Raw genomic sequence first — 67,278 nt, forward strand, 5'->3', positions numbered from 1 at the left:
ACTTCACAGATAATTCAAATACTCCTAGTTACATTTTATGATTATTATATTTTTAGTTTTTAAACTTCTATACTAATACAGATATGAGTATAACAATTACATAAATTAGAGCATTTTATCATGTCTATAATGACTCATCCTCACTTTGAAAACAACAATTCTCTCTTTTAGTTTAGGATGTGTGTCTGTTATTAATTCTATACTTATATATTATATAATAGTCATATCATGTCCTATGTTTTATAAAAATTACCTTATTTTTGTCGTTGTCGTATCGTAGGTCTCTTATGTTATTATAAACTTGGGCTTAATTAAAAATATGTTATTGGGCTTGTTGTTTGACCCATTCTATTGAGGCCCATGAAGTAGTCCGAAACAAGTATTTAAAGGGCAAAATCCCCCTTCCACAATATATGTTTCTTGTCTAAACAATTGAGGGATATATGGTTTAGTGGAGGAAGAATTGGTTAGGTCTTGTACAATTTTGTGTATCTTCAACAAGGTTTTAATCTCTAGTCATGGCTTTAAGAGGTATGCATGATTTGAAATGAGCTGCTCTCTATATGTTGTTCTAGATATGTGTTATGTTTCACAGTTTATAGTGGAATGGGAGGGAAGGTAGGGAATAAAAGAGAAGTCATTTTCTCTTGTTTGAATGTTTTATGTAAGAAAGGGATGAGAGTTCTCTTTTCCTTGTTTCATAGTTAAACTAAATAAAAGGGGAGCTATTTCCCTTATTTAAGTATAACCCTTGCTCAACTTTTGCTTTTAGCAGAAGGGAAGGCAGGAAGGAGATGAAACAGTCATCTCCACCTGTTTGAGCGCTATAGTCATAGTAAGGGGAGATACTTTGAAGAGAATTAGAGCTAGAAAATTAGGCAATTTTGATAAGGCAGCCAAAGAGAAAAATACTATTGATTAGGGGTCTAAGTTCAAAATATTTCCCCACAAAAATTTCATATAGGATCTTTTTCTTGAAAACATTTGCACTGGAGGAAGCCACTCAGACCATGGCTGTTTCCCTTATTTAGTCTGGGGTAAAAGTATAGTCTATTTCTTAACTTAACAGGTTTTTCAATCATTTAAAACTCATGAAAGTTTTGTTTCAAGTAAAAATGCTACCTTTAAATTGAATGAAATAGAGTACACACTCATGACCTTGTCATTAGAAAAATAAAGGTTTAACCTTTATCACTTAATCCCACCTAAAGTTTGGTTTTAAGTATCTCAAGGTTAATTTCTACTTGATTTAACTACAGTAACATTTTCTCTTAAACTGAACTTAAGTAGGGTAAGTTGAGAAATGAATATACTTCAATGGGGTAAAATGCATATGGTTGTCTAATTTAATGCTTACTCCCCGATTTGGGGAGGACAAATTTTAGGGCTTCCCCCTTTCTTTTCTTCCTTAAAATTTCTTAAACATGAGCTTAGTAATTCTGATATAATTAACACTTTCTATCACAAACTTCTGATATTAATTGCAAATATTTATCTTTGGTCTGTGTCAAGTATATATCCAACACCGTCATATTGATTATGGTAGCAACAATCATGGTTTCCCTTGTAGGAATTGATGTACATGCTGCATTTGAAGGTCCAGTTGAGGAGGCCAGAACAGAGGCTAGAAAAGCTGAAGATTTACTGAAAAAATTGGATATTCCGGTGCACTAGTCCTACTAGCTTTATGTTTTAATTTGGAGTCTCAAAGTGAATAGTTATAGAGTAAATTCGGCATAAATCTTAGGCTGTTTATAAAGCCTATGCAAATGGCAAACATCCCATTATCTAGTTTCAGAAACTGCATTGACATTTTTCATATCATGTACATATACTCCTTGCATAACTTTTTCTGACATGCTTAATAAACAACTAAATATGATATAAAACCAGAGAGGGTGTTTTCATAGGTTTCACAAACTTGAGATTTTGATGTAATTTACTAAGAATATAATTTGAATACATAGACAGTGTAAAGGTTTTTTACACTAATGTCCAATCATGGATTTCCATATAACTGAAATTTGTTTTTTTTAATAATTATTTTAAAAGTCATGTTTAGGGTGATTTCTAATTGATTGATAGCAGAAAAATCTTTATACTAGCACTATATCAAAATTAAACTCATTTTGGATTAATTTTATATTTGGTGTGTCAGAGTTGAGGAAGTTGTATAATGATAGTGGGATTTTTTAGTAGTAAATTAATTTGTTGTGTCATTGTATTATTTGAACGTTTGCTTTTCTTCCTTTTCAATTACTGGTTAACAGTTATCTAATATTTTTATTTTCCCTCAAGATATGGACCTGTTATATATCTTTTACCACATGTTATATATCTTTTCCCTCAAGATATGGACACTGTCTCTATATTTTTACCCTCACACCCTACTCTGTTTAGATTTTGGCTTAAAAATTCATCAATGTACATTAAGTAAATAACATTTAGTGTCCTCATTCAGAGTCCTTCGTTGAGAAATTCACCTCGTGGAATATTCTGCACCCGAACGCTGAATCTAAGGTCAATTAGTGCTATTGGATATGACATGGACTATACCTTGGTGCATTATAATGTGAAGGTAATTGCTGAAATTGTAGAGATTTAAGTAGGAAAGAAAGAAAAGAGAATATAAAGACACTGAATAATATTTTCTTATATATGGATTTTGCCTTTTCCTCTCTAAACTACTTCTTTGTGGTATCAAGTTATCTGAAGTATAGTTTGCATTCTATTGGGTGGGATGCCAATTCAGCAGTTAAATTTGTTCATACTAGCCCTTGAAAATTTAAATCTCAAGGTTATGCTATTTCTATATCTCTTGTTTCCTTGGGTGATGGTTTGATCATTAAATTAGAGGACTTTTGGGTGGGTAATTTTTGTGCCTTTTCTAGACTCTTTCATTTCTTCAGTTTGCTCAATGCCCATATAATCTGATTTTATTCTTCAGTTTATTTTACTATTTTCTGGATTTTTCATTTCTTTAGAAAATGCATAATAGGGAACTCTTTGATTTAAAGTACCTTATGGTGTTGACGGAATCAATCAATCTCATTCTAATCCAGAGAAGAGAATTTGTTCTCTTTGTAACTTGTGTTTCTTTTCTTGCAAATTCTATTTTTATTTTCTAACATCATCTACCATTAATGATTCCTACATGTTAGATAAGTCCATTTGGAAATCAATTGCTTCCTTTAAGGTCAAATCCTTTACAAGGAATGCAGTTCTAAACAGGATTAATGCCAATAATTCCCTTCAATTTCAAAGACCTCTAGCTGCTTTTCTCCTGATTACTGTGTGATGTCCAAATCTAGTTCTGAAATTGGTTCTCATTTTTTTTCATTGTTCAGCACTTTCCCTTCTCTGGAATAACTTGTTTGATGTTTTTGGTGAGAATTGGATTTGCCCCAAGGATCTTCAGCTGTACTATTCTGTTAATTTTAGAGGATTTCACACCAGCAGAGATGCTAAAAGGAATTGGTGCCATTCTCAATTTGTGTTAATTAGTTGTTTCTGTTTTGAAAGAAATGCTGGAACCTTTATTGGTCATTGGTTGCCTCTTGAGTTAATTTTGGGATTGAGCAGTTCAACTATCATCTTTCTAGTGTTCTGCCAATGGTCTTTTCTGGGGTGGCTCAATAAGACAATAACAACACACTCAAGCCTAGGAAAAGACATCTAGAAGGTAGACAAATATTGGATCTAGAATACATTCTGCATGATCTTATAATTTGGGTTTATGCCAAACTCAATCCCACATAACCAACTTGTTAGGTGAAGACTGTCCAAGTCTTGTAAGGAATATATTGACCAAATTTCTAGTTAATGTGAGATCTCAAGAATGTTATATAGTTTTATCAACAACCATTATAATTTAACTACAATGCTTGCACTTATAACTTTGTGTAATCTTCACTTGTATTATATGTAATACATATAAACAAAATAAATTAGAATTTTTGTAATTTTAGAATTAGGTTTTACAGTGTTAGGTGATACAGACTCTGATTGTGGCATCACACGAGTTTTTTAATGAATGTTCTTTCTTCGGCATTTGTTCATTTTGACAATTTACCTCATGAGTAGTAGTACAAAACTACAAATTATTTTCCCCTTACTTTGCTTGAAGTTTTTTTCTTATATATGCTAAAAACCATGTGTATTCTACTTCAAACAATAAGTATGAAAGAGGTTATTTATTGGATTTTTTTTCAAACTATAAGTTATTTAGTGTATGTATCCTTGTAATTGAACTTCTTTGATATGTTCGCAAGTTTTAACAGGCTTGGGAAGGGCGTGCTTATGACTACTGTATGGAAAACCTCAAGAATATGGGTTTCCCTATTGATGGACTTGCGTTTGATCCAGACCTGGTAACATGTCATCTCTGGCAAGCTAAAGCATTTTGTGATTCATTGGATTATTATCATGTCTGATTTTTCTAAGTGGTATTTTAATTCCATTAAATTGTTCAGGTTATCAGAGGTCTTGTGATAGATAAAGAGGGAGGCAATTTGGTTAAAGCTGATCGATTTGGTTATATAAAAAGAGCCATGCATGGAACCAAAATGCTATCTACGCGTGCTGTGAGGTCAGTGCTGAGTATTGTGATTCTGAATTTTGATTATAGAAAGTCATGCAGAGTCTTCTCGTCAATTTGTTATATGAACATACCCTGCAAAAAGTAACAACTTGTTAAAATAGATATCACTTACAATAATTCTCTTTAAATAAATAAATGTTATTTCACATCTAGTTATTGATGAACTTTGGAAGTTGATACAATGCCGTCATATATTCAATTTTCTTGAAGTCAAAGTATCACCTCAGGGTTCACTGGTTCAGTGCCCCATCCTCTCAAATAAGTTAACCCTCTTATTGTACTCCTTACGTAAGCACATGGATCAGCTACTGTGATAGATAGGAAGAGGAAGATAATGACTCACCTAGAGGATTATGTTTGTTAGTATATTCTGTCAGGCTCTTAGTGCTGAGGGGCAATTCTGTGGCGCATTGTTCATCCAGCATCGAGAAGCTTCTCTTCATGCAAACAAGCCAGCCCCACCGCCTGAGCCAAAGTCAAGGGTTGCAAGGCCTGAACCTCCCGACGTATCTTCAGAGTCAAACCGGAGATGAAACACCTCAATAGGAATGGCGATGGAATACCAATAATCCGTTTGGCCAAATCCTCGAATTTAGAGAGGTAAGTGTTGACGGTACTCCTCTGGGTGAACTTGAACAGGGCACCCATAGGATCTTATACTATGAGGATGTGAAACGTGTCTACAGCTCTTCAAGAAAGACTGGCCAGGAAGTGAATTGACCATTACTGGTCATCCATTGAAATCAGGCCAGCACATGACTGTCCATGTAGAAGGAGGCAATGGTCAGACGCTCATGGTCGAGGGTCGCGTGGTACTCAAAAAACTGGTTGATCTTAAAGATCCAACCCAGTGGGTCTGTTCCATCGAAGCATGGAACATCCAACTTCATGCGATGGGAAGTGGAAGCCGTCGCAGGGGGTGATTGGTTTGTGAACAAAGGAGATGAACTAGAAGATTCTGGAGCAGGCAGCCTCTGGATCAATTCGTCAAGGTTAATGGTCATGGAATGGAGGGATTCACTCAAGGACAGTTGATGAGAAGTAAGCTTTACAATTCCGTCCTTAAGGCGGTCCGAGGAGACCTTGGAATGAGTGGACTCGGCCATTGAGTTCGACTCTCAACGGCATCAATGGCTGACTCCGCTATGGACTGCATCGAAGCAGCCATCGCGAAACTAACCTCCAGTCAACTCATACTCACCTCTTCTTGTAGCACATGGATCAGCTACTGAGATAGGAAGAGGAAGATAATGACTCACCTAGAGGATTATATTTGTTAGTGTATTCTGTTAGGCTCTTAGTGCTGAGGGGCAATTCTGTTAGAATCATAGTGCTAGGAGTAGTTACTGTTATGGCATGATAGCATTAGTGCTTTTCGTTATGGCTTTTTTATTTTGGCATGTGATGTTTGTCTAGTAGCTTCTTGTCATGTTATAAATATCCTTGTTTCCATGCAAGGAGGATATAATAAAGAAAAAGTCATTTCTTCTTCATTTCTTTCTTCTACGGAGGTAGTCCTGGTCCTCGAATTCCATGAGGTTCACTTGGTGAACCTAACATACTGTTTCTATTAGAATATGATAGAATCAACTGGTAAGAGAGAGAGAGAGAGAAAAACATGAAAAACGCTCAATGAACTAAGAACTTTTTTTCTTTGCCAAGTTACACTAACTGAACAGTTGAATTCACTTCTTGAGGTTAATTCGAGAGTACCTTAGCACCTCTCTACACTTCCTGTTAATTTCCCACCCAATGAATGACTCCCTCTTCCTATTTATATACATTATTACCTACTTGATTCACTAACAAACTAACACCACTATCTAACCAAGAATTACATATCAATACTCCGCCCCTGAAGTTTCACCTTGTCCTCAAGGTGATGACTCTATCCCTTTGAGACTTCAACTGGTAGATGTATTCACCAGGCGGCTTCCACCATAATGATTCTGAGATCTTATTTGCCAGCTGATAATGATGGACATCCATTCACCTGTTCGAGGGAGAATATTGTAAATATGTAAATGGGCATCAGTTTGGCATAGAATATCCTATATAATTTTCAGATTATATATGCAATTATTAGTTTATTAGTACAAATTTTATTTCTGTATTTCCTGGTTATGTTTAGACTATATAAGCTGATTAGTGCTTGTATTTTGAAATCAATTAAATAATATTCAGTTTGCCCTTTATTTCAAGTGTTACCTAATTTTATGTGCATGGAAGTGAGATCTATGGGAGAGAACTGGTGGACCTGCGGCAAAAGAGTCGATGGGAGTTTCTCAACACATTCTTCTCTGTGTCCGAAGCTGTGGCTTACATGCAGGTATGCTTCAATTCCTGTTGAAAACCTCTCAAATTTTACTGGAGTTGTATTCAGCTACAAATTGTATGGTAGCATTTTTATCTTAGTGCATTTGTCTTCTTTTTTTTTTCAATTCCTGGGTACGTGATAGATAGTGTTAGTTCCTTAAAATTGAGTGTTGCTACCTATATATATGAACCCTAAATGAAACTACCAAGTCTCCGTATTTTACACTTTATTGGTCAACTAGGGATTCCATATGTTTTATTCTTTCAAGTGAGAGTTTCAAAATATTAAAATATGAAGTTTTAACATGAAGCAGCTCCAGTAAGCAGATTTTGTCTATTTGGTTCTTGTCTTGTGACTAATGGGTTACCTATATTATAACCATTTATTTTACACGTATATTCAACATTTGACTGGGATTGGACGAGACTTTATTAATGTGATGTGATTATTTTCAGATGGTTGACAAACTTGATGGTGGGATTATACCATCCAATCTTGGCTCCTTTGATTATAAAGGGCTTTATAAGGTATTGTGCACATATTTTAACAGTATTGTATTTGAGTAGAAATATTCTCTTTTTCACCTTAGGCTTGACCTTCAGGTTGTTGGAAAAGCTCTCATCGCGGCACACGTAGAAGGCCGCCTCAAGGTGAACACATACACATATTGTCAATGCCTAGGATGATCTATTTATGCTGTGCTTTAATTATATGCACGTATTGACTTACTGAATTTATGCAGAGTGAGATTATGTCTAACCCTGAACAGTTTGTGGAGCCTGATCCGGAATTACTCTTCACACTTTTGGATCAGAAAGAGGTATTGCTTATAGTATGTGTATCTCTGCCTCGCACATAATGTGCTTCTGCTCATTACTTGGTTGTTTTCATGAAACAGGCAGGCAAAAAACTTGTACTTATTACCAACTCAGATTATCATTATACACACAAAATGATGCATCATTCATTCAATAGATTCCTTCCCAATGACATGGGTTGGAGAGATTTATTTGACATTGTAAGTTCTTGTAGATAATCAATACAATATGAAGTTATCCTCTTGATAGTGGAGGAATGAAAAATACATGCTATTATTCTCTTTACTTTTTGTGAAATAAGCAATGCACAAATTGATGTGGCTCTCGTTCATGAGTAGGTAATTGTCTCGGCAAACAAACCAGAATTCTTCCAAATGTCACACCCCATGTATGAGGTGGTGACAGAAGAGGGCCTGATGCGTCCATGCTTTAAGGCTCAAACTGGTAGGTACTCCCTATGTCCATATAGTATGTTTCATTGCTTTTCCACAGAGTGTGAGATTATTCTTATTTTCTGATTTTCTGATAAAGAACATCAAATGTGACTTCAAACTTTTCTTTTATTGTTTAACGTATCAAATCAAGAATGTTATGTAGAACACTATTCCTTACCTTTTTAATTCAAAAGAAAAAAAATGGAAAAATAGAAAAAGTATTGGATGAATTTACTTCTTCTCTTTAAACTAAAATTAAGTCTTATCAATTGGGACATAGTATTCCAATCCTTTACCAAGGGAAAACACTATTTATTTATATTTTGGCATTGTCTATCACATTACATGCATAACTGATATCATTATGGATTTAGGTCTGTTCTTACCTTTATAAAGTTTGGAATAGAGGATGAGTCACAAATTGTAGACATTTTTGTTACTTGTGTGCATTGCAAGCCACCAATTCAAAGAAGGAAAGCACTAATGACTTTTCTTTTTATTAAGTACAATTAGTAATCAAGTTCTTAGTTCTTACTATCCTAGAATTGATTAGAAATAATGATTGAAATGCATTTTATTGATTCTATCAATATAATATACAGCTAAAATGTTGATTGACAATATTTTATTTCTTTTACTATCACATAAATAAACATCATGTTGATTTGCACAGAACATAAGTGAGCTGCTAATTTTACTTGTGAATATATTACGGAAATGAATTGACTTTGCAATGTGTTACATTTGAAGTTATTTTTAAAATGATTTAACTTTGTTATACTTTACTTACCATACTCTGCAGGTGGTTTGTACTCAGGGGGGAGTGCGCAGATGGTTGAAAGTTCCCTAAATATACATGGAGATGAGATACTGTATATTGGAGACCATATTTACACTGATGTTAGTCAACCCAAAGTCCATTTGCGATGGCGAGCAGCATTGATTTGTCGGGAACTGGAAGAAGAAGTCAGTACAATCAATTCACACATAACACTTTTCTGATTTTAGTTTAATTATGCTCTCTAAAATTGTTTCTCTCTAGCTGAAAAAAGGTTATATGGTCTCTTGTTTTGAAAAAGGAAAAATGATATGAATGCTAGTAAACATGAAGTTAAAATGCACTTTCTACCTTTAATTTAACAGTTCTTTTATTTTGCAAACCATATGTACTGTGTTGAGCAACTATTCTACTTTAACTGATCTGCAAAGCTGAAAACTTCTTTGTGCTTTATAAAATGTTAAAAATTCAGTACACTGCCCTAATTCGTAGCCGGGGTCGTAGACAATCATTGGTAGAGCTTATCAATCAAAAGGAGGTTGTTGTTGATCTCTTTAACCAACTGCGGCTGGCTCTGCAGAGGCAAAGTAAAGGGCGTCCAGCCCAAGTAAGTTTGGTCCTTTACTCCTTTTATTATATATATTGTATATTCTATGGCGTATATGTACACATCCATCTTGCAATTGTTGATTGAGAATTTTCCTTTCCCTTGTTATGTTATTTCCCACATGAACCTCCTAGCTTTATGTTTTGTTGTCTCATTCACCTTTTCCACACTTTTAAGCCAAATATGATCATCCAATGCAGTCATTAATCTTTTCACAACAACAATATTTGAGTTGGTGTATACTTATATGCTAGGAACCACAATCAGAAAATAGGAAATCAACAGTAACAGTAATATCCAATGAGAATAGAAATGTGTGTTATGAATGCATAAAAGGAAAATACAAAGGAATTAAAGCTTCTTACTTCCCAGAGCTAAGCTCCTCTAGAGGCAAGAGCCCTCTGCCCATAACTACCATCAAATTGTCTACCTCCTCCTCATCCGACTAGCCCCCCCCCCCCCCCCCCAATAACCGAATTCCCCTCACAACTAATTTTCTCATTTCTCTCTCTCCCACCTCATGAACTATTCCCTTCTTATTTCTTCTCATATATACTCTCCATTTTGTGGGTTTGGATATTGGGTCTGATTCCACAAAAGAGGTTCAAACATTATAGAACTATGCCTGGTATGTTCTTATAGGATTGAATGATTAGATGAATTGAACATGTTTACTTCATTGGTTCTCGACTTGGCGTTATTGAATATGCATTGGGTTACATGTTTTATTCAATATGAATAATTATTCAAGAATGGCAACTACATGTCTTTGTTAATATTGATATTTTGAATTTTGTGTATTGGAAGATTGTTGCTGCAACTAATGTGAACAAAGAAAATCTTACTGAACGCATGCAAAAGTTACTTCTTGTTATGCAAATACTAGATGGAAAAATTGCTCCAATGCTAGAGGCAGATGGGGAGCTCTTTAATAAAAAGTAAGTTCAAAGAACAGGTCTATTGATTTACAAATTCTTTATCATACTCTGTTATTATTGATTTCCGCCACAGGTCTGTATATATACACATAGCTTATTCTTATTATTGACTGGCCATGGGAAAGAATTTGTGACTGATGATTGATTTTTGTCAAAATATCCGAGTTTGAAATAGTCCCCTTCATTTTTTTCAATACTCAAAACTCCTCTATCATGAATCTGGACACAGCTACTACTTTTTTTGTCCCCTCCCTTTTCTCTTTGTTGCCTTGAAGAGTGTAGGGATTAACTTGCTATATTACAGTGAGCATGCCATAAACATCCAAAATGCAAGATCATATAGGGGAAAAAATGGCATGTGAAGGTAACTAACAGTGTAACTATCAATTCAGCAGTTTGCTAACATAGCATAAGGTTAATACTAATAATACAATACTTTTTGGAGATGTTGGAAACGACTTCTATATTGGAAATTGATGTCTAGGATATAGATGAAAAGACAGATACTACTTTGTATAATTCTCATCACTGCTCTTATTAGGGAGTTGCATTTCATTTTATTGGTCTTTAATGTCATTTGTTTTGAAATAAATATAAATATAGATGTTGGTGAGTGCTTTTTCACTCGAGCATTTCACCATAAGTCACAGTCTTCAACTATTATATTTCTAACATTCTGCCCCAAATTCTGTCCGAAAGATAATAAGCAGGAATTTTTTTTAACAGAGTTTTCCTCATCCAATTTGTCAAAATCTGAGTGAGAGAATTTAATAGGAGATGTCGCAAGAGATGGCGAGGAGAGTGAATAGGAAAAATTGTGAAAGGCATTGTCAGCTGATGCCATTACTCGGATAACATGCTCACGGTATTTAATAAACCATACTAAGGAAAGAAAGTCAGAGAAAGTAGTGTGGAAAGTCAGAGAAAGTTCAGAATTCTCTGTAAAAGAATCTGTTATTAAATCAATCAGCTCAAAAGTGAGTTTTTATATTTAGACAGAGCACTGTTTGTTACTACATTAGTGATCCTGAATGACACAGTTAAATCACAACTAACATAACTAGCAGTCCTGTGTCAGTTCAGGTTGTTCAGCAGTTTGCAGAGTGTACTAATACAACTGATACAATTATATCTCGAACACGTGTGAACTTGTATTTCTCAGTAATCAGATTTGAACTTTTTGAAAGCTGTAAATTGTAATACATTGGAGTTTTTTTTTTCTATTTATCATTTTGTTCTTCCTTGGCGTTAGTAAGAGAGGGAAATATGGAGTGTTCATCATGGCAAATCAACATATATGTTATTTGTCTTGCATTTCAGTTATTTATACCACATGCCTATGGTATTAACATGCTGTATCTGCATACATTAGGTGGGGCTATCTATCGCGTGCTGGTTTGTGGGATAAAAGCCACTTGATGCGACAAATTGAGAAGTATGTTATTTCTTCTAGACACCCCTGATCTCTATTATACCAGACTTTGCACTTTCTTGAAAATGAACTGTTTAAATTTATTTCAATTGTAGGTATGCAGATATATATACCTCTAGAGTGTCAAATTTTTTATATTACACACCGTTTATGTATTTTGGCTCTCAGGAACAGGTATGCAGTTCATCTTTTTTCCCTTACCTCCCTTCCAAATCCTTAAAAGCATTAGGTTATTATTTCGGTTATAAACTTAGACATTTTTCTTTCTTGTTCCGCCACAGAACCTTGCACATGATTCATACACACACTATTGTTCTCAAATTGACAATTTTCCTTCCTATGGACAATTGGACCAACATGGTGGAGAAATACAAGAAACAAATGTATCTTGTTGACTTAAAAAAGATGTGTCATTTCAAACTTGTACAATGCTGTGATGATGATATACAATATTATTCAAATTAATAAGTCTATGAAAGGCCTAGATATCGTGTTAATTTAACAGTGCTTTAAAAGTCCCCGTGTAAATAAAGATCATTGGTATTTTGGGTCAACAATAAGGAAGCCGTAGTAAGGTACTTTCCCTAGACCGAAAGGTGTTTTAGTTGACTTTTGGTTTCAATGAGAGCATAGGCCGAAGCAAAAAGAAATAAATGCAAGGGATTGTGTTTCCAACTGAATCAGAATGGCATGTATACAGCTATAGTTGGTATAATCAGATTGACGTGACACTGTTGCTGATCAATCAAATTTGATTAAATCCCTGTATTTGGTTCAAATGAATAACAAAATCGTATCTTATGAATCGAAGAAAACAAATACATATTTCAAATACTTTATGGAATAAGTTAGCTTAAGCTACTAGCTTTTTCTTTATATTAATATTATTCTCATTAATTTATTTGAAATTCTTTTTTACCTTTTTATTGAATTTAAAAACTCTTTTACTTAGATGGCATATTTATTTTTTTAGTTATTATGAAACTTGGAATCTACTTTTTATTGTTTTGTTTAGTGTTAAATTATTTACTTTTATGAATTAATACATTGTTTATTTTTGAAAAAAAATTTGATCACTAACCAAAGTTTATAAAAAAAATCAAAATTATAAAGAAAAAACAAATTTTATTTTTTGTTTTAAAATAATATTATTAATAACAAATTAAATATTAAAAAATTGATTTTAAACAACATAAGTTTATTGAATGTAAATCTAACTTATCCAGAAAAAAGGAAAATTTTGATTTAAAACAATATTAGTTTATTAAAATTTAATTTTAGACAATATGAGTAAAATCATCAAATCTTTACTATTCTTTTATAATTCAAAATTATTGTCTTAGTTTTTAAGACGATAAGTTATTAAAAATAAATTTAAATATTTGAATATTAAATATCTCATTTCATATTTATCAATTAACTTATCAATTAATCTTACCAATCAATTTAAATTAAATAAACTGGATATATTATAAAACCACTTGAAAGCTTAAAAGATATAAGTAAGGAACCGAAAAAACTAGAAGCTTACGAGCTACCTAAGTTAATTGAAAATAGTCGGTAAAATAAATTGACTAGTTCCTAAATGTCAAATGACGTAAAAGAACATACTTAATATTTTTTATATTTTAATTTATTTTTAATAATTTTTTATCTTAAAAAGTAATTTGTGTAGCATCCCAATTTTCGTAAACTAGATTAAAAAGGATTATTATTTATAAATAAATAGAGTTTTAAAAAAATGATAAGATTTTATAAATAAATAAATAAGGAGATATAATTATTAATTAAAATAATGATTTGAAAGAAAATAAAAAGGGTATTTTATTTATTTGTTTGATAGAGAATAAAATAAAGTTTGTTTTTATAAAATTATAAATAAATAGAGTAAATAACAGGTCGTAAATGCCCCTAGCTATAAATAGCAACATGCTAGTCTCCTCTGCCTCACAATTTCGTTTTTTCTCTCTTCTCTCAAAACTCTCTCTTTTACCCGCAGACCACCTAACTCATCTCAGAAAATGACGATCTCGGACTCGTTCAATGTTAGATCATCGTGAAATTTGAGCACTACGTTTGCAGCCCCAATTCTGAGCATTCTCACCGTTGGAAATTTTGATATCATGTTTGAGCTGAGAGAAATACCTTTCTAATTGTAGCCTTTTCCTTTCCCGCATAAACCCAAAACGGTCTCAGTAAAATTACGATCCCGGTTTCGTTAACCGTTGGATTTTAATGAAATTTGGATATGTTTTTCTAAATTCAATTTCTCACACTTTCACCGTTGGGATTTGGGAGAAAAAGTTCGTGGAGGGAGAAAAAGGAATCGCATGAAGACAGTACAAATGGAGGTTTCAATCCCTTCTCCGTCTCTCTGACGTTTGGGAACTCTATCAGAGCAGTCGGAGGAAAAACTGGAGAAATCTCAGGGAACCGCTAGAGATGCCACTATCGTTGTTGAAAGACACATGAGCCCGCTTAGATGTAAGGGATGAGTTATTAACAATTGGGAATTAGTGAGAACATGTGTAGGGATCTTTAGAGATATCAATTGGAATGAGTTTTGGGGTGTTTTTGCAATTTTCATTTTATCCTTATAATTATTACAATGAATTATATATGTTTGACAGACCAATTTTGTGAAATTGATATGCTATTGTGTTGAGCGTGAACCCTATAAATCGAGTACTTTTTTAATTAATATGAATTGATGAAATAAAGTAAGGAGAAACTTAGAGAGAGATATTGATTTTGTATTTTCTCTTTTTCTTGCTGTTTAGGTTTTTATATATAATTTAAAAAATTAATATCATAATTGAAACTGACCAAAGTGTTCATATAATTATTTAGAATTTGTGCATTGAAAGCTTACTTTGAAATTTGTGATTCAATATGATGTATGCTAGTTTATAGATATAGAGGTAGTTATTTATATTAATAATTTATGTAAATAATATTGTAGAGTGTTATAGTATGATTCCAAAAATTATTAAGTGTTGGAGTTTGAGAATATTATGGTTAAATTTCATGAACATGTGTATGTTGTACCTTATGAACATCATTGGAATGTTATGAGATGGTTGATGTGATGTTATGAGATGTTAAAGTGTGGACATGATATTCGATTGTGAATAAGTGGATGTGTTAACACTTGATTTACATTAATTATATCGTAAGCTATGAATTATACAATAACCCGACCAGTGTTTATGCTCAGTGTTAAAGAGAAAGTGTAGGTTCCTAGTCAGGAACCAGTGTTAAATTGTAGCACAATTATGTTAAACATGTTTGAAACATGAGTGTGAGGTCATGGTATTGTATAATTCATGAGCAGTGCTTATAAATGAAATATGTGATGAGTTGTGGAATAATATGTTGCCTTGAGATTATAATATTGTTATTGAGATTGAGTAAAAGTGTAAAGTAGAACAGGTGTTGAATTGTGAGATACGTGAAAACATGTGATGTGGATTGTGACATTATGAGATGTGAAATTGTGAATGAGTTTTGGTTGTGAATAAGTGTGTGATTAACTCTTGATGTGACATTATTTGTGTTGTAAGCTGTGAATTGTACAATAACCCGACCAGTGTTATCTTGAGAAAAGTGTAAATGCGCAGTGTTAAAGAGAAAGTGTAGGTTTCCTATTTAGGAACCAGTGTTAAAGAGAAAGTGTAGGTTCCTATTTAGGAACCAGTGTTAAATTGTAGCGCAATATGTTGTACGTATTTAAGACACGAGTGTGAGGTCGTGGGTATTGTATAATTCACTAGCAGTGTTGTGTGCTAAAATGATTTTAGGGGTTGGACCTGATCAGGAGGGAGAGACCCTGACGGAATCTTCGGAGTGTAGGCCTTGGGGGTCATCAGGGTTTGAGTGCTCCTTTAGCCTATGCTGATCCCATATGGTTGGAGCATTCTCGCAAAACATCGTGACCCTGACTGGTCTCCCTATGATCTTACTTAGTGAGAGTGATCTGGAAACCCATTGGTGGTATGTCTTGTTATGTACTCCTAAGCGCCCCTGGGTGGTTTTTCACTGACATGGTACCACATTGCATGTAGGCTTGAGTCTTAGCATAATTGTCTCATGCGCTTGCTAATTGTTTATTATGAAATTGAGGTGTTATTATGTCTTGATCAGAGCGTGTGATTCTTGTGTAATGTGATTGATGATTGAAAAGTGTGATTGATGGATGAAAAGTGAACTTTGAATGACAAAGTGGTGGAATTACGTGAATTACGTGTAAGTAAGTTTTATTTGGTTTATATGATATGTATATCTAGTTGTCTTGTTTCTCTATTAGTTAGGAATGTGATAACTCACTCCCAGTTTGTGTTTGTGTTTGGATCCTGTGATGATCTTGAACTTTGTGTTCGGGGGAGCAGATGACTAGGTGAACTGCTTTAAGGAATATTGTGTTGAAGGACGTCGGGACACAACGCTCTGATAAGATGTGACATTGGGATATAAGTTTTTTTTGTTAATTTTATGATGTTAGTCTACTTTATTTCACCTCAGAGATTTAACAAAATATTTTTGTAAATTTTGACGGCCTTATTTTGAGCCGAATATGTTTTTAATGAGTTTTATTTGGTAATTGAAGTGAATGTGAACCTTTTACCCATGTGATTTTGTTTACCAATATATGTTATTTATTTATATATATGTCGGGGTAGAGGGTGTCACAATTTGTACTATAAGAATTTTAAAATTTTAGAGTTTTTAACTCATATTGTTCTCTTTTAAATCATTTTTTTCGTTTTTGAAAAAGTATAATTAAATTAAATAAACTTATATTGTTTAAATCAATATTCTAATATTTAATTTTTTTATTAATAATGTTATTTTAAAAAAAATTTACAATTTACTATTTTTATGAACATTTGTTTTGTGACCAAATATTTTAAATAAAAATAGAAAATAAAAATGTATTTATTCATTAAAAGAAATATTTTAACATTAAATAAAATAATAAGAAAAATTAGCATTTCAAGTTTCATAATAATTAAGAAGATAAATATGTTATTTATTGTTTGTAAGAATGTTTAAATACATAATAAAAGTGTAAAAGAATTTTTTTTAATTGAATAAAAGTATTTAAAGAATTTTTTAATAAATTAGTGAGAATAAAATTTAAAAGAGAAAAAAATAGTAGTTTATAAGCTAGTTTATTTTCCATAAGTTATTTTGACTAGCTTATAAAAACAAGTTACTTGAAGTACTTATGAAAAATAAGCTTTGTGTATTAAATAAGTTGGTCAAAATAACTTATAAGTTAGGCAAATGAGTTTTTAAGCTCCTCAAAAGCCTTACTTATCAGCTATCCACTAACTTATGAGCTAGTTTTACACCTTTACGAAACACATTGGTGAAATTAACTACTCCTTTCAGTCTCAAATACAAAAAACAATTAATTCACACTAACTAAGAAATTTGTAGTTAACTACATTTAATCGCATCAATTTCAGTTTAAAATTAAGTTTTCCCCCAACTTATCCTTCATTAAAACTTGGTATCAAGAATAAAAAAGTATTTAAAACTAAAACTCTAATTAAATGAAAGATATCTTAGAGATAATAACATTAAATAAAGTAAAATTATTTTAAATTTTCTTATATTTGAGACCATGACAAAAAAATCTTTTATATTTTTGAGATCGAAGATAATAACTTATAAGTTAATAGAGGGGCTCATAACTTACATAAGTTCCTTGTCAAACACACTAATGCCTCTGGTTATTCACACTACTACAAAAACGCTATTCTACGATGGTCGAATACGACCTACAACGATGGTGGATGACCGTTGTAGATTCCAACATCGTGGAATGTCGAAACCTTCAACGACGGTGCAACAATGACCGTCTTAGAAGTCGCAATTTTCAACGATCTTCCTAAAGCAACACCATCTTAGAGGTCACAACTTTCAAAGACAGTGCTGACATCAGCACGTCTTAGAAGGTCAGCATTCTAAGATGATGCTGATGTAAGCACCGTCTTTGAATGCTGACCTTCTAAGACGTGCTGATCTCAGCACCCTCTTAGAATGCTACCTTTCAAAGACGGTGCTAATGTAAGCACCGTCTTTGAATGCTGACCTTCTAAAACGTGCTGATATCAGCATCGTCTTTGAATGCTGACCTTCTTAGACGTGCTGATATAAGCACCGTCTTAGAAGGTGTACCTTTCAAAGAAGTGCTTACATTAGCACCATTATTGAATAAAAAAATTAATTATTTTTATTTGTTCTGATTGATATCCCATCAAAAAAAATAAAAATAATGAAAAATATTAACAATTATTATCAAAATGTATTTAATTCATTTAAATAATAATTGTACCTAATCATTTGTAACGTGAAGAATGGTCATTATCCCTTTTTTTATGGTTTCCCCATTTCTACTGTACAAGTAAAACTTATTGCAGCCATTGTCCATTTTTTTATCTTTCCCCTAATCCATCTTTTAGGGTTGATATACCTGTTAGCTTGTGCTTGTATTGATTAATTAACAGAGTTGTGGTTCATTTTCAACTACTACTTTGACACAAAAGCAAAGTTTTTTGTTCATTTATCATTTTCTGACTCGAGCAGTGCTACTCTTGAAGTCTGTAGATTATGGTCGCATGGCTGAAATCCTGGTACATAGGGCAGGTTCTCCAGATGAATTCACTAGGCTAACAACTATCACATGGGTAAGTGGTACTACAATTCTTTGACTTGATAGTAAACCATTTGCTCTTATAATACTTTATGCTTAGGATTGGCATCTATTCAAAGCTAAAAAAAATTTCTATATCAAAAAGAAAAATGATTAGTTACTGTTTTGTGATTCATTTGCTTTTTATTTAAATTTAAATAATGTTTGTGTTCTCATTTTTACAGATAAATGAGTTTGTCAAGCTTGGTGGAGACCAGCTTGTTCCATATTATGCTGACATTCTTGGAGCCATTTTGCCTTGTATAGCAGATAAAGAAGAGAAAATTAGAGTTGTAGGTTCTCTTGAGAATTTTTTTTTTCTTTCCTCATCTATTGTTTTGCTTTATGTTTTTTTTATAGCTTTTTTTTAATGACATTGCTTCCTTCCATTTAATCTATAAATTTGAAATTATCTATCGCTTATATGTTAGGTTGCTCGTGAAACCAATGAAGAGCTACGTGCCCTCAAGGCAGATCCAGCTGAAGCGTTTGATGTAGGAGCAATCTTGTCCATTGCCAGGAGGTATGGTTTTTCTTTCTAGGGTGGTTTGACTACTGTAGAAGCTATTGAAAAATGATTGAGGGTCCTTTGTATTTAGCCAAGTACTCTATTTTGCACTGATTATTCTGTAGAATGATTTTTGGGATGGTTTGACTGACCAGGCAATTATCTAGTGAACTGGAGGCTACTTGAATCGAAGCTTTGCACTGGATATCAACCCTTTTAAACAAATATCGTACCGAGGTGACTAGATTGCTATTTTTGTTTACCTGAAATGCTCTCTAAAAGCATGCAGAACAAGGTAAGAATGTAGGAATTTCCCTTTTGTTAGTGAGTTGGCATTGCTTTATGGGAAAACATGTTAATAACAGTCTTTTGAATTTTATTTGTCCAGTCTGAATGTACACCTCACGAATCAAGGGAACCTTCTGGACGTGATCAAGAGACTAACGACAAAGCTGATACTGAGGTGATGAAATTTCACAAATATATATGCTTGGAACGCATCATTTTACAATTCATCAACCCATCTCTAAATAGGATGAGTTATATTTCCCAATTTAGTTGTCTATTTCACATTTTGTATTGAATATATATCCACATTGTAGGTGCACAAATATGAGATTATGAATACAATCTACGTTGTACAAATTCTTTTACCATTCACTTGGAAGGGAAAATCCTTGTATTTATGCTCTCATCACAGTACTAGGTTTTGGTAAATCCTTGTAAATCTCAGTACTAAGGGCACTAATTTTTTTAAAAAGTATAGAGTTTTATTATTAAACTTGTAATTTTTTATTATTATTGAATTTTGATTAGTTTAGAGTGCACAATTGGTGCTCACCTCCCGAATACAAAGTGGAAAAAAGAAACAAAACACCTCCCTTTATAATAGCTGTAGTAATGACATTGCTAGCAAGCTTCTTTATATTTATTATTTTATTTGGTCTTTGTTCATATTATACCTGCTTGGATCTCTCAAAGTTCTGCCATATATGCTTTCTCATCATCATTTTGCAATCTATTTATTATCCTTGTGCTCATATATATATATACACATACAAAGCTTTCATTATAATTTCTGGTTGTAGAAACTTTGCTGCAGTATGTTTAGTATGTAAGCTTGTATCTTATTTTAATGGTTGTGTTATTCTAATGTTCCTCAATAATGTTAGATGAATTCAATTTAAAAAGAAATTCTATTGTGTAGACTGAAATTTTATATTTGTGGAAGTGGAAGTCTCTGTCAATTTAATTGTATTCCTATCATAATCCTATATCTTACTTTAATTTCTTTTTTTTTTCTCAGACTGTATATGAGCCTCTTCTATATATGTATATTGTTTTTTTCCAAGTGACACTCTTTCTGATATAGGGCTTTACTTGCTATAAGGTCAGAACCTGTCGTTTCACTTTCATGGTTGAATACTCACTTTTTTCATTTTTTTTCCTCATATTAGTAGTCAAATTTATGTATACATGCTATGATTTAAATTTCATTCATTTTTTGGTGCTTTTGTTTGGATTGAGTAATTTAATTTCATCCAAAGGTATAGAGACACTAACCAATGCACCATTTGCAAACCTGACTAGGACAGTCATAACAATGGCATAGGCTGCTAGTTCAGTTGACCCAATATGCCCAATGAAGGATTGACTAACCACCATGATTCCAAACGTTGAAAACCTTGTGAATATGGCAGGGCCTGCTACCACCCACATCTTCTTGCTTTCTTCCCATGCCCTTTTCCTCAATGACTCTTCCTTTTCAACACTCTGTTTATAGCACAAATTTATCGTCAAATTTATATTAGATATACTTTTTTAAAAAAAGAGATCCAAAAAACATCTTTCCAGCAACGCAAGGCTTTTGTGTTCAGATAATGTTGTCACAACTACAAGAGTAGAACATCTTTCCAGCAAGCATTTTAGTGAAGTGTTTCCAATCACTGCACATAAGTAATTGATTTGTTAACTGAACGAAGCAAACCAAACTTGGGACAAATCCTGTTGAAAGCTTGAGACTAACTATTTATCTTAAAATAAAACTATAATTAAGCACTAAGTAAGATTATCAAAAGTAATGCTCGACGTAGGTTAATTAAAACATACCTATCAACACTGAAAGGTTTGTCAATATGAAAGAGGCACAATAGTGATACTGATACAATGGGAGGCATCTATTCCTCATAAATGATGCCTTCTTCAAGATCTTCACCATCCAAATCATCGTCATCCTCATTTGGTGATGAATCCAACAGCTCCTTGTTTTGGCTCTTGTCATTCTTTAATTTATCTAATATACCAATAACCTGAAAATATGAAGCAGTGAGGTGGAGCTAGGAAAGCAATGATACTCGCTGGAATCATAGCCGGAGCCGAAGTCTTCTTCGATGACCAACACCTTCATTTCACAAACCTCCGCCAGAGTCTCCGCCACCACCGGCAGTGAAGATGGAGACGGAGAATCTCTTTGCGGCGGCGTGAAGTTTGTTAATGCGTTAGGGCCACGAAGATGAATTAGGACATTGTAGTAAACCATAGTAGCTTCTTCGGCAGTGTCATAGGTTCGCAACCAGAGATGCACTCATCTTGCCAGATTCTGAACCTCCGCCACCCATTTCCCCCACAGTCGCTGCCGAACACCGTGGAACTTCTTCTCAGAGGAGGGATCTATGATTTTCTTCCTCATCTCACATGAGGCATCTGAGGAAACCAAATGCCTCAACACAGCCAAATGCGGAACGCCAAACACACACATCTGAGAAGAATGCAGCGTAAATGATGGATTAGGGATTTTGAAATTGTGTGAAGAGTGAAGGAGCGTCTGAGTGTGAGAAGAAAGAGAGAGAGAGTGACCAGAACTCAATTACTACGGTTTTTGAATAACCGTACTTAAATTCAAAATTTTAATTTACATAATTACAATACTGCCACTATGTCATTTTCAAAGACGGGTCTATGCCGACCGTAGTTATTAATGCGTCGTAATTTATTATTATTGTAGTAGTGTCACATTAAAAAAAAACATCAATTTCTTGGTATGTGAATCCTCTGAATTTTTTTAATCCTCTGATTTTTGCACGAAAGATAAATCTCTAATTTAATTCATATGAAAATTGGGGCATATTTAGCAAAACTAGTCTTGGTGAAATTATTGGATTCAGACACCTTTGGGGGTGAGAATACTAACCTGAGATTAGAATACTCAGGACAACATTTATATAGGCAACAATATTGGATTTAGGAACTAATTATGTCTACATGGTTAATTTTTTGTTAAATAATTTAGAACCTTAGAAACATTTTTTAATCTAAGTAAAGTCTCATCTCAAATCTCATCTAATAATTAACATAAATATGGCCGTGACATGTAACTGATTTATATAAATTAACAAAGAAAATGTATAAAATAGTCAAATAAAAATAAAAAAATAAAAAACGTAGGATGTACAGTAGTCATGTTTTGTTTTTTATTTTTATTTAACTACTGAAGATATTTTCCTGTTTCAAATTTATAAAAATTAATATAAATTATCTGTTACCTTTCTGTCAAGTATTAGATGGAATTTTTGAATGGGGAAATTAATTTGAACATTTGAAAACCCATAGGAGTTAAATGAAAATAATTAAAACTAAAGAGATAAAAAAATGCAATTAAATCTAATAATGTATACTATCTACAATATATCTATATATATATATATATATCTATATATATATATATATATATATATATATATATATATATATATATATATATATATATATAAAAGAATTTTATTCCATGGGATGATGTCACGTGATACTTTCATATTCATTCCCTCCAAATAATTCAATTAATATATATTTTATAATTATTCTATTGTATTCTATTTCCAATAGTATATAACAATTCTATAAATTGAAATACTTAGATTTTATATTTATTTTATTTTTCAATCTTATATAATAAATATAAGAACCGTCATTACTAGAAAAATTAATTTTTACAACGCTGATTTCAAGTCGGTTGATAAACAAGCGTCTTAGAAAGAAATGCGGTGGTATTTTTATAAATAAATACAATCATTCTAAGACTGTTTAGCAAAAACCGTCTTAGAAGATTTTCTATTGTTTTTAAATATCTTCCTCTACTCTCTCGCGCCTCTCTTTATTCTCACTCTCCCTTTCACTCTCTATGCCAACCTCTCGCATTTTTGTGCTAGGTTTTCTGCATCTTCCATCTCCTCCTCCTTCTTCGCCAACCTCGAAAATTGGATTCTTCTTCTTCAGCACGGATTCATTTACATACTTGAACAAAGATCTCATCTCACTTCTCAAAGATTCTCACCAGTGATTAGTGATGGCTCAGCCGCTTGTGAAGAAAGATGATGACCGCGACGACGAAGGTGCACTTCCCCTTTCGTAATTTGATATGCTTTCTCTCTCATTCGCCCTTTGCATTTTCATTTCTCTCCGTTGTTGTTGCCATTTCCATTATCGAATCAATCTCTTTTGCTTTCAGATCCGTGTTTCATTTCCATTTCCGAATGCTACAGTAGGGTTCGCCTAGTTAGATTTCTCAATTCTCAACATCCTTGTATTAGATCTTATGTTTCTCCTCTCTGACTTCCCTAACTCTCTTTCTCGTTTTATTCCTTTTCGCTTGTGAATACTTGAATTGATCATTCGCAATGCTGATCGTGGAATAAGTTTCCGGTGATTACTTGATAGTGCTAGATTTTTTAAAATCTTTGTTGTGATTTTCTTTTTTCTTTGGTTCCGAGTCAGGGTAATACCTATTGGTGATATTCTTGAGGTCAAAGCCTTGACGAATTGCTCTAATGATGTTATAAACCTGTCCCTTTCTGTAGGTGGGGAAAATTAGGATTATTGTTAAAAAATATTCATTTTTAATTTTCAAGTGCGATTAATGAAAGACAGGGACACTGGAGAACACAAGGGTTATTCCTTTGTGGCTTTTAAAACAAAAGAGGTAGCACAAAAGGCTATTGAGGAGATACATAGCAAGGAATTTAAGGTATTTACAATGCTTCCTAAAAGTTTCTTCCTTTTGTTTCTCACTTTAATCTTTTTTTTATTGTTGAATAATAATAGGGTTGTCAACGACATGGGTCTTCTACTAAGAAGAACAAAGACTACCAAGAGAAGCTACCCGTTGTTGTGCTTAGGGTAGAGGAAATTATTTACTCTAAAGCCAATTCCGAGGTAACCTTCCTTCTTCTTCGTTTCTTGCTTACTTGCTTGTGTACTCAACTATTTTATTTTATGGTTTGCAAAACAAAAAAGGAAAATAAAAATGACTTGAGGTTATTTTATTTCTTGAGGAGGTGGAAAGAGAAGTATCATGAGCATTAAAAAAAACTTTTTTAGTGTTTAATAAATAATAAATTTGTTTTTTTGGGTAGGCTGAATACATGGACCTTACAACACTTTTGGAGAGAACAAATGATGCTATTGATACAATAGTTTCACGTGATGAGCATACAAAAACTGGAGAGTATTTGCGCCCTTGCATCGAAGATAGTGTTTTACTTTACTCAACTCTTATTATATCAAGTTGCACCATTTCTGTTTAGTTTGTTTCATTTAACCAAAGGAGTAGCAACTTAAGGGAAAAAAATAAAAAAGGTTGCAACTTTTGTTCATTCATATCAAGAATTAACAAATAAAAGGGAGAAAAACTTTTTCACAGTCTTCAATTTTTACGATCTCATGCACTCATTATTTCATGCTAAAAATAGAGTAGGAAAATCTTTTCTTTTCCAGCACCAACAGGTGGAATTGCACTTGGTAAGTAGTATTATAAAAATTAAGTGTAAAAAAATGCTTTCTTTTAACACTTTGTTTGGTATGAATAGAATTAGAAGGAACTTTAAAAGAAAAGTAGAGAAAAAAAAACTTTTCCCTTGTTTGGTTTTCTGATTATAGAGGAAAAAGTGTTTATTTTGTGTGAGTCATGTCTTAAAATGTGTTTCTCCCAATATGGTAGAAAAATAAAAGACTAGCATTTTTAGATTAAATTAAAAGGACTAGTATCATTTATGTAGAGGTGGTAAAATGTGCAGCTCTACACCCCAGTGGTTCAAATGATGCTGACAAAAAAAAAGTGGTTCAAATGATATGAATGAAGGTATGGATCAGAATTCCTTAAGATATTGACGAGAACGTACATATTTCTTCTGTCTATTATATATGTTTCAATATCATCTTACAAACATATTGATTTGTCAAACAAGTTTCAAGTCTTATGATCCATTTCGTCTCTAACCCTATATATTTTCTCGTTGTTTGAACTCTGTTACCGAAATGGTTTTTGGGTGGTGTTCTAGCTAGGTGTGTAAGAAGCCTGGTGAAGAGGGAGCAAGGGATATTTCAGGGATAGAGGAGCCTGTAATAACCAAGGTTCTGATTCCAAGTCTGCTTGATGATTCAAAAGGTGAATCCGGTGCTCCAATAAGTAGTTGTTTTTAGGGATGGAAACCTAAACTCAATGTGCACTATGAGAAGGCGGGGTGCAAAAACGTGGATGATTTTCCTTGTATTCTCTTTTTACCAAGTTTTGGTGTTTGCCCTTTCCATTATGAGAAGCTTGTTCTTGTTTTTTCTTCAGCTTGCAATAAGGTAACTCTTTTATGCTTTTATAGTTCCATAAATATGTTTTATGTTTTGTGTCTCTCTAAGCATTGGGTTTGGGCTGGTATTTGGTGTGTGGAACCAGCATGTTAGCTCTATATGCATTATTTTCTGCAGGCTAAGCTTCTTAAAGTGAAAGTGTTAATTGCTGATAAAGAATATCAGAGTGCTATTGCTGAGTCTGGGTTTCTTCTCAAGGAAGATGAAAATAATTTAGAGGCATTGTAGTTATAAGATCTGTCAATAATATCTTGTCATAAATTTTATTGTAATTATTATTGAAGTTAATAAATTTATCATACACAGTCATTTGTGATTGTGTTAAATTCTTTTAATTACTAGTATCAGTGTATAGTCATTTTTTTATCAAATAAATAAGATATTTGTCTAAAGATATATAGGAAACTAGAATTTGTGATGACATTGATTACTTAAGTATGGATTTAGGAGGAAAACATCAATTTAGTTTTTTTGCACAGTGGGCCTATTTGGTCCTAGGCATTATGAAAAAGGAAATTTAACCCTTGGCCTTAACAATTATCCATGCATTTTGTTCTTGACATTACGAAAAAAGCAATTTAGTCTTTAATTATGGTAATTATTAGTAAATTTGATTCCTAACATCAGGAACCAAATTGACTAATGGTTGTCAAATTCAAGGACCAAGTGATTGAGTTGATATTATATAATGTTAAGAACCAAATTGGATGTAAATTTTAGGGACCTAATTGATTGGTTGCATCAATTTCCGGACAAAATTGATGTCATATTCATCAAAGCAGTTCTTGGTGCTTGCCTTTGATCATCTCAAAAGTGGGAAACTTGTTCCACTATTTGATTTGTTATGTGCTTGTAATCACTGATAATTTTCTTGTTGCTGGAAAGTTCTTCAGGGAATGTACTGTCGGACTCGAAAGTTTGATGAAACAAGCTTGACATTCTCACTGTTGAACAAGTAGCTAAATCAATAAAATCACCAACTACAGGCCTCTGGTTAAATGTTCAAGTAAATGAAAGAGTATTTATTTCTCGTCCTTGTACTGGAATGCATTTTTTGTTTCAAGGCAGGTCCTGAATTTATGCATTTGGGGTCTAACTTTAATCTATGTTGTTTACTTATCATTTTCCTTCTATTTTAAAATACAATGCAGCATGCTTCATTCTTCAAGCAACAGAAATTGAGTGTAGAAAAATTTCTACTATCTCTGTCAACTAAAAGTGTTTCTCTGTTGATGGTGTGTTGTCTGACTTCCCAACTACTGCATCTGCAGCCATAAGTTAGTTTGTTTCCCTTGGGTAGACCTCTAAATATTTCTACACATAAGTGCTTTATAATTATTTTTCAAACTAATGCTACACCTTTAACCCCATCCACCCCCACCCCCCAACTATGTTACCAAGTACAATCTATTAAGATATACTAGTATGAAGTATTCCCTAAATAAAATTTTATGGAATTGATGTTTTTTCATTACAAAATGTAGAGAGAATGCATGCTTTGTACCTTCATTGAGAATTTGGTACTCCCAAAACATAGAGAGAATATTTTTATTCCCAAAACTGAATTTTAAAATGTTTTTTTTTTTCTTTTTATTTTTTTAGTAATTATTTTCCTTTTAACTTTTTTTAAGAACACAAAGAGAATAAAAATAATTAGTAATACATTTATATGTGATATTTAAAAATTATAATTAATTATTATAATTATCAAATATGAACATAATATATAGCTAAATAGCTAGAATAGTTATTGGTAATTACTTGTAATTAATTATGTCCATCCATTGTTTTCAGACATTTTTTTATGTGTTTTTAATTCCTGAAAGTTATACACTCGACTTCATCAATTTAAAAATTATAGGAAGGAAATATTATTTGACCTTTTTCTACACACTTGACTCACATAAATGGTCGTCCCTGTTTGATTTAATTTTTCCCTTTGCTTTGTCACATGTGTTCCCTTTTTTTTGTCATTAGTTACATGTGTTCCTGAAGACCTAAACAACTCAGCTACATTCATAGGTAGTTCCAAACTTCATTTGTGTTCCAAAGCATGTATCTGAAAATAAGTTTTCGGCCAGGTCTTTAATTTTGAACTAAGCATATTTTTTGGAATAAAAATTAAAAAGGGAGGTACACTAAGAAAATAGGGAGGTTTGTATATTAATTGCCTACCTATTTTCTTTCACTTCATTTCAATCAAAGCATGTTCTCAATTCTAATAATCTCATTTCATAACAATGTAAACTTGTAGTTGACCATGTTTCTAACATTTTGCTGAACTGTTAATTGTATATCTAATGTCTCATGCACTTTGGTTTGAAAAGACCTATATTAACTCCTAGGAACTATTTTCTATATTGCAGGGTGTTCTTATTGTAGGCGAGAGGGGTACAGGTAAGACATGTCTAGCATTGGCTATAGTTGCTGAGGCTAATTAAGGTGTTCATTGTTGAAATTAAGGCCCAACAATTGGAGGCTAGGTTGTGGGTTGGACAAAGTGCCTCCAATGTTCGTGAATTGTTTCAGACAACTAGAGATCTGGTTATCTTCTTTAAACCACTTTAATATTTATTTTTTATCTTCTTATCTTTCACTGTTTATATCTCTATAATTGAGTAAAACAAGTTACTAATCACAAGTATAGCTCACAAGATTAAAAAATGTTCTAGATATCTATTAAAATGAACTTCATAATTCATATGGTTCAGTTTCATTTGGCCTTTGTTGTTACTGTGCCTTGATACAATGAAAACAGTCAATTTGTTATGCACTTGTTCTGGTAGTTATATTAGTCAAATACTCAAATTATGTTTATATGTATGTTCATGCCAGCATTCTTGGAACTGGACTAGAATGGCTGGCCAATCACTAACTGGCCCCACTTTGTGGAGGATTTTGACTTGTTTGTTGGTGTACGTGGTACATATATTCATACCAAAAATCAAGGCCATGAAACTTTCATCAATCAACTACTTGTGGAACTTGATGGGTAATATGTAGTTTTTGCTTCTTTTGATTGTCTTAGAATGAAGATATGCTCATATATGTAAGTAATAGCTAACAACTGGTTGTTATTCTATGCAGATTTGAGAAACAAGATGGGGTTGTTTTGATGGCTACTATTAGAAATCTCAAGCAAATTGATGAGGCCTTGCAGAGGCCAGGTCGCATGGATAGAATATTTCATCTTCAAAGACCGACACAAGCTGAGAGAGAAAAAATATTATGTACTTGTCAACAAAAGAAACAATGGATGATCAGTTTATTGATTATGTTGATTGGAAAAAGGTTTATCCTACTTTCTCTTTTTTAAATAGAACACTTTTTTCCCCTAGAAAACAGTGAAAGTTCAACTAGGGGGATGATTCCTATCTAGGAAAGTTGCATTTGACTTTTATCGGTAATTACTTGTTTGTTTTGTTTAAGACGCATGCCTTTTTATTGTTGATTGTGAATATCATGAATTTTGAGTCATTTTTATCATGTTTGAGAATTTTTATGTGTTAGTATTAGATTATATAAATTGTGTAGAAAATTTCACAATTGTAGAAAATTATATAAATGTTTGAAATCCTCTATTGGATTTTGTTATTTCAGTGTATGCATGTGCCTCAATTTTTTTAAAATTTTTAATTTTTTTTAAAAAAAACTCATTCTTAGACTGTTCTTTGAAAAATTGTCTTAAGATGTTTACAATCTAAAATGCTTTTTTGGGAAACCCGTCTTAGAATCCTCAAAATATTTTAATTTTTTTTAAAAAAAAATGCATTCTAACCGTCCTAGAAAATCTATCCTTCTAAGATGGTTTTTAGCTAAGAACCATCATAAAATGATATCCTTCTAAGACGATTTTTAGTTAAGAACCGTCTTAGAATGATACATTTTTGTAAAATGATTTTTATGGAACCGTCATAAAAAGTCGAATGTGTCTTTTGACCAACATAAAAAGCACTTTGTCCAGTATTGCGTGTAAATTAATATGGTATATTTTATTTTATTAAAGTAAAAATGTGAAAAATATTTGATTACAAGTATTTTTTTTTAAAATATAGTAATATATAATCAAAATTATTTTAATGTATGGAGTTAGAATAAAAGATCCATATTAAATATAAATATAGTATTAAATACTAATGTTCTTGTTGATTATAGTTTATTGAAAATTGGTTGATATATTGAGTATTTGATTGTTTTAATGAGACATATTTGACTGCATTAATTGTGTTTGATTGATAACTAATTGATTTATTAAATATATTTAGTTTCAAAATTTATTTAATAAAAGACAAACTACCATTTTTTTAGATTACTTAAATCATATAATTTCTTTTATGATTCTACTTTTGATTTTTTTTCTCCTTTTTTATTATTCAATTTTAATAGATCATTAAATAGATAATTCCCACATGTGTAAATGCAATAAAAACTTACACCACTTGGCAATTACCATTTTGTTTAACCATTAATAAGTTCCAAAGTTTTCAATCAATTCCATTTTGATATTTGTTTTATATGTTTACTAGTTAAAAAAAGGTACTATGTGCCTCAATCTTTATTTTTAAAAAAGAAAAAGAAAAAAAAAGGTAGTTATAGAAAGTAGCTGGTGATAGCAGCTTTTTAGGAAAAACGATAGCAATTACATCTTGAAGGTAAAAGAGATAATTGTTTTTATTAATAGCTATAGATTAGTGGAGAGAGGCACTCCATGCCTCTATTTTAACTAAAAAGAAAAAGAAAAAAATAGAAGTAAAAAAAAAAAACTAAGAACATCAGAGTAGTGGGTAGTTGTTAGGAGAAGTAAGAAATGTAAAGAACGAGAATTGTTGAAACTTGCATATTGGAATATCAATGGGCCAAAATAACCATGAACGACTACAATATTATTGGTTTCTTTCTCTTGACCAAATATGTAACCTTGTCTATGAATATATTCTAATTATTAACGAATCCCTCAAATTTTAGGGGGCATGGGGATCATAATTCTTTTAACTTCTAGAGGTATAATGACAGATTGAGAGGCTTTTAAAATCTAGCAAAAGATAAAATGATCTAATGAAATGTGTACACCAAATAAGGGTATTTCCTTTATTATTAGTATTAAATACAATTTACTAATTGGTGTCAATTTATTTTAAAAGAGATCATTTTTAAAAATGAAACAAAGTACAAATTGATGTTAAACACTTATTGATTTGATTGACATTTATTTTACAAACTACCAAATATGTTTTATTGTCACTTAGGTGAGAGATAATGATTGGTCATGAATTTTACCTATTTATCAAGGTAATTTAAAAGTAAATAAATATCACTCAATAAGATATGATATAAATTTAGAATATAATTTTAATTTATAGATAAAATATAATTTATGTTCATCTATCTTTTCAAACCCGTAATTTTAGTCCCCCGATTTTTTTAATTGAGATATTTCTTCTCTACTTTTAATAAAATCACTATTTTATTCATTGTGGTCAACTTCAAACATTGACTGTCTACTCTATTATGAAGTAGCTGATGTTGTTTTAATTGCTTAATTAATTGCTGATAAACTTAATTTATATAGAAATGAATTAAAAGATCCCATAGTCAACATTTGAAATTAGTAGGACTAAAATCGTAAATTTTTTAAAAGTGAAAATAAAGGGATTACAGTCAAAGATTTTTTTAAAAGGTGAAATATTTCAATTTAAAAACGAAGGGACTACAATGAAAGTTTTTTGAAAAGTGACGAATAAATATCTCAATTAAATAGAAGGTATAAAATAAAAAATTTCAGAAAATAATAAGAAAAATTATATTTTAACCTATATTTAAAAATGTGAATATCATTAACATTTTTATATAATATAATTATTATATATTAATAATCTTAATATATCTCCATGCATTGCACAAATTCTTATACTAGTGTATAAATCAATTATAACATATAAGAATCGTTTAGATTTGAATATTCAGATTTAATTTTATTCTATTTTTTGAATTTTATATAGTAGATATAATAACTGTGTAAATCGATATGTTATATTTTTTTGGTCAAAGTAAAAATGTAAAAAATAAGTATTTTTAAATATAGTAATATATAATCAAAATTATTTTTTTATCATTTTACTTTTGATTTTTTCTCCTTTTTTATTTTTTATTTTAAATTACTTTCTAACAAAATATTATGTATAGAATATTTGACAGAATTTATAAATAATTAACAAATTTACCATGAGTATACATTTGGTTTAATTAAATCACTAAATCTTATAAGAATTTTTATTTTATAAAATACCTTAATTTTAATTTACTATTTTTTTTAAAATTATAATTACAATAATAAATTATCGTGTGATCAAAATAATAAATAAATTATTTTTTATTAGCTATAATATATTTAAAACATTGAAACTATGCAATTAATTGTAAATGTAAAACATAAAAACATACGTCCAAACCAAATGTAATTAAACAACTTCACTTAATTTTTTTTTATCTCAAATCAAGTGTGCAAACAAAAATTAAAATAAAAAATAAAATAAATCAACTTTTTTTTTAATAAAATTCAAAAGGAAGCATGAAAACATTACTAAAGTGAAGGAGATCCTACCTATGATAACGCCGTCAATAATAGTAATTTTCTAAAGCATGTGTAGATCTAAAATATATTTAAATACTTATTGAGATATCTACTAACATATATTTTTTAAAAATAAAATAAAATAAAACATATTAATAATTCAAATAATATAAAAAAATATTCCTATAAATTATAAAATGTGAATTTAATAATTATTCATTTAAAGAGAAATAAACGTAAAATTAACTACTTCTGATCTCCCTTGGATCTTGCCTTCAATGAAATGAAAGGGAATAACCATTGAGTCTGACAATTGGTCCATGATTATTCACACAAGTAAAGACAACAAACAAATATTTATGATTTTTTCTTAGGACCAAATTAATGTGTGGTAAACAATAGCTCTATAGTACCAATTCCTATTAATAAAAACCTCAATAGGACCAAATGAAAAGACATGGTGAGAGGATCTTTCGAGAAAAAAAAAGATATGGTGAGAGGAAAAATATAGATATTCTGAAACGGGACACATACATGGTCCATGGCCTTGAACGATGAACATCATTGACATGTGGTACAGTTTGCACACCCACCACCAAATTTAGGTTACACTTTACAGCTTATGCCTTGTGGACCTTGAGTTCACACACAAACGTGAATTTCACAAGATTAATTTGTTGTAGTTGAAGGTTATGCTTAGGGCAAAGTGGTTGGCAATTAAAACCCTTACTTTTCAATTTTCATCAACCAAAAAAGATCATAATTCACTTTTCAAATCTATATCTCATTATTGAGTTTGAGAAACTCAAATATTTGTGACGACAATTTGTTTTCATGTGAACATCATCGCTTCATTACACCTACACCAGGAACATGCTTCTCGTATATATTAGAAATTAAGGTGAATTAAGATTGAAATGAAACTGGGGCATGGGGTGCTAAAAATTTAGGTGTCCACTACTAGAATATATAGATTTAACATCGCACGATTAACATTGGCTTTTCAAAAAATCGATATTAAGAAAAGCACGGCGCCATTTTGGTAAATAAGTCGAGTTAGTTAACATCGGTTATTAAAAAAAAAACCGATGTTGCTCTGTTCATAAATTAAAACACAAATTCATTTTCACCCCCGCACACTCAAAACCTTTTCTCCTTTCTCCTTCCTCCTGACCCTATGACTGTTGGAAACTGCACTGCTGAAGCTACCACTGTCGCTGAAGCTGCAACTACCACAAACGAGTTCGTCTCTACCGTGATTGAGGTACGTCACTGAAACCACATTGTGTGCATAAGGAATATGGTTTCCATTCACTCTCAGTCATGGCCATAAGCCCCCCTCGTCGATTTAGAGCACAACACGCAATAAGCCCCCCTCATCGATGAGTTGAGTGTTGTGACCCTAGAAGAACAAACATAAAATCTCATACCCACAGGTAGCAGGTACCCGTGAAGCCGTCATTAACTTTTCATTCTGGCATGGATTTTATCTGCAGGTGTGAATTCTTTTTTGTTATCCCTATACATGATAATGGTCAAGTATTCCTCTTTAGTCCTTTAAAAGTGAAAATACTATAATATAGTAGATGTATCTTGACACTCTTTGAATCCCTCAGATATATAAAATAAAAAAATAGTAGATGTATCCTAGTTTGGTTTCTCTCTCACACCCACATTAAGGAAATATAAGATTAGTGAGTCAATAAAGTTTGAATGTATGCATATGTAATATTTTGTTGTCTTGTCCCTTAAATTTATACGAATGAAATGGATCCTAATTGTCTTATTCTTTCTGGTTTGTAAACTTTATTTAGGTTTGTGGTTGCATTCAGAGAGGAATTCTATAAGTTGTACTTGCTTACTTTGGGTGACATCAAGGAAAGGGTAAGATTTAAGCTAGGACTGTCTACTCTGAGGATTATTTCACTTTTTATGCAATGAACCTCACAGTGACTTTACAAAATCCAGTTAACTAACATTAGTTAATGGAGTCCGTGGCATCAATTGATTGATGTGGCTGAACCTACTCAATCCAGTAAGTGGGATATAGTAGAACAAATAATATTTTGTTGTCTTGCCCCTTAAAAGGAAAAGGTAAGATTTAAGCTAGGATTGCCTACTCTAAGCATTATTTCACTTTTTTATGCAATTAACCTCACAGTTACTTTGAGTTGACTCTATTATTTTTGTGCAACTCAACAGCATGGTCTGCAAAATCTTTCCCAAAACTAGGTGTCTAAATATTCTGTATTTATAGGCATGAGGAGAGGAGTTGCAACAATATTATTCAATTGTTATAAGTGCACATCAAATGAAAATAATTATTTTGAATATTCTATATTTTTGTGCAATCTGTGCAGGGTCCTCAAAAGGTGAAAGTTGGCTCTTCAGACAAGATAGTAACTGCAAAAAATATCATCATTGCTACTGGTTCTGTTCCTTTTGTTCGTAAGGGCATTGAAATTGGTGGCACATATCAATCCATCCAAAAGGTTAATGTATCAATTAACATCGACATCGATTTTTGTACAAAAATCGATGCTAATGTATAAGTTAACATCGGTTTTTGTAGAAAACCGATGTTAACGTTGCTAGTATGAACATTGATACCTTTTATTGTGTAATTCTTATTATATAACATCGGTTATTTAAATAACCGATGTTATCATTTTTACGTTAACATCGATTTTCAAAAACCGATGTTAACGTTAATACTTTCAACATCGGTTAATAACCGATGTTGAAAGTCATAAATAATCGATGCAAAAAACATATTTTCTAGTAGTGGTTGGATATAATACGTGTGACTCTTATTGACGTGACATCATTTTTATTGATGACCTTTTGTGTGCATGATTTTTTGGGACACTGAAAAGAAAATTGTTGTTGTTGACTAACTATTAAATGTATTTTTGTATCACAAGATAAATTTGATATTTTAGACGCGTCTAATCAAAGGACGAAGAAGAAAATCTTTCAAACCGTAGGAGAGCGATGAAAGTAATTTAAGTCAAATTTGACCTCTAAATGGGCTCTGGCTCAAGGCAAGGAGGATGACGATCAGAAAGTCTGAGAAGTATAGTATTAGGAACGAAGAGTGGAACCAATTTTGTCAAACCCATAGAAACCCTTCATGAGAGGTTAGTTGACTTCAATTTTTTTATGAAATTCACATTTATGCATTATTTTCAAGAACATTTTGTTGACATAATGTATAATTCTCACAAGACGTTATAAAGAAGGCACAGGCCATCCAAAATCATGTGTTGTCTCATGGGGGTTATGATTTTCTAGAACAAAAGTCAATGGAGGAAAAACAAAAGAAACAATTGGAGCAAGTAGCCTAATCTGGGAGCACTGAAACAATCCTTGATCCTGCATCTCCCATTAGACAACACGTGAAGTGGAGGATGACTCACACAAAAAACTCTGGTCAAATGACATTTGAGGTAGCACACGAAATTGCATATAAAATTATAAGTTATTTTTTATTTAAATGGTCATTTTTTTATAATAACAACAATAGTTCATAAACTCATGCAATATTTTGCTGACTGCAAGATTCCCAGGAAGAGCAGTCTGCACAGGGAAACTTTATTGCCTATGAATGTCAGGATGTATTGATTGCTTCCATTGGGCGATTAGAGCAGTCTAGGCGTGTCCGTGCTGATAGAGACGGTGTAACGATCAAGCAATACTTTGGACCAGCTTCAACAAGCTCTTGCACTTCTACATCGATTAGCCAGAAGAGTTGCATTGAATAAAATAAAAATCTTAAGGAGGGATGACACAGAATATCAGGGACGAGCTGGAGTAGTCAATCCCTGAAAAAGTGACGAGACAACTAATATTGTCTTTCAGCCAGATGCAATCCCAGGGACTCGTACCTTCTCCTGAGCCTGAGGTTGCTCATTTTACTGTACCTGTCAGCACAAAGGGAAGTTGTGTCGATCCCTCAGGGCAGGACCTAGACACAGGTGCACCAGACAGACATGGGTTGTATGTTGATGACAGTCATCCGTGCCTAGTTGCCCTTGGAAGAGTTTATGAAAGGTCCACAATCGTGCACAACCGTCCCTTTGGGCAATGATCAGGTGAAGGTAGGTGTTGAGGGAGTTCGAGATGGTGATGCTCGCGTCCCTATATCCACTGAAGTGGTTCAGTTAGTGGGGCAAACCCTTAACACCTTCCTTGCTTGGACAACACATCTTGTACAACATTTTTCAGAAAAGGTATTTACTTTTTGGTGTGTTTATTATTATCAAAAAAGGATAAACAAGGATTATCATTAATAAAGTGTTAATTGTCATTGACTTGTGTTTATTAACTGTGTAGGATAAACTGGGATCAGAGGGACCGTCAAAACCTATAGAACATGGTGCATAATTTACTTTATTTTAACAATAATAGGCATATGAATGAGTTAAGTCTGTGATCGGGGATTCCTTGAGCCACAGTCCATACAGAGATCAGGGCAATCACAATTTGAATCTAAGGATCATATTAAGAAATGGATGCATGATTCATAGAGAGATATCTACCTAGGAGCCTACTTGAATGGGTAAGTAAAACCAAACAAATCAATTTAAATGATGTATACACTATAATAACTTATTGTTCTTCAATGCAATGAACATTGGAAACTAGTCGTTATATGGCCTAAGGACAATGTTATCGTCTAGTTTTGTTCCTTGCACAATAAGCCCAACAACTACTTGAAAGGAATTATTAATAGGTCAGTTGTAATTTGTAAGGCATTTACTTTATCATTAGTATTTGACATCAATATTTTAATTGTACAATATGCATGCATGTTTCTCTTAACCTTCGTCTTACTCTCATTGAGTTCGGATTCCCTCCTCCCATTATGGCTCTTATTATGAATTGCATTACAACTTATTACTTGTCTTTAAAGTGGAATGGTGAAAAACTTGATAGCTTTGCTCCTAATAGAGGTCTTAGACAAGGTGATCCCATGTCACCTTATCTTTTTGTTCTTTGTATGGAAAAGCTGGCTTTACTTATTCAGGAGAAAGTTATTGAAGGCAAATGGCTTCCTATCAAGGTATCCAAAGATGGTTCTATGGTGTCTCGCTTGTTTTTTGCTGATGGCGGTCTTCTCTTTGCTCATGCCAAGTCTAGTGAAGTTCATATCATCAAGGAAAGCTCAAAGTTAATATTCAGAAAAGCAAATTCAATGTGTCCTCCAATATGCATTGGAACAAAATTGATAAGTTTCACTCCATCATGGGCATTCCTCACACCTACAATTTTGGGAAATATTTAGGGTTTCCATTATTGAAGGGAAGGGTCACCAATGCCAACTTTTCTCATTTTTGGATAGGGTGAATTACAAGCTTGTTGGTTGGAAGAGTAAGTTATTGAGTAAAGCATGGAGGATTACACTTGGGAAATCTATTTTAACCTCCTTGCCTATCTATAACATGCTAAATCTTTGGCTCCTGAAGGAGTTTGTGATAATAATGACAAATTGATGAGAGGCTTTGTTTGGAACAAACCTTCAACTCATTGGGTGAATTGGGAGAGTACTATTACTCAACATAAGTCTTGTGTTGGCCTTAGCATTCGTAGAGCTAGGGAAACTAACATTGCTCTTCTTAGGAAACATGTTTGTGACTTGTTGCATCATCATAATAAATTTTATGTGCAGATTCTTCCAGCTATGTATTTGAAGGGAGTCTCTATTCTTAATGTGGAACCCAAGGATGAGGCATCCTATACTTGGCAATCTATCATGAAGGTTGTGCATGACTTGAAAGCTGGTTTCAAATTCAGAATTGGTAGAGGTCACATCTCTCTTTGGTATGATACTTGAGTTGATGAAGTTCCACTGTGTACCCAGGAGGATTATGTTAACATTATGGATACCCATTTGATAGTGGAGGACATTTATGATAATGGAATTTGGCGCTGGAATAGATTGGCAACTATAATTCCTAATGAGTTGCATAATCAGATAGAGAGCTTCACCATTTATTCTTTGGAGGATGATCTTATTATCTGGGGTGAGAATTCTTCTAGGAATTATTCATCCAAATCTTCTTAATGGTGGCTTATTGAAGAGTATCCCACTAATATTGCCCACGATAGAGGTTGGCCTTGGGTTTGGAATGCTAAAATTCCAGAAAACATTAAACACTTCTTTTGTCTATTGGTTCATGAGAATCTCCCAACAAATAGATTTAGATTTAACCATCATATTATGTATGATTTGTCCTTTAATAGGTGTTGTTTGGCTGAGGAATCTTCTTTGCATGTTGTTTGTGATTGTAGCATGGTGAAAACTGTTTGGCTTGTGTTATTTCATGAACTTCCTAGAAATTTCTTCAAGATGGATGTCAATGATTAGGTGTACTTCATTATCTCTTCCCCTCAAAATCAACACTGGATGATTTCTTGTTGGTTTGTTTAGCTCGCGAGGAATGCTTAAGTTTTCTGAGATAAAGTGTGGCATGCGTGGTTGATAGTTAACAAGATCAAGACCCTATTGAAGCTAGTTCATAATAGTTATCCTCGTCCTTCTACAGTTGCTTCTCTTTGTTTGATTAGTCGGTGTCCTCCTCATGATCATTGGTTCAAGCTCAATACGGATGTAGTAGCCTTTACAATCCAAGAGCTGTTGGTATTGGTGGATTGATTCGAAATAGCCTGGGCAATTTCATCATGGGGTTTTCGCGCTACTGTGGTCATAGTACAAGTCTTCATGCTGAACTTCTTGCAATTTCTCAAAAGTTTGCATTGTAGAAGCAAAGCTTCATGATGAATCAAGATTGATTCAAAGATGTTTTGATGATAACAAAGGTGATGACAAAAAGCTCAAAGGTCACTTCATGATAATCAAAGAATGAGTTCAAGATGTTTAAGATGATCAAGATGTACAAGATAATCAAGATTGAATCAAGAACACTTAAAGGGTCAAGAAGAAATTTGACTTCAAGAATCAAGATTCAAGGTTCAAGCTTCCAAGAATCAAGATCAAGATTCAAGACTCAAGATTCAAGAATCAAGAGAAGACATAATCAAGATAAGTATGAAAAGGTTTTTTCAAAAACTGAGTAGCACATGGATTTTTCTCAAAACATGTTTACCAAAGAGTTTTTACTCTCTGGTAATCGATTACCAGATTATTGTAATCGATTACTAGTAGCAAAATGGATTTGAAAAAATTTTCAAATGAATTTACAACGTTTTAATTGATTTCAAAAGGTTGTAATCGATTACAATGTTTTGGTAACCGATTACCAGTGCCTTTGAACGTTGAAATTCAAATTCAAATGTGAAGAGTCACATCCTTTCACATAAAAGCTTTGTGTAATCGATTACACTGATTTGGTAATCGATTATCAGTGATTGTTTCTGAATAAATCAAAAGATGTAACTCTTTAACTGGTTTTTGACTTTTTCAAAATGGTTTTAAGTTTTTCTAAAAGTCATAACTCTTCTAAATGGTTTTCTTGACCAGACATGAAGAGTCTATAAAAGCAAGGCTTTGTTTTGCATTTTTAAAATCTATCCAAATTCAATCTATCTTTTATATCAATCCAATACAATCCTTTACAAGCCTTGAATCTCTTTGAACTTCTTCTTCTTCTTTGTGCCAAAAGCTTTCCAAAGTTTTCTGGTTTTCTAAACCTTGAAAATTTGTGCTATTCATTCTTTTCATCTCTTCTCCCTTTGCCAAAAAGAATTCGCCAAGGACTAACCGCCTAAATTCTTTTTGTGTCTCTCTTCTCCCTTTTCCAAAAGAACAAAGGACTAACCGCCTGAATTCTTTTGTGTCTCCAATCTCCCTTGTTAAAGAATTCAAAACGAAACAGTCTGAGAATTCTTTTGATTTTTCCCTTTCCCTTATACAAAAGATTTCAACGGACTAACCACCTGAGAATTCTTTTGTATCCCCATTCACAAAGTATCAAAGGTTTAACCGCCTGAGATCTTTGTCTTAACACATTGGAGGGTACATCCTTTGTGGTACAAGTAGAGGGTACATCTACTTGGGTTTGACTGAGAACAAGAGAGGGTACATCTCTTGTGGATCAGTTCTAGTGGAGGGTACATTCACTAGGGTTTCAAAGAGAACAAGGGAGGGTACATCCCTTGTGGATCTTTGCTTGTAAAAGGATTTTTACAATGTTGGAAAAGAAATCTCAAGGACCGCAGGTCGCTTGGGGACTGGGTGTAGGCACGGGTTGTTGCCGAACTAGTATAAAAACTCTTGTGTGTTTGTCTCCTTCTTCCCTACTCTTTTACTTTCCGCTGTGCATTTTAATTTCTGCTTTTACTTTTGGTTAAGTTTCTCTTCTACTCCTTATTCTCTTAACAACATAGTAAAAGCCTTAGAAGAGTAAATTTTTAATTAGTAAAGGTTTAGGAATAATTAATTCAACCCCCCTTCTTAATTATTCTAAAGCCACTTGATCCAACATGCATTTGGCTTGGGATCATGGTATTTTAACATCATATGCGAATTTGATTCCCAACTCGTGGTGGATTTGATTTCAGCTAAAATCGACTCTTTTCACATTTATGCTCCTTTGCTGAATCAGATCGAGATCTTAATCTCAAGAAATTGGAGTTTCTCCATGTTTGTGCTCACATTTTGGCTAGGAGAGGATCTTCTTCCTTAGATAGATTAGTGATTTTAGAGAAGTGCCCATCCTTCCTAAATCAGGCTATCTTGTCAGATGCAAGTGGGACTATTCATATGCGTTCTTAGTTCATTTTGTCTTTAATTTTTGAATGATAAAATAAAAAATACAACATAAGTTGTAAAAGATGTAGTATATCAAATGTACTCCATCTGATCCTTATCATAAAAAGAGTTAATGTTGTTGATTTTAAAAAAATGTTACTAATGCACCAATTTTATCTTTATTAATAATCATTAACTTATTAGTGGTAATGAGAAAATATTAAAATCCTTCGTTTGATGGCCATGATAGGAGGGAATATGATAGGATTAACTTGTTAGTGGTAATGAGATAACTATCATGTCTCGTTATAATCCATTGTTTGTTGCATCAATAGAATATGATAGAGTTATCTTGTCACTTATCCTATCATATATCTCTAATGTATTTTTTTATCTAGAGCTGAGTTACAAAGAACATGATAGGATAAGAGTTCTTCCTTTCTCTATATATGTGGATATCTTTTTTAAGCTTCTAGAATCTATTTCTTAGTCACACATGCGCACACAATTATGGATCCACTCATTAGGGTGTGAGAGTAATTGTCCCGTAAGATTTGTTTTATTTGTATCTATGTATGTAATAATATTTTTTTGCCTTGGTCCCATCAAAAAATAGGTATATAAGAATTTTCTAATTTACTTTTTAGGTTTAATTTGGTGATCTTATTTCTAAAAGGTTCACTTTAATATTTTTCATTAAAGTTGATCCCATTTTTCTTCCATCATCTTCCAATGTTTTGGATTTTTTTTGTCATGATGTCATTATTTTGTAAAAATTTATGATATTTTTATTTTATAAAAATATTATAAACTATTTATTCTCTCCACACACAAAAAATTATACATCCACCACTATATATACACATAAAAATATGTTAAACATAATATGCAGTAAGATTTTAATTTATAGTAATATATATATATATATATATATATATATATATATATATACACATTGATTATAGTTTGTTAAAATTTTGTTGATTTATTGAGTATTTGATTGTTTTAATGAGACATATTTGACTGCATTAATTGCGTTTGATTGATAACTAATTGATTTATTAAATATATTTAGTAACAAAATTTATTTAATAAAAGAAAAACTACCATTTTTTCAGGTTAATTAAATCATATAATTTTTTTTATCATTCAACTTTTGATTTTTTTTTCTCCTTTTTTATTATACAATTTTAACAGATCATTAGATAGATAATTCTCACATGTGTAAATGCAATAGAAACTTACACCACTCTCATTTACCCGTTTGTATAACAATTAATAAGTTCTAAAGTTTTCAATCAATTCCATTTTGATATTTGTTTATATGTTTACTAGTTGAAAAAAAGGCACTATGTGCCTCTATCTTTATTTTTAAAAAATAAAAAAAATAGTTAAAGAAAGTAGTGATAGTAGTTTTTTAGGTAAAGACGACAACAGTTACATCTTGAAGGTTCAGAAAGAAAATAAAAACAATTATATATATTAAAGGATAATTTAAGAATAAGAAATGTGTACACCAAAAGAGATAATTGTCTTTATTAATAGTTATAGATTAGTGGAAAGAGGCACTCCATGCCTCTACCTATTTAAACTAAAAACAAAAAAGAAAAAGAAACACTACTAAAAAAATCACTTTTTACGTCGCGTGTTCTACGACAGTTATTTAGAGAACCGATTTAATAAGTGGTGCGGTGGCATTTTTGTAATTATTATACAAAAATTGCATTTTACGATGCATATTCTAAGACGGTTATTAAAAACCGCCTTAGAATGTTATATGTAATAAAATTTACGACGGGTTTTAGTTAAAGAGCGTCGTAATTGGGGAAAAAAACAAAAGCGCGAATAGCCTCTGAACCTCCCACCTTGCATTGAAGCAGCTAGCTAGCCTCGTCGTTGCTGTTACAATTGAACCCTAGCCCCTCATCGTTACAATTTGAACCCTAGCCACTCTTCGTCGTAATTGAGTGAAGACTTAGACATTTCAAACCTCATACCCCCTCTTTGTTACAATTTGAACCCTAGCCCCTCTTCGTCGTAATTGAGTGAACACTTAGATATTTGAAACCTCGTAGCCCCACTTCGTTGTTATTCCATTCAACCCGACGACGTGGATGACTCTTCCTGGGTCGAAGTTCATTTGAATCAAGGAGTGGCAGTTCGTGAAGAGCAGGGCTTTGTCCATGGTATGTTAGTCACTTACTTACTTAGGTAGGTTAAGCTGCGTGTAGTGTTGAAGAGATGTCGCGGGTACGATTTAAGCTTGTTTTAGTGCTGATGTATGGATCATTGCAAGGAAGACGCATGTAATCAATGAGTTCTTTGTGACTAAAAATTGCTACATTGTTGACTTGGCTGCAAATGGGCCAGTGGCTATTTCTTAATTTTGACTGCTTGATGTGTTGTTAAGGTTTGGAATGTTTGAAACATATATGTAATAAAAATATCAATATTTAAAAACATTAAAGTAGGGTTTCAATTGAAAGAAAAAAGGAATGTACAAAATTGGATTAGATGTATAGTTCATAAGGGAAATTTGATGTTATCTTTTAAGAACTAGACCTTGGAACAACCTAAGTTGGTATGAAACCCATTCAATATAGGTTTTGGATGCACCTTCTGCTTAAATTTCATTGTCTCTTCCTTCGCAGGGTTTCACCCAGCACTGAAGCTTCCTTCGCAGGGTTTCACCCAGCACTGAAGCTAGTGTGGGTCCTTTGTCATGGATTGGCATCTGTGAAACTAATTCAGCATTTCCTTAGAACTTTTCCCTTATGTGCTTTCATTGGTAATTCTATTTTATACTTGTGGTCTTAGTCACCTATTATTCTTGGTGTTTGGGATTTACTTTTGTCACAACTGATATGGGATTAAAAGTTTCATAAAAAAGAGGAAGAAATGCTTGGAATTGATATGTTTTTATAGTTCATGGATTCCTTCACTTAACTATGGAAGATGAATGCACTTTCTATTTTGCTTAATCTGATCATCTTGACCAGTCATATCAATTGAAATTGGTTCATCTGCTCTTTTAATAATCCTATTTTTGCCTCTGATACCAGGCAAAACATTTTTGGTGACTTTCGGTATTGTTCTCTATTTTGGTGACATGTTGTTGCTTACTATTAAAAAGGTTAGTGCTTCTTAACATGATATTGTTCCCAGATGACCTACGTATATGTATATATGTGCATAATAATTAGTGATTAAACTGTTTGAACAGCTACATGGACTATTGATGTCATTAGAGTTAGTTAATGTAGAATATGAAATAAGTAAAAGTGAGATAAGCATTATAATTCAGGTATTTGTCCATAAGTTACGAATTTATTATTAATGGTATAGCTGGATCAATTAAAGTCGTCTACTTCTATTATTGTAGGGGCTTGTGCTTGGTCTTCTGCTATATCCAATAGCTTTGAAATATATTCTCCAAATATGCGAGTGGTTTATAAATACAGCTTCTACTGAAGCAAAAAGATATTGTGAGATTGGGAGATCTCTTATGTTTGTTGCTTCCCTTGGAATTGTCCTAATTTTGATTGTACCATCATGGATGAAGTTCGTGCATGAGTTTCGAATGCATCCTTTTTTCTGGTATCTCATCAATATCAAATATAGGTGGATTATTTTGTTTGCTGCCTGCTACTAATGTTTTCATATGTGATATGGTATAACATGGAAGTGATAATAATAGGACACTTGAAAAGTAGTTTTGTTAATGCTATAAATTAAGTAGGATATAGTTTGTTATGTTGGCTGCTGTGATCCATGCTTACCTGTTAGGTGATAAGGCAATCTAAGTTGCTATTTCCACTAGATACTGTGGAATGAAGAATGTTGTGATAGTATTTGATTCCACTGCATCCACACTCATTTGCAGAGTTAAGCTTAAGCACATATATTTTAACCTTATATTGACTATGGTTTTTATTTTTATATGAATGTGCTCATCTTAAAAAATCTGAACATAATTCTCCAAAAAATTTGGTTTGATATAAAAGTAGCATAAATTTATGCTCTCCTATATAATGAATCCACATCAGATTGTATGGAGAGAAATTAGTGATAGTGTAAATAAAATGAATCTAATTCAACTAGATTCCAGGCACTTCAGAAGTTGAGGCTTGTTAAAATACAATTATGACTATGATGGTAGTTTCAGGTTCAAATTATTTTGTGTCAAACAACTGTTCTTCACTTTATTATGATACCTGCTATTTTGTTAGATCACTATATTTTCACTTTTGAAGCATTTCATTGCAGGGTGCTTTCCTTTGTTTTCTCGTAGCCATCCAAAAGATTGACTTTATGTATCTATTGGGGTGATGTCATATTTTAAAAAGGTTGTTGTGTGAGTGTGTGTTCATTGTTTATCACTTATGTCAATAGTGCAGAAGGAAGCAAAATTTGAATTCAGATACTTAAAATTTGAAGAACTTCTATGAAAGAACATCCCATCATTTAGAGTTTTTAGAGTATTTATTTGGGTGGGTCCCATGAGATTTATGTGCAATTGTCCCTATTTTGATAACAGAAAAAAGGGGAAAGAGGAATATGTAATTAGGATACATTCTGCAAGAAAATTTTTTCTTAAAATGTCATGAACATTAGTGTTTTGGATTTCATGAAAATTTGTTGCGTCATTTATAAATTATGACTAAATGTGACTTAAGAATTGCAACAAAAGATAGATAGACATTTCCTGATTGCTTTTATATTAACATTGTTTGACAATTGACCTAGGTATGGAGAATCTGGCCTTTGGGACACCCAATAAATCAATTTATGAAATTATTCACTTTTTTTCTTTTCTTTTTTATTCCATGTCTCCCTAATTATGTTATATTTTCTAGTGCATGTTTGCTTCTATGTTTAACAAAATTGGATATGCCTCCTGGCTAAAGCAAAAAATAGTTAGTTGCTTATGCATTTACCCTTGTTAGATGCACACATTGAATGTGCAAACAAACACGTGCTTAACTTAACGTTTAATTATGATAGTTACGTAGGTCAGTGAAGCCAAATGCAAGCAAACATTCCTATTTATGTAATGCAAATGCTTGTTTTTCCTCCCTATATGTAAGCATTCCAGATGATATGCACTAATTGGAAGATTCATGGCTACATGATAGTGGCCATCAGCTTGATGCAACTCATAAAATTGAATGCAGGACACTTACGTCTCTTCATTTGACTTGTTCATTCCTTTTGTATAGTAATTTTTTTTGGCACTTGGTTCTAAGCTTCAGTTTTATGTGTTATGATTTTGAAAATTTTCATTCCTTTTTTATCTGGTGTTTTATTTTTTTAACCTACCATATCCTTGTTTTTTAGTTCATGCAGGTTACATGATCTCCAGCTTGAAGCAGTTGGAGTTACTGAAATATATATTTTAATGATTTTGTATTTTAAGAAAAACCTTTAGCCTGGATATGTCTCTTATGGGTTTATAATTGTGGAGAAATGGTTTTTCATTCCAAATATATAAGAACATGGAGGAGACACGAGAAAATGCAGGGTAGGTAGAGCAAGGGCCATCTAATGTGTTGTGGTGGCCTTCAGATTTTGTTGAAAAATTTGGACCTGTTTCTTTGGGTTCTTAGGATGAGACCTTAACTAATAAGGAGTCTCCTCGACATTTTGAAAAAGATGTTTTGTCTTCTCAGAAAGCATCACAAACACTCTAGCGCCCTGGAGTGCTTTCAGAACCAATACCAAATGGTTTTTATTCAGTCATTCCGGTGAGGATTGATTTATAAATTACCTTCTTAGTACTGTAGATGTCTATGATGCATTGAACCAATATTTGTAAGCAAAAGAGAAAGGAAATTTTTTCTCAGTGTGCTTGAGTGTTTTTTCCACCTAGCAAATTGGACTTCCTAAGATGCATTGAACCTAGGTATACCTGAAAAATTCTGATGGGAGGCAAAAAAATTGTTGGAAAAGTTCTGATAATGGGCAGAAAAGTCATGGGAAATTGTGACAACCACTGGAAATGTTGTTGGACAATTCTAGAATTTCTAGAGTTCTGATGTTAGTCATGTTGTGTAATACAAATTGAAGGTTCCATTGTATTATGATAGAACAGGACCAGAAATAGAGGAAAAAAATGTGTATTATTATTATGCTGCTTCCAACACCCAAGACAGAATACAAATGAGTTTCGAGGTCTCAGCACCCTCCACTTCCAAATTCTCTGTCTGTAACCTTTACTAATTTCCCTCAATTGACTATTTATAGTTTCTTAACTAACTAATAGCTACCAACTAACAGTTACTTATCTTAGCTGTCCTAACTAACTGACACCTACTAAGGCTCTTAGCTTATCTTAGCACCCTCCACTTTCAATTTCTGTTGTATTATGCTACAAATTAATGTGATTTTCATTTTTTTGTAATAGAAATTGAAATACTTGGTTAATAATGCTTATTTTAAATGGATTGGGGCTTTCCCAAATTACAGGCATGCTGAAGAGTTAGTTCGATTACCAGATAGCTTCCATTGTTACACTCCTTCCCCTAAGGCTAGTCCTGTTTGTCCAACTCCTGCTCTTTGCAATGGCTTTGTTACATTTGGTAGTTTTAACGATCTTGCTAAGGTAGTAATATTCTTAAATATATCATGTAATTATATTTTGATTATTAATAACATTGTAAAAGGTAAGTCATGTATCCCCTAACTTATGTTGTTTTATTTCTTCATATTGCACCCAAGGTACTGCAGGTATGGCCAAAGATACTATATGCATTTCCAAATTCTCTTCTTGTGCTTAAATGTAAATTGTTTTGTTGTGATAGTGTGAGACAAAGGTTTCTTTCAACACTAGAGAGGTTAGGTCTAGAACCACTACGAGTTGATAGCCACTTATTCTTCTTAACCACAATCATGTGCAAGCTTATTCTCTAATGGACATAAGGTAATATATATTTTTGTATTCCTTTTTTTTTTTGTCCTGCATAAGCTCTGGCTTTGTTATTATTTATTCATACATATGTTGGTTTTGTTGACTATGAATGTTGTATTATGTGTGGCACCACTTTTTGTTTCTCTATTAAGTTTTAACCTTTTCCATATCGTTGGTGATTATTGGATATGGCTGCAATATAGTATAAAGGCTAAAAGAGTGACTCAACTAGGCATGTAGGTAGTAGCATCGTGTAAATTAAAAACTTGGTGTGTGTTTGAATTAGTTTATTTTTGTATCTGGAAATGTTGTCAGTCAAACTGCTTGAGAACTTCTACCGAAAAGCTATTTTATGAAAAAAAAAAACAAAATAGCCAAACCAAAGAATGTTCTTACTAATTTGTTTGCATCCTAAAATCTAGTAATTAACTAGTTATGCTAAGGATGGTTGTTTGTGATGCTAATCATGTCGTAGTATGAAAACAATAAAATTTACATTAGATTTTGGAATTTACATTTTGTTGTCAAAATCTAACTTCATATGTATTTCATTGTCATAGTTATGTAGTTATTTAGTTATTTTTTAAACAGCATTATATGAATAGCATCTACAAAAGCACCAGACAGTTTACAAATATATATTACCAGGTTATTTCTTGGTTGTTTTGGTGAATGTTAAACATGTATTATACATTTTTACCACTTTATTGTTTTGATTGTTTGTATTTCTTGCACATAATACATACATGCATTTGAAATATGATAATTATTCTAACTATTGAATGCTAGGCAAGTGCTTGTGATAAAGTATTACTTATGATGATAAGAAGAATGCAATAAGGTGTGTTTGTTCAATAACTTGTCTTATGCCCATGGTAATCTTTCTTTTCTGTCTTTTTCATTTAGTTTGGACACATTAGAATTTAAAAATATTATTTTAGCACTTAAGAATTTTATTAAAGCAACCATGACTTGTGAATCTTTATACATGGGAGTTTCATGTGTTACAATGACTGGTTAACATGCACACAATGTTGGTGTTAGTCTTCTTAGTGTGTTTGTTTTATGCACATAAATGTTGTCCAATTATGTCACTTGAAAGAAAGCATGTATCACTGCCCAGGTAATTCACTAATGTAGTATCTCATTGGTTTCACTTGTCATTGGTTGTAATCATATGTTGTTAAAAATAGGTTACTTAGATTATATTATATTTAAGATGCTGCTGAGTTGAAAATTGTGTTCCAATGACTTAATTTATATGGCTATACATGTCTTTTTTAGTTTATGTTTAGCTCTATTTTTAAATAGATGTTTCTTATTCTTAGATTTCATATAATTTTGTGTTAGTGTGTAGCACACCATGGTTTTAGGTTTTTAATTTGTTTGACTTGTAGAACTAAATTTAATTTGTACGTATTATCTAAGACAGTTATTTCTTATTAACCGTCTTAGAATGTGTTTCGTTGTAGGCATTCTAAGACGGTTATCCGAAAAATATACTTTTTAAGACGGTTAATAAGAAACAATTGTCTTAGAATGTCTTTCATTGTTGGCATTCTACGATGATTATTAGAAATAACCGTCTTAGAATGTATATTTTTTAAGACGGTTAATAAGAAATAACCGTCTAAGAATATCTTTTATTGTAAGCATTTTAAGACGGTTATTAAAAATAATTGTCTTAGAATATATACTTTCTAAGACGATTAACAAGAAATAATCGTCTTAAAATGTCTTTCATTGTAGACATTTTAAGACGGTTATTATTTAATAACTATCTTAAAAATATCAAGTTTTTTACGACGGTTGTTATAATAATCATCATAAAAAAAAACTTTGATTTTTAACAACGGTTGAACCATCATTAAAAGGCCTTTTTAACCGTCGTTAAAAAGCCTTTTTTTAGTAGCGAAAAAAATAGAATATAAAAAAAGACTAAGAACATGAGAGTAGTGAGTATTTGTTAGGATAAGTAAGAAAGGTAAAGAATGAGAATTTTTGAAACTTACATATTCGGATATCAATGGGCCAAAATAACCATGAGTGACTACAATATTATTGGTTTTTTCTCATGACCAAATATGTAAACTTGTCTACAAATATATTCTAATTATCAATGAATCCCTCAAATTGAATAATAAAGGCACCATGTGCCTCTATTTTTGTTTTGGACTTTTTTGTCATGATGTCATTATTTTGTAAAAATTGATGATATTTTTATTTTATAAAAATATTATAAACTATTTACTCCACAAAAAAAAAATTATACATCCACCACTATATATACACAAAAAATATATATTAAACATAATATGCAGTAGTATTTTAATATAATATATATATATATATATATATATATATATATATATATATATATATATATATATATATATATATGATTATTATGTAAAAAAAAGTATATAAGATATACAATAAATATAATACATAGTAATATATTAATTTATATATATATATATATATATATATAATAATTTTAACACGTAAATTGAATTATAATATTAATTAAAATACTAAAAATTAATAATTGGTTTTTAAAGAAACATATTTTAGTAATAGATATAATTTTAAAATACTTATATAATTCTTTTTATAATTTCAGGAAAAGTAATTGCATAAATAAAATATAATTTAGACAAATTAATTTTGTATAGTTTATAAAAAATAAATTGAAAGTTAATAGAAAATCATATTAAATTGTTAGGTTTTTCTTAGCATGGTATTCAAATCCACAATCTCTCTTCTCTCTCTCCTTTTCCTTTTACCATCAAACTAAGCTTATAAATCTCATATCCTATCTTTTCTGGTGCACCCCGAACGTTAGATAACATTATAGTCTATCATGTTCTTATTTTAGTTTGTTCTTATCTTATCTTCACATCCTATTATATCATATCTTATCCTAACTACCAAAGGAGAAGAGTATTGTGTACCACTATCAATAAAAAATGCAAATATTTGAGCTACTATTTACCAAGGGCAACTACTGAGAAAAAGAATAAATGTTGCACAGTTGTAAAAAAAGAACCACCAATTTCTTTAAAATTATGGCTTATAATAAAGAGTAAAGGGAGTAGTATACAATGAGGTGGTGAAACATATAAAAAAACGCATATAGTATTTTTATGCATAAAATTAAATTAAATAATTTCATAAGGAGAGCAAAGAGGATAGAGTCATGGTAGAGGAGGAACATGAATTTTATTTTTTTACAAGAGGAGAAACATGGATTGAGAAGCGTAATGTTGTTAAACTGATGTCCCATGAGATTGATCTTAATTACTCTTTTTTTGAATGTTCCTTTGTGCCATTTTACTAGAAAATTAGTTGTTGTAGCTGGAAGCATATCCAATGAGCCTATGTTGTTTCACAATTGATTAGTTAAATTCTAGGTCCAAGATATTTCACCACCGTCGTTCAAGTCTGTAAACAAAACACATTTTTGCCAACTACATCTCAGGTTTAATAAAACATGTTTTTCCCCCTTCAATTTCATCTTTGCCTCCAATAGTCGTTGTAACAAAAGCATCTTTACCAAAATGGTTGAACAAATTCTTAGTACCATCCTAAGTCCAAATTACGATGTAAGTGTCACTCCCAAACAAGAAATAGGGACGTGATGTGAGGAAGAGTTTTACCATGCATGTCCTACCATAAACACCAAAATGTTTCGATCACAAAAAATGCTACAGAGAACAGGCTGAAGGTTGTCTATGATCAGTCCATTCAAAGTGTGTTTTGTCTTGCTTTTCAAATGTCAACAGGATTTAAGATTGAGCTAGTTAGGGATGATCCGAAATGCAATGGATCTCTTGCAACCGGGGATCTTATATCGCTAATAGTTAAATTTTGTGATAATATTGTGAAGAGTTAATTTAGGATTGAATATCTAAGACATATATAACTCGGTCTAAAATTGGGAGAATATACAATCTTCTACCCTTGAACAAGAAAGGTGAACATGACTTAAAAAATAGACAATATGATAGAATAATATGATTTTTAATAGTTTAATTTGTATGCACTTAGGTCTAAAAGTTTTATACAATCAACTAATTAGAAATCATATTAAGATATAATTAAATCATGAAATTTATTTAATCTTATATCTTTTAATAACATAATAATTGGTGTATTGATTCCAAATTTATAGTTTGGTGTTGCTATTTTTTTAAAAAAACAAAGAATGATATACAGATGCATTACAATAGAGATAGGCATCCCAACAAGGTTGACACTCCTATCTCTAGCTCATTAGCAGCATACCAAAATAATATTAAAAATCGAAAGAGAATAACCAACAAAAAGAAGCATAGGGGGCATTAACCAAACCCGTTAAGACAACAAAACAACAAGTCATCTATATCTATAGTTAGGGAGGCTTAATCCATTATGGTAGAATTCCTCATTGATAAAAGAATAAGGATGATCCAACCAACAAAAAGAAAGAATAGACAAACATGGGAATCTAGCTTATCTGCTCAAGTATTTTCCTATAAATGTGATAAACTAGAAAATTCTTATGTTTATTAGTTAGCTCTATGCAATTCTTCCAAGAAGTTTTTGAGACCAAGGCACGCAGCATCAGAAAGGAATGCATGTATCTTAAACTAGTTTGTCTTTCTTGACATTAAGAAGTTGATGATGTATCTTGAGAAGATTGTCTTATACTATGTTATTGCTTTTTCTTAAACTTGATTCACTTAAAGTTCTTAACATGCTAGTAATTTTTATATATTTCTTAGTGTTGCATGTGGCAAATTGATCGTTGAAGCATGACTCCTTTTGAATCTAGAGTTTTAATGAGAATGAACTTCCAAGAAGCAAATTCTAAGTTATCTACACTTAGCTATTAATGGTTTATTTTGAAAATGTGTTTATAAGACAAGGCAACATCAAGAAGCATTAATGTGTAAAAATAATATTCGTACAAGGGCAAGTGTACCCTACGCAGTAGTAATAATGAACTAAAAGTCCGGATATTGAACCCTAGAAATCAGTGGTATTTTCAAAATAGTCAAAATTATTAAACTAAACAGTTGAGATGATTGAAAAACGATTGAAGTATCTTTGTGGTTTTTGATTTTAAGAGAAAACAAATAAAGTATTACGAAAGAGAGATTTAAGTGATATTAAAAGTGACCGGAGATTATGATTCGCTACTACTAATTTTCCCTCAATCCTAATTCTCATGAAATTCCTCCCACAATTAATTACTGATTCCCAAGGTCAACCAAAACCTATGATCAAGGTGAAAGGATGCTCTTTGCCTTAAATCAATACTCTAATTATCATAGATATATTAATTTAAGTTAAAGGATATGATCAATGCCAAAGATGATCAATTAAGGATTAATTAATCGATCAAAGATTACCCAAATAGTTTGATCATGAAATTTGGTATAAAACATTCTCTATCTTCGTCTACCAAACATACATAAATGATCACCACAGTACATTCAATTAAGCATAAGAATGATCATTTCCCAAATAACAATAGAAATAAAGAAGATAATTAATTAACATAAAATACTGAGGAATTCCATTAAGATTAGAGAAAAGAGTACAATTGGACAATTACATCATAACCTTTGGACTAAGGTGACTAGTCGCTCATGATCAAAGCATAACTAGAAAGCCTATATGAAATTAGCATAGACATACCAGCAAGGAAAGAATTATGATTACAATTCATTCTTATGGTGTTGCCTACGCTTCACAACCTTCAAAACCCTCAAAAGTGCTCTCTAATTCATAGAATTGGCAAAAAGTCTCAAGTTACAAACACTGGCACCCTATTTATAGCTTCCTAAGGATAATTACTATAATTAGGCGGACTATGGTCATACTAGTTGGAGTACAAGTGTGAGGTGAAGTCCCACATTGGGTAGAAGTGGAAAAGTTAAGCACCATATAAGTGAGGAAAAGACCCATAAACCTGAGCCTTAAGGTTTTGGGTTAAAGTATGGTATCAAGTTCCCTTATGTGGTTGCTCATGGCTCATTGGTGTAAATCTCCTCGTGGGTGGAGCGGCAGTGCAAGTACCCATAGCATATGGGCACTAAGGGCTACTATGAAATACTCGTGGATGATAATGACTTTCACTCGAGGGGGAGGCTATCGTGTGGAAGAGACTCACACTTAAGAAAAAGATTGTTGGAGTACAAGTGTGAGGTGAAGTCCCATTTCGAGTAGAAGTGGAAAAGTTGACCATATAATTACGACCGTGACCAAGTGGCAAAGTCTTCAAATCTTCATATAAAAATGACATCGCTTGTCCCCAAGAAATTGTTCTAGTTCTAAATCAAAACAAATTTTCCCTAGAATAAACTCATGTATAAGAAATCCCCATTTATTCAAAAGTAAAACTCACACATTTGGGCATTAGAAATTAACTCAGGAATTCATTAGGCTTATAATCAACATGCAAGTAGTCTCAAAAGAACTTCAAGTTCACTCAGCTCACTATCTCTCAGTGTTATACAAATAGAAAGTCATACTCAAGAACACAATTCAATAAACAAGTTCAAAACTTTGTATATCAATCAACTCAACTTAGATAAATCCCAAAAACTCAAAACAAGTAAGAAATATTAGGTTTGTAATAGGGCTATGTATGTAATGTAAGGTAGGTACTCAAAGAAACAGGCTAACAAAGAGTTCCACTCAATCATATGAAAACACTCAAAAAGCAAGAAGGAACTTTTAACTATATTTGCATCTTTCTTTTCTCCCAAACTTTTGATCCATTTTTCATTCTCTCTTTTTATTTGCTTTAATTATTTTTATTTTTATCAACCTATTTTTATTTTTAATTTCACTTGAGAGAAGTAGTTGCGATTTACTCTCTGGCACAACCTATAATATTATACATTAGTTCCCTCTTTTTTCCTCACATCAACCGTTAACATAATATAGCTCAAAGGACCAAAAAGAGATAATCATTCAGGCTCAAAGTGATCAAATAGGGAAAAACTTATCAAGAGATTCACAGGTCCTAAGCAACCTTATCAATGTCTCATCTTTTTAGAAAATTCAGAACTCATCCAAGGATATTCATGTCAAACACATAATAAAACAATGCTACTAAAAGGATCAATTCACACACCAAGAGAATCAAGGCTCAAAACTCATATATCTGAGGGTAGCTCTAAGAAATGGTTCATAGTCATATACATGCTAATGTTCCCTCCTAAAGAAAACTCTAATTACCCCAATACACACTATTTATTTATTTAACAAGGGAATAACTGAAAACACAAAATCCTAAACCCAAGAAATTTTCACAGTGATAGAACCAAAACAATGCAAAAAATCACGTATATCATAGAGGGTTCAAAGTTGGGGGAGCAATGATACACTTAATACATGTAATGTCCTCAATGCATCAAAAGAGAATAAGAACAAAATAAAAGACTGAAATAAAATGGACTAAACTAGTTTACTAAAATAACAATTGAACATAAATGTTGAACTAAAAAACTGAAAATGAAAAAGAAAAACCTCCTCTAGATAGAGGTGAACCCCAGAAGAAGCGGTCCCGTCCTACAGCTACCTTAGAAAATCCATCTATGCCTCAAAGTTGTCGTGAGAAAATCCATCCTTTTTTTTTTGTTTAACATATAATGAAAACAAATTGACCATGGTTGTAGCAGAGTCACTACGGTCGTCCTCAACTGACCTATGTGAAATGGATGACCCATGGTCGATTGACCACAACCGTACACGACACTGGTGCTAACTTAAAAGGAACAAGATATAGATATCTTCATTATTCAAAAGCATACACCAGAAGCAATAGGATAAGCAAGAGTTATGCAAAGTGCTTAGAAACACCCAATTAGAAGTTGCAAGTTCTAAAGAAGAAATGCAGGTGTTCATGAGTACAAACTAGCATAAGTCATTAAGTCCACATGAAGAGACAAAGTAACCTAAAGACAACAAGACTGATACATAAGCACTCTAGTCATCAAAAGCATCATCAGTGACATTCTGCAGAAGAACAATCTTCAAAAGCAACACCCATGACAAGCACCAAAAGATGTTATAAGGGTAACCACATAACAAAAAACACTAATAGCTACATTTCAAAATTCAAATTATGCTAGATGTATGCATAGAAGAAAGAATAGAGTGAAATAGTAAAAATTTGAGAAACTACAAGAAGCAAATTTTTATATATTTCTTAGCGTTTCATGTGGCAAGTTGACTGATGAAGCAGAACTCCTTCTGAATCTAGAGTTTTAGTGCCAACGAACATCCTAGAAGAAAATTCTTAGTTATCTACAGTTAGCTATTAATGGTTTATTTCGTTTATAAGACAAAGCTTGATTAAGAAGCCTCTAGAGAGGTTTGAAGCATTAGCCTAGACTATGCTAGCCTTCTCATAGTTACATAGAAGTGTTCCCAACACTTGCAGTGGAAAATTATGATCTATTTCGCATTAAAAAATATACCACAATAATAAATAGAGAAAAATAGGTTTGTGTACCCGGATGTGCATTCTTGAAGCAATAAATTTTTCCTCAATAGTGTGAAGACTTTACATGTATCCACACCAAGACCAATCTCTATCATCAACTCTTTGATGAGTGGAACTCTAAAGAACAAATCTTCTTTCTACTTTTTAAGTCTAAAACTAGACTTGAACTTTTCTAGTTTGTCTCTAGCGCAATTTGCCTTAGGTAGATGCTTCTATTTATAATGTTAAAGAGATATGGATTTAGGCCTTTTTTCAAAGAAAAAAAAGAAAATATTTTATTTAAAATAATTTCATATCTCTTTATCTTTACAAAAATAAAAATTATCTCATATCTTTTATTTTAAGAAGCTTCCTAATATACGACAAAGATATTTCATAATTAATTACTTGACTAATTACGATAATTAATCACATGATCTGATCCTTATATGTAGCAATAGAATATTGTTCTTATTTTATGGACAACTTCCACATTCATAAAATAATACTCTCTTTTTTATATTAATTATATTATTGGTGCTAGCAAAAAATATAATAATATTCCACTAAAATATTTATTTGAGTAAATTAAATTCTCTAATTTAATTATCAAATAAATTATTTTCTTTTACAAAGATTGGAACACTCGTTGGTGTGTGACCCCGTATGTTCAATACTAAATTGGTAGTAAATTAATCATAATTAATTTACTAATCAAGGAAGGTGTCTAACAACACTCCTTAACGTCCAGATAGCATGAAGTAACATCTTTTACCTTCAAGAACCAATATATAGAAGAATAATGTAATATTTTCTTATGTCATTTGTAGCTCAAGGTTAACTATAGAGTATCGTACTATTGTCAAACTCTAATAAGCTAACACATTCAATCAATGAATGACTTAAGAAACTCTTTTCCTCTTTCATTCAATTGCCCTAACTAAGGTCTTAATTTTATCATAGAGCTCAAACTCATTACCTAGATTTGATGAATTCCTTCTTGATTAATCACTAACTTTACAAGTATTTAATCATATACAATATTCATTCAACTAGTGCCCTAAGACATTAGGTGTCCGAAATTAAAATATAACAAATAACTTGTTAATTACTATGATAATCTCAAGTCAAAGGAAATTATTATATTTCTTCTTGAGAACTTTCTATTGACATATCAAGGTAATATTAACTATTAAGAATTCTCAATTAAGTTAGTTCAATGATGACATCCACATATACATCATCTATATATGCAATTTAATAAATGAGATCTATTAATCTTTATCCAATAAAAACCATTACATATATATTTATCTATCTAGATTATTGATGTCATATTCACAATAATCCTATCACTACTAGAAAAAGTTGTTTTTACGATGCTGATTTTAAGTCGATTGATAGAAAACCATTTTAGAAAGAAAAGCGGTGGCATTTTTGTAAATAAATACAATTATTCTAAGACGGTTTTACAAAAAACGCCTTAGAAACTACCATTCTAAGACAGTTTTAGAAAAACTGTCTTTTTCTTTTATGAATAAATAAATAGAATAGAATCTAGGTTTCAAAGTGGAGAGAAGAGAGCATCGCGCAGCTTCAAGCGAGTGATAGCCACAGCCATGGGTCATATGCGCAGTTGCAAGTTTGTATTCATTCTTTCATCTCTATCATCAAATTCCTTCTCAAACGAGCTCTTTCATGTCCAAAGCACGAACTGCGTTCCATTCCGCAGCCGCGAAAGCGAAGCATGTTCTCATGGACTTCAAAATCGATCTAGGTGGGTAATAGTAATTGCGTGTTTTTCCCTTCTTTTTTCTCTCGTTCTCTTTCTCGTTGCGTTATTATTGAATTTATTTTCTTATAGTGTGTGTGTGTGTGTATTGAAAAAAATAGACGACGTTGAATTTAATTTTAACTATTTGAATCTAATTTGTGTTTACGGTTTGGAATTATGGGAATGTCGTACTGATATATTCCCTTCTGTCTGTGGTGCTGATTTTTTTTTAATTATCAAAGGGAAGTATATTTGTTTGGTTTTAAATGAAGCTAGAGTGTGGAAATGAAAATTTACATCACGAGTGTTTGTTTGGATTAGCTTATTTTAGAGATAGTTGTTGGTTGAAATGCAATTTTGTTTTTTTGTTTTTGGCTAAAAAATATATACACATGAACTAGGTTCTTAAGCTTTGATGTGTGTCACTTTATGAAACTAATGAAAATTCGTAGTATTTGTATGTTACTTCCCTTAGGGAAAAGTTGTTTACTCATTTCTTATACAAAATTTTGAATGCAGGAAAAATAAAGTGAAAATTAAGTGACATTATTATGATTAATGAGAAAAATAAATTTTGTTTTGTTTTGAACCAGATAGGTGCTTACAGTCCAAAATGTGTCTAAGTCTAAGATGCTTAGCATAAGATCACTTATTTGTTTGTGTTATGTTTGGATACTTATTAGGCAAAATTGATTTTATTTTATTTTTGTAATGGGATGTTTCAGTTTCTTGATGAACTGAAGCATATAAAGTGGAGACCTCCACATATAGGAACAAAGCAGGGTTGGCAAGATAGAACAAACAACATGCGAAGAGGGAGAAAGGAAGTCGAAGTAATAGATAAAGTTGGCGATGTAAGCATGGCCTCTACTCCATTTTATGATGAAAATATGTACATCCTCAATCAATGTGAAAAATGATCTTGATGCCAAGCTAAGAAGATCTGGAACATTTTAATTCAATGATTTTATCTTCCAATTAAAAGTTTCTAAACCAGGCAGTTTTTCCAATATATTAGAAATTCTGATAATGAGTGCCAAGTGTCAGCTATGAGCATTGTTTTCAACAGGGTCATTCTGAACATGTCACTTTCATTACTCATAAGCTAGAAAAATATTTGATGCGTACATGGTATGCTTGTGATGAGTTAATACTCCATGCTTAATAATCTCATGGTTAACTGCCCGAGAACTCTTTCTAGTAAACTGAGCATGTTTTTTGGATTCAAATACACATATTGATTTATTTAATTATGTGTGATATAAAATATTAATCCAAGCTTCAGAAGCAATTCCCTCGGTTGAAGGCTTAACTACTGTGACCAAATACCCCATTCTTTTTATCGAATAAGGCAGGATTCTGTTAACCAAATTCTCGCAACTGAGATGTCTATTTCTTACTCTCAATTGGTTAATGCATTTTTTTTTCAACCCAACAGTAATAGCTGTTCAAATTTTCTTCATAATGACTAAAGCAAGAGTAGTGTAAATATTTGAGTGTCTTGTTCTTGTTATTCAGAATGATTTTCAGGTTAATGAATAACGATACAACTAGCCTATTAAAATTTTGGGCTTTTTGACCAAGTCTTGAGGGCAAACAAACTCGATCAAAGATTTTGTAGCTTCATCAAGAGGTTCGTCATCTGCCAGAGAGAAGGCAAACTTAAGTCTCTCTTTAGTGAAGGCTTTAGTGTTGCGTGAAAAGGAGGACAAACTCACCTCTGAGTTTACTAGTGATGAGAAAGTTGTGTTTTTGATTAATTCATTGTTTGATCAAGGTATATGAAATTTAGGTGGCCTGCTGATGATATAATTACATCAATCTTTATGTTTATACTTTTTGGGCACTTTATTCTGTGATGATCTTCCACATCCTTCTGAATTGCCAAGTTGTTTACCAAAGTTTATATTTTACATCTACTCGTTTATGGAAAGATCCTACATGAATTTCTGTTCTACAATTTGTAACTTGAACTAAAGTAGTATACGGTAATGTCAATACATTACTTTCTTAATTGTTACCTGCTAAGCTAAATGAGTGTGCTTTGAATTATTTTTTTTTACTTACACAGCTGAGAAAACATTGGTCCGAAGAAAAACATTTGCCTAGAATCCCCCCAGATGACATTCAAGATCTAAAGTCATGTCTTCTGTATCAACAATTTCAAGTAATTAATTGTTGCACCTCTCGAAAAAAGTGCCATATTATTGCCACTGAATCTCTAGACACTATGGTGATGGAAGCCAATTCAAATGCATTAGAGTCAGCAAACTACACGGGCAAAATTCCCCCTCCCCATCCCTCCTCTGTCATATGGCCTTCCACACTGATCACATAACATGAATCTCTTGAATATCAGGTGTATTTAGAGAGAATTCTCAGAAAACCAAAAATTGATGCTTTTGCAAAAGAATTGAAACCACATCAGGTTATTTTAGTTATATGGTATCTTCATATATTTGGAAGTAATAGTCACTATGCCTCAGCTTTTACATTTCCCACAGCAAGCTCTTCTTCCAGACATTTTCACTGTGCTGGACCGCGCTATGATTGAGCACAATCTTTTGAGTGCTAGCAAACTGTATACTAATATTAGGTTTGGGAAATTATACTATCAGTTTATTTCTTATGTCTAGATCATTTTAACATTATTGTTATTAGGTTACATGCATTTTAAGCTCTGTGTGCCTCTCTTGCATTTTAAGCTCTGTGTGCCTCTATTGATCAGGTATAAATAACAATTGCAACCTCTGTTTATAAAAGTATTCTAAAGAAATAGAAATAATAATTGAAGGAATCTTCTTGTTGGATTGCTGTATGGGAACTAGTAAAAGGGTATGATGTAGGAGGAGAGTTTTTATATGTTCTCAGAGTGGGGAAAACATTATTGTAAGGTTTTTAGTAGACATGGCAATGGGGCGAGGCAGGGACAGGTATTGTCTCCCCAATTCCCGACCCCGACTCCCCCAACATGTCCCCATACTTGTACCCGATACCTGACGGGTTAAAATTTATTATCTCATCCCCATACCCGTTGGGTATCGGGTATCCCCGACCCCGTCCCATACCCGATTTAAATTAGAAAAATATTTTTTTTGTAAAGAACATATTAAAAATTTGATTTTAGAAAAAATAAATTGACTGTTAAACATTTATTTTTAACTACTTATATATTAATAAATTTATTATAGCGCATGTGTCTACAAAAATCGTTAAAAAAAGAATATTAAATTATGTAAAAAAATTTAAATAAAAATTCTAGGCCTTTTGATTAAATTATGTAAAAATTCTAAAAATTTCAAGTGGCGGGGCTGGTCCGGGTTCGGGGTCGGGGCAGATGTAGTAATCTCATATCCGTACCCGTATCCGACTTTTGATTATTGGGAAAAACCTGAACCCAAACTCAATATGGGTTTTCTTGTCATGTCTTGTTTTTAGTTTCTAAACCTCTTTAAAAAGTTATGGTCTATTTTTATGATTTATTGCAGATTGAGGCTGTGATACATTTTGACGATGACACTGAAGAGTTGCAGCGATGGGACCAGCAGGTAATTTTGTTATAAACATCTAATTTTGTAGGTGGATTAAATAAATAATCAGTTAATCTCACATGCTCACATCTGTTGCAGCTACATAAAAGTTGTGAAAATTTCAGTGATATATTATAGCACACATTTGAATTCTTTCAAAAAAAATTGAATAGATAAAAGTCTGAAAAATTAAACATTCTTTCCAATTTTAATCTTTCTTGAATAATGAATCTCATAAATAAATAAATAAGTTGGCTGAACATGGGCCTTCAACTTGGTTGGTCCCTTGGCCAGGAATAAGCTCATATTTCTAATATCTTTGGCATGTGTCCAATGTGGTTTATGTTTAGCCTATATACTACATTCCCTTTTGAATATTTAGAGAGAATTTTTATATCTTCAAAAGAATCGGTAAATATAATATGTAATTATAGTCTCCACGAATTTGAGATCATTGCACGTTTATATCCTCCTTGTTGGTAGAAAGTTAACTTTCACTTCAATAAGCTTCACATTTATAAATATAAATAGCATTTTATGCATAAGATAATTTGGTCAGTCCTCTATACTAGTTAAAATGGTTGGTGTTAGTCATATTTGGTTGAGCTATCATTATGCCCATTCAATAGAGATTTGTTAAGCATTTTATTCATAATTCCACCATTTAGGTCCTTTTACATATTTTTGCACTCATTTGCTGGTATAATATTTAGTTTTATGATACATTTTAGTTCCATTAGTTAACTTAGCTTATCAGCTTCAAGCTCCCCCTCTCAAAAAAGAAAAAAAGAAGCTTCTAGTTCCCTTACTTTTTTACCTTCTAATTAACTTTTTAATTTCCAATCAGTTAATTTTCTAGTTTTGTTAAATACCCCCCAAAAAATTCATTACCAAAAAAAATACCCCAAAATTAAGAACTCTCCTCTAATGGGAGGTTGCGTGATAATTAATAGTATGCAATATTGTAGGCATGTCTGAGTAAAGTGATCGATTCAGTGGCCATAAGTTTCAAAATTTAATTAATGTCAAATTTACTTTCTTTGTTGATGGTGGTGGAAAGACTTGAATACCATTTTTAAAGGATTAATAATTAGTTGTCAAAATGGCCACTAATTATGTTCAATTGACTCCAATAATTTATAGAATTGAACAATCATCAGTATATATTAATTAGACTAATTCCAATACTTAATGAATATCATTAATAATTTTCTCAATTATTTAAATTTTTAACTATTTTCATGTACTAAAATATTTTAGTTAATTTAAAAAAGATAATAATTTTTTAATTCTTAAAATAATAAATATATTATTTGATGACTTCCTTGATAGTACATTTAAATTAAATTCTTATGTTATATTATTTGATTATTCCAAGTAACATTTAAATATATTATTTGCATTTTTTAAGAACCTTTTGACCCATGCATTTTTTTAATACGTTGTTGTTCTAAGTAATAATGCTTCTTATGTTAATTAGACTAATTCCGAAGCGACGGTCGTGCTCCTCCTTGGTCGCATACTTCTTCCCAAACTCCGCCTTAAAGCTTACGAAGTGGTGCTCCACGTTTAGCAGGTGATCCTCATCCTCTTTTCCCGCCGCTTCGCCGACGGCATCCGACACCACCTAACGGATTAGGATGTCATCAGCGGCGTTGGCCACGACGATGAAGAGGAGGAGGAGGAGGGCCAAGAGGAAGGAGTAGCGAGCTATAAGGGAAGTCAAAAGGGAGAATGGATTGGAGTGGTTGGATTCTTAAAGAGAGAGGGATTTGGAGGGGGGTGTAAAGAGAGAGGGGTTTGGTTTTGGTGAGGGAGAAGAGAGGAGGCAGGACTCGGCCATGGTGAGAAAAGTGATAGACATTTACGAACAGGAGTGAGTGAGTGAAGGGTTTAAAATGTTGAAGACGAAGAGTCACTGAGATAACGATGGTGTTTTAATAAAACCCGTCGTAACTTTTATGACCAACACACATTCTAAGACGCTTTTCAATAATCGTCTTAAAACGTGTGTCCTACAAGGCTTTTTTCAGTAAGATAATTACAAAAATATCACCGGTTCGTTTTCTAAGACAGTTCTAAAAAAAGTGTCATAGAATGACTATCGTAAAAACACACATTTCTAGTAGTGTTAGTCCACTATAATTCATTATACATGCTAGTTCATATATATTTTTCCTCATTACTTATTAATGACTAAGTCATCTTATTATCGACGGTCAAATTATTAATGATTAAACCCATTATATTATCTTCGAGTTGAGTTCAAGTGAACTTAACTCATTGTATTATATAGGACTTCTTCGAGGTCGTCAATAAAATTTACTAATGAAAGTTTTACAAAGAAACTTTTAGCTCACTATAGGTTGTCTACTTATAGTAAATTTTTGCTCTTACAATAGGCTTTTAGCTCAACGTAATAGCCAACAATCTAAATAATTAGTAAAACGTCACTCAATTACATAAGATTTCTTTGAGGTTGTCAATAAAATTTTCCGATAAAATTTTTACAAAAGGACTTTTAACTCCCTATAAGTTGTTTCTTTATAGTAGATTTTGGCTCTTACAATAGGCTTTTAGCTCAATGTAATAACCAATAATCTAAATAATTAGTAAAACCTCACTTAATTACTTTACGAGTATTTTGTTATATATTATTTCGTTATAGCAAAATATGTGACTCACATTATAGGTAAAAGTTAACGTCTTTTTGGAAGTCATATGAAGTAATAAAACACAACTTTGTAAGGACTTGTTAAGTTTCCGGTCTCAAGAGTCAAAACAATCACTTTTAGTTTATTCATTAATAAATGAGAGAAGTTAAATATAATAAGTTTAGTGGTAAGTAAGTTTGAGCGTAGTGATGGAACAATTTTAATAACGTCGACAGTTTGAATATATATATATATATATATATATATATATATATATATATATATATATATATATATATATATATATATATATATATATATATATATATATATATATATATATATATATATATATATATATATATATATATATATATATAAAATTATTTTTTTCTTCCCATATATAGTTTTATTACCTTTCAGTCCCTATAATTTGAAAGTGATTTTTTAGTCCCTATAATTTATTTTAATTACTTTTTAGTCCTTATTAAAAAAAATATAAAAATAATTAGTTACAAATTAGTTATAAATTATTAACTATTTTTTTATTACAAACTATATTGCAATAAATTAGTTACAAATTACTTGTTAATATTTTTGTAGTTAATTTTAATTGATAATATTACTCATATTTTGATGGTAAAGACCAAAAATGAATTAAAATATAAAATATAGGGACTAAAAATATCACTTTCAAATTCTAGGAACTAAAAGTAAATTAAAATGCAAATTATAAGAACTAAAAAGATCACATTTAAATTACAGGAACTAAAAGAGAATTAAAATATAACTTTAGGGACTAAAAAAATCACTTTCAAGTTATAAGGACTAAAAGATACAAATGGAAGAGCTATATAGACCAAATGAATAATTAAACCATATATATATATATATATGAAGAATTACAAGGAAGATTAATATCAATTTTTAAAAAAAAATTAATGTTAGGGGTGTACACAGATCAGTTGGGTTAAGTGTGACGAAACCCATGATCCAATCCAATCAAATTTGAATGAGTTAATTTGAGTCGATTTTTAAGAAAAAAAATTAAAAATGAAAACCAAACCAAGTCATTTGTAAACGATTTGGATTGTGTTAAGTCAACAAGCCAAAGCATTTAAATTTGTTTGTTAATTATTTTTAAAATTCAATATTTTTTATAAGTTAACATTTTTATTAAATGGAATACCAAATACTATCTTATAATTGTTACTTGTAATCAAATAGTGAAAAAAAGATCAAGGAGAAATCACATTGTTGTCATTGTCATCACTTATGCTAACATACTATGTTAAACATAATTTAAAAATTGAAATATAATAAACAAGTTCAAACATCACACCCACGAAGTCAAAAAATTCAAAAAAAATAATTAAAAATATTCCAACATAGCTTGAAAATTCCAATGTTCTTAAATAGTCAAATAAGTAGTGCAATTGAAAGTTCAATTATATCTTAAATAATTTGAAACAAATTAAAAACTAAAATAGATGTTATGCAACCAGCTGAGAGTTGAAATTTTGATTTCATGAGAATAACTAAGTAAAAAATCATGAGAATTGAGAAAAGAAGATACACTTTCACTCTTAGTTACTTAGTATTATAATAATAGTAATTGATTTTTTTTAATTTAAAAATATATATTATATATAAAAATAATAATAATGATAATAATTATTTAATACAAAATAACGGGTTAATGTGTCATTCAATGAGTTAGCGGGTTCATATATGAAAATTTGTGACCTGACCAAAAACCCAACATGTTTGAGTGAGTTGGGTCAAATTTGATCTAAATATAAAAAATATCCAACCCAAATTATTTAGATTGATTTATGTTAATTCACATTCGTAAGTGACTCTTATACATGAACATCCCTAGATGATGCACGAAAAATTACTTAGATCAATTGTTGCAAAATTGTTTCCTTTCAACCAAATGTCTTACATTCAAGTATTGAATATATCACATGTAATCTATAAAAAGAAAATATAACTATCTCCAATGTAGTACACTACGTGTGGTCTATAAAAAAATAATGCAAAGAAAAAACTCAGAAATAAAAGATATAAAGGTAAATACATAAATAAAAAAAAATAATATTTATATTAAAATTATTTATAATCTTTTAATATGTTTTCTATTTTATATTTACTATTTTGACATATCAGTTATTATTATTATTATTTTCTTCTCATATAAGTACATATATTTAAAATTAATAATTCATATTATTTCAAAATGATTGATAAATGAAATAAGAATTTTCTTCAAAAAGACCGATAAAAAAATTAAAAGTGAAAGTAATATGAAAGAAAGAGTACATAACGATGTTGCCTATGCTTCCAAGACAAGTAACATTTACTTATAACGAATATTTGAACCAGAATTATAACTAACAATCACGGGCGTACAAGATTAAACATAATTCCCAAGATTAAATAATTCAAACATTTGATAACTTAACAACCCAATACTCCATTCATTTCATATTACACTTTCTAATATATCTTTTTTTCCTCTTATTAATTGTTTATTTACTCTTACTATATACTATTTCGATTAAGTATTGATTAAAGGTAGTCTTAAAAAATATTTAATGCAACATTAGTATTCTAAAACACATATTTTAGAATAATTGTTTTTACAAATTTTGCTTGACTCTATTAAAGATGTTTGATTACAGTGTTAATGTAAAATATTTTATATCCTCGTTTAATCACAATTTATGATATATGTGATTTTTAAGATAATTGAAACAAGATTCAAACTTTTTAAAGATATAAATTTGTGATTGATCAATGAACTAAAAAATTTATAGCTCCAGTCATATAAATTAAATCTTTTTTAACTCTGATATATATTCTATTGTTTGATG

At 31.6% G+C, this 67,278-nt stretch overlaps 1 protein-coding gene, 3 long non-coding RNA genes and 1 other non-coding gene across 8 annotated transcripts; all 5 read left to right on the forward strand.

Moving 5' to 3' along the window:
• Nucleotides 1–6,815: 6,815 nt before the first annotated feature.
• Nucleotides 6,816–12,365, forward strand: LOC100779458 (cytosolic purine 5'-nucleotidase; the record flags this gene model as incomplete). Its single annotated transcript, XM_014767483.3, has 12 exons — nucleotides 6,816–6,929; nucleotides 7,373–7,444; nucleotides 7,520–7,567; nucleotides 7,660–7,737; nucleotides 7,816–7,935; nucleotides 8,074–8,179; nucleotides 8,972–9,135; nucleotides 9,420–9,554; nucleotides 10,362–10,492; nucleotides 11,865–11,927; nucleotides 12,020–12,098; nucleotides 12,206–12,365. Coding segments are annotated over 12 exons (1,224 nt in total), but the record flags the coding sequence as incomplete, so codon positions are not given.
• Nucleotides 12,366–18,573: 6,208 nt separating this feature from the next.
• Nucleotides 18,574–19,145, forward strand: LOC102668815 (uncharacterized). The gene is made up of 3 exons (XR_005888669.1): nucleotides 18,574–18,619; nucleotides 18,810–18,917; nucleotides 19,056–19,145. It is a non-coding gene; the product is annotated as an uncharacterized protein (transcript).
• Nucleotides 19,146–28,001: 8,856 nt separating this feature from the next.
• LOC102663009 (uncharacterized) lies at nucleotides 28,002–29,191 on the forward strand. The gene is made up of 3 exons (XR_418424.4): nucleotides 28,002–28,312; nucleotides 28,604–28,760; nucleotides 28,856–29,191. It is a non-coding gene; the product is annotated as an uncharacterized lncRNA (long non-coding RNA).
• A 4,079-nt stretch (nucleotides 29,192–33,270) lies between these two features.
• LOC121173583 (uncharacterized) lies at nucleotides 33,271–37,223 on the forward strand. 2 transcript variants are annotated; one of them, XR_005888670.1, is made up of 6 exons: nucleotides 33,271–33,835; nucleotides 34,154–34,223; nucleotides 34,700–35,479; nucleotides 35,568–35,788; nucleotides 35,901–36,571; nucleotides 36,675–37,223. It is a non-coding gene; the product is annotated as an uncharacterized lncRNA (long non-coding RNA). The 2 variants fall into 2 exon arrangements; XR_005888671.1 differs by having other exon boundaries at nucleotides 35,634–35,788.
• Nucleotides 37,224–57,963: 20,740 nt separating this feature from the next.
• On the forward strand, nucleotides 57,964–63,915 carry LOC100783398 (uncharacterized). 3 transcript variants are annotated; one of them, XR_005888633.1, is made up of 5 exons: nucleotides 57,998–58,218; nucleotides 58,941–59,069; nucleotides 59,734–59,992; nucleotides 60,287–61,763; nucleotides 63,226–63,915. It is a non-coding gene; the product is annotated as an uncharacterized lncRNA (long non-coding RNA). The 3 variants fall into 3 exon arrangements; XR_005888632.1 differs by having other exon boundaries at nucleotides 59,734–61,763; XR_005888634.1 differs by having other exon boundaries at nucleotides 57,964–58,218; nucleotides 58,941–61,763.
• Nucleotides 63,916–67,278: the final 3,363 nt, after the last annotated feature.

The sequence above is a fragment of the Glycine max genome, chromosome 15 (assembly GCF_000004515.6).
Source record: "Glycine max cultivar Williams 82 chromosome 15, Glycine_max_v4.0, whole genome shotgun sequence".
NCBI lineage: Eukaryota > Viridiplantae > Streptophyta > Magnoliopsida > Fabales > Fabaceae > Glycine > Glycine max.